Below are 72,089 nucleotides of genomic sequence, written 5' to 3' on the forward strand. Positions count from 1 at the left end.
ATTATGAGTGTGAAATCCGCTACCATCCCGGCAAGGCCAATGTGGTAGTAGATGCCCTTAGCCGAAAGGAGAATACCAGCAACAAAGTGAGGAGTCAGTCGATAACCATCCATTCCAACCTACCCATGCAAATCCAAGAAGCTCAGTTAGAAGCCCTGAAACCCGAGAACATGACAACTGAAGCTTTGAGAGGAATGGAAAAGAAACTTGAGATCAGAAGTGACGGAATCCATTGTTTTATGGATCGAATCTGGATTCCCAAGTCCGGAGGATTTAGAGAATTAGTCATGGAGGAAGCACACAGAACCACATACTCTGTTCACCCGGGCTCTGACAAGATGTACTTAGATCTCAAGAAACAATATTGGTGGCCAAACATGAAAGTTGAGATAGCTACATTCGTGGGCAAGTGCTTGACTTGCGCCAAAGTCAAAGTCGAACATCAGAAACGTTCAGGTCTACTCCAACAACCCGAGATCCCTGAATGGAAATGGGAGATGATCACCATGGATTTCATCACCAAACTACCCAAGTGCTTGAATGGGTATGATACCATTTGGGTGATTGTCGATCGTTTGACAAAATCAGCTCACTTCGTTCCAATTAAAGAATCATACAAGATGGAAAGACTCGCACGGATATATATTCAAGAGGTAGTCCGACTGCACGGCGTACCTACATCCATTATCTCTGATCGAGATAGCAGGTTTACTTCCCGCTTTTGGCAGTCTCTTCAGAAAGCCCTTGGAACCCAACTAGACATGAGCACGGCATACCATCCTCAGACTGACGGTCAAAGCGAGAGAACAATCCAAACTCTGGAGGACATGCTTAGGGCATGTGTCATTGACTTTGGAAAGTCGTGGGACGCACATCTACCATTGATCGAATTCTCATACAACAACAGTTACCACACCAGCATTAGGGCTGCCCCGTTCGAAGCCCTATATGGTCGCAAGTGCAGATCCCCTCTGTGCTGGGCCGAGGTAGGAGATATACAGTTAGCCAAGAGTCGAGTTCCCGACAGCGCACTTACCGGTCCTGAAATCATCCGTGAAACCACTGAGAAAATTATCCAAATCCGTGAACGACTAAAGGCCTCGCGCGATCGTCAAAAGAGTTACGCTGATAATCGCCGGAAACCACTAGAATTCCAGGTTGGGGATCATGTTCTGTTGAAGGTCTCGCCCTGGAAAGGCACTGTACATTTCGGTAAACGTGGGAAACTTAATCCGAGGTACATTGGACCTTTTGAAATCATCGCCCGAGTTGGTCCGGTAGCCTATAAGCTTCATTTACCTCACGAACTTAGTAACATCCATCCTGTCTTTCATGTTTCAAACCTCAAGAAGTGCTTATCCGATGAAACTCTAGTAATTCCATTAGACGGGGTATGTGGCTTATGCGATTGATGTGTAGGTTACTATTGAGAGATTGAGTTCTGTTTCTGAGGTGATGATTGTCTGTGAGTTTGAGGATGTGTTTCCCGAAGAGTTGTCGGGTTTGCCACCTGAGAGACAGGTGGAGTTTAGGATTGATTTGATTCTAGGTGCGACACCTGTTGCTAAGGCACCCTATCGCCTTGTGCGCGCCAGAGATGCAGGAGTTATCCTCTCAACTCCAGGAGTTGTTAGGGAAGGTGTTCATTAGACCAAGTAGCTCGTCGTGGGGAGCTCCGATCCCTTTTGTCAAGAAAAAGGATGGTTCGCGCCGGATGTGTATTGATTACCGGGAGTTGAACAAGTTGACGGTGAAGAACCGTTATCCACTCCCTAGGATCGATGACATGTTCGATCAGTTGCAGGGTGCATCTTGGTTTTCCAAGATTAACTTGAGGTCTGGTTAACATCATATGAGGGTTCGCGATGAGGATATTCAGAAGACGGCCTTTAGGACTCATTATGGGCATTACGAGTTCGTGGTGATGCCTTTTGGACTCACCAACGCACCGGCAACATTCCTGGACCTCATCAACCGGGTGTGCAAGCCCATGTTGGATCAGTCGGTGATTGTGTTCATCAACGACATTCTTGTGTACTCGAGGTCCAAGGAACGGCATGAGGAGCACCTCAGAGAGGATTTTGGGAGTTTTGAGATTGGAGAGGCTATATGCCAATTCTCCAAGTTTGATTTCTAGTTACGAGAGGTCTAGTTCCTAGGGAACCTCGTTAATCACAATGGGATATTGGTCGACCCGGCCAAGATTGAGGCAGTTATGCGATAGGAGGTACCAAGCTCTCCATCTAAGATCAAGAGTTTTCTAGGACTGGCCAGTTATTATCGGAGATTTATTAGAGACTTCTCCAAGATTGCAGTTCCTCTCACCAGGTTGACCGGAAAGGTGTTGCTTTTGTTTGGGGTCTTGAGCAGCAGACCTCATTTCTGATCCTTTGCCAGAGATTGTGCGAAGCCTTAGTGTTAGCTCTCCCCGAGGGAGTAGAGGACTTCGTAGTTTTCTATGATGCATCTACATCAGGATTGGGTACAGTATCGATGCAGAGGGGGCATGTGATAGCATACGCATCAAGGCAGTTGAAGCCTCATGAGACGAGATATCCTAACCACGATCTGGAGCTTGGGGTCGTGGTGTTCTCCCTCAAGATTTGGCATCATCATTCGTACGGATTCCGGTGTACCATATACATAGACCATAAGAGTCTGAAATGTCTTATGGATCAGCCCAACCTGAATATGAGAGAGAGGAGGTGGTTAGATGTGGTGAAAGATTATGATTTCGAGATTTCATATAATCCGGGCAAAGCTAATATGGTAGCTGACGCCCTGAGCCGTAGACCAGAGTGTACTCCGATCCGAGATATATGTATGAGGATGACAGTGATGACTCCAGTCTTGGATACCATCAGGGAGGCCTAGGCAGAGTCCGTGAGACCAGAGAACTGCAAAAGGGAGTAGGTGATTGGGCAGGTATCCAAGTTTGTAACGGATAGCCAAAGGCTTATGACCTTCTGATGGCAGATTTGGATGCCTTATACAGGCGGAGCTTGACGTGTATTGATGGAGGAGGCACACAGGTCAAGATTCTTGATTCATCCCGGGGCCACTACGATGTATCTAGACTTGAAAAGGGACTATCGGTGGCCCTGTATAAAAAGGGATGTTGCGTGGTTAGTTCAGAGATGCTTGACCTACCGTCAGGTCAAAGCAGAGCACCAGCATCGACATGGTCCATTGCAGCCTCAGGAGATTCCCCAGTGGAAGTGGGAACAAATCACCATGGATTTTATCACCATGTTACCGAGGACTGCGCGCGGAGTCAATGCGATTTGGGTGATCGTGGACTGATTGACGAAGAGTGCTCACTTCCTTGCTATTAGTGAGAGCTCTTCGGCGAAGAAATTAGTCGAGATTTATGTGAAAGAGGTGGTGTCTCGGCATGGAGTGCTGGTCTCGATAGTGTCAGACCGAGTCGTGCGTTTCACCTCCAGATTTTGGGGGAAATTTCTCGAGGAGGTGGGCACGCGTCTCCATTTCAATACCATGTACCACCCGCAGATAGATGGACAGAGCGAGCGGACGATTCAGAAGCTCGAGGACATGTGGCATGCCTATGTCGTGGACTTTGGAGGAGGTTGGGACACATACTTTCCTTTGGCTGAGTTTTCTTACAACAACAGCCGCCATTCGAGTATAGGTATGCCTCCATTAGAGCTTTTATATAGGAGGAGGTGTCAGACTCCAATTTTTTGGGGAGAGGTGGGACATAGGGTGATGGGTGGCACTGAGATAGTGCTCAAGATGACTAAACAGATTTAACAGGTTAGACAGAGATTACCGATGGCCCAGAGCCGCGAGAAGAGTTATGCAGATAGACAACGCTCTGATCTGGAGTTCCGGGTTGGAGATTTTGTGCTCCTCAAGGTATCCCCGTGGAAAGGGTGATCTGATTTAGAAAGAGGGGCAAGTTGCGGCCCCGATACATTGGTCCTTTTAGGGTAATTGCCAGGGTTAACAGAGTAGCCTACCGGTTGGAGCTACCCGCAGAACTGAGTCAGATCCATAACACCTTTCATGTGTCCTAATTAAGGAAGTGTGTGGCATATGAGACGGCAATTGTACCTCTGGAAGACATTCAGGTGGATGCAAGACTGAATTACGTTGAGAGGCCAATTGTGATTTTAGATCGGAAGATGAAGGTCCTCATGAATAAGGAAGTGTCCCTCGTTCAAGTCCAGTGGCAGCATCGGTGGGGATCCGATTTGACTTGGGAGCTAGAGTCAGAGATGCGGGAGCAGCATCTGGAGCTATTTGAGGAGCAAGACTTTGAGGGCGAAGTCTAATTCTAGTGGGGGAGAATTGTAACATCCGGTTTTCCAGGTATATTATTTTAATAGTTTAAGTTGAGAATTTTGGAAGGACTCGACGAGCTAGTGCCTCAACTCATCGAGTAGGGTTGCGACTGATGACTAGGATTAATGAGTGGACTCGATGAGTCGATGAGCCGACTCGGCGAGTCAGCGCTGGAGACAGAAACTCTAATTTTCTCGGTCCTGGGAAAGAGGCATTTGTGAGCAAGAAAGGGAAAGAGGCTAATTTGAAGTAAAGAGGCTAATTTGAGGTCATTTCTTTAAGAAGAAGATCAAGGGTGTTGTAAGGATCTCAGAGGAGAGTTTGTGGATCAGTTTCATCTTCATTTCAAGCTTCAGATCTGGTGTAAGCTCTTGCCTTCCTTGTGATTGTGTAGATTTCCTTTGGTTGTAAAAATAGGGCTTGTATCACCATTTTGATGGGGTTTTGGGTGCATCCAAACCCTTTTTCGAGTTAATCTATAGATCTAGACCTTGTGAGGTCCAGAGAACCAGAAAGTAGACAGCCATGATTGAGTAACCATGGAGATTTGAAGCTATGAAGCTTTAATGGAGTCATAATGGTATATAGAGCAATATACACCATCCATTAACCCCAAGTTCAGACCTTTGCATGACCTTTGGATGCTAGAAGGCTAGATCTATGAGTTAGAGTTCGAGATCTGACCTCAGGAGACAATTTGAGTGATGCAATGGAGACGAGTACCCGAGTCTATGAGATGACTTGACGAGTCTATGAGACGACTCGCCGAGTCTATGAGACCACTAAGCATTTATGCTTACTGTGTTACGTGTTATGTGTTTCAGGTACTTCCGAGGATTGCGGGAAGGCACCGGTATGATTGTACACCTGCATCGAGAATGAGTCATGACCTAGGATTTTGAATAAATGTTTTGAAAATTTTTGTGGATAATTATTACTTGATATTTTTGGAAAGATGTGATATGTGTTTACATTAATTTAAAAATGAAAATTTGGTTGGAAAATTTACGTTGTTACAAGTACCACATCATCAACACCTATATCTAATACCACAACCTCAAAACCTGCATCTACACTACCATCCTCCATAACTATATTAACTACCACATCCTCCTTAAGTAAAGGAATTACCACATCCTTAACATATACATCTATTGTCACACCCCCAAACCGGAAAGGCGGAAACGTTGGGGGTGGATGACATCATGTGTAGTATTACAACAATTGTATAATAGTGGTTTGAAAAAGTATCAACATTAAAGATGGTGAGTTCATAGGTATTTTGTTTGAAATGGTATGTTCTTTGTTATTAAAAGCATTAATGTGTTCATCCAGAAATCCAATATTTTCTTAGTAAAGAAGTTGTAGTCTTAGTACTTAAAGACCCAAAAAGTATATGTTTCTTATGTTTATAGTTCGTGATTCAAGGTTCTGATTATTGTAATTGGTATGACCCGTATTGTTACCTCCTATGATATCTTAGTGCATACAAATATATATAATTAAGATTGAACGGACAGTCGATTGAGTGATTATGCCCTAAGCCCACAACCAAACAAGGAACAGGAAGCAAGGTGGAAATCACACGTTCTACTACCTCTCAGATCTTTATTGTATATAATCCTAACGTATACATTAAGTAATCATAGACTTTAGAAATAAGGATCCTCGATATGTTTTTCTGAACTTCTATTCGTACAGTATCAGTCAGTAGTATAATGTAATATTGTTTTATTATTTAACTAAAAGCCTTGAAAGTATATTTTCCTGGAAATCCGAATGTAAAGTTAATATTCAAATAAAATTATTTGAAAATATATTATTTGTAAATATATCGTTGTTTTCTCCTTGTGAGTTCTCATAACAATACTAACCCAGTCGACCTGGTCGTGACGTTCTTCAGGCGTCGAAATGTTAAGGGCATTTGTCACCCCATGCCTGCTAGATTGACTGTAGCTAATAGTCGAGGTGTGGGATTGTCAGTCTCAAATAGATCTATACACAAATATCTCGCTCTCCTTATAAAATATTTTGGTTAAAAGGCAGGACTTTTACCAGTACTTAGATAAGTACATGAAGACGTCTCACAAATTGCTTCAACCTGTTTACGAGTAACACTTGAATACCCTTTTAGTTTATAACATGTAACTTTGTAAAACTAGTTCGTTTGTTTCATAAACTATTCCTATTATAGTTTATAAGTTTGTTTCAGTGTTGTAATGTGGACTTTGTAAAATAGTACATTTGTTCCATGAACTATACCTATTATAGTTTATAAGTTTTTTTATGTATTGATGTGAAAACTGTTGCGTCTTAACATGTTTTGTAAATTATTTGTAAATTTAATAGGAACGATATTTTGCGTATTTAATAAATATAACATTAACTATATATTTACAGTAAGAAAATATAATAAGCAATAAATTTTTTAACACAAGATTTATTGTGTTTTACTTATATTCCCCCTAAACCAATTTAAAAATCGTGAAAACGTAGGGATATATACTCACCTCGAATGCGTGTTCTTGTTTAGATATGAAGTGGTTGTGATGATCCCCGGGTTAGAACACATATAATTTAAACCGTATCCTAATTTATATTAACACATAATATCGGGTATGAATTAGATAATCTAATAATTTAAAGTGTTAAATAACACTAGTTCATGCAAGAAAACTTAAAATAATTTCTTAGAATATTTGAAGGTAAATTTGGTATTCTTGGGTGTTCTTGGTCAAAAATAAATGTTCTTGGGGTTTTGGGTGGTATTCTTGAGAAATTAAGAAGATTTGATGATGATTTTGGTTGGTGACATGAAGATTCTGTATTATAGTTTACAGTAAAAGGGGAATTTCAGATGTGTTTTCAGAGGAAAAATGTGAGACTTCGGTATGAACGTGTAAGAATGACGTAGAGATTTCGGTGTTAGATATTTATAATGTGATGAGTTTATGTGATAGATGCATTGGGGAGTGAATTCTATCACATTAGAAAGCGTGTCACTGCCTAAAGGAGGGGATTTCGGTCTATCCATTCAATAAAGAACTAAGGGTTCTCGGTCCATAGTGTCTTCGGTCAAGGAAGGTTCTCGGTGGAGCTGATTTCGGTCAGAAGGTAGGTTTGCGTTCAGAAGGTGGTTTGCGGTTGGAGTTGTTTTCGGTTCGAGGTGGGGTCATGCGAGGGTTCTCGGTCTTGCATGGAATCACCAAATGTGATTTCAGTTCAACATGAATTTGATTTGGTGTTCTCGGTCAAGGGTATTTAATTGTAAAAATCAAAAACACATATTTAATAAAAGTTATTTCCCTTATACTTAATCAAATAATTAAATATTATTTGACTTTGGTTTGACTTTTATTGACTGGAAATAACGTGTTGTTCATTATCCCCCCGTTGGAGAGAATTTTGTCCCGAAATTGTTTCTAAAGTGGTACTCATGAACTAGGGAAAAGGTGTGGGTACTTTTGTTTCACTTATTATTCTTGTCCCTGAGTGAATTTAGATTCTCGCTTGGCGTTCCAGTGGATCTTCACTATTGATATGAAATTTTGTTTCTTTTATGCTGGCATTTGGCTTAGGGATGGTAAGATGTATTTAAGACGGGGAAGGGTGTGGGTTCGATTTACTTGTTTCCGTTCACTCAAATGGTAGCATGTTCATTCGTAGCTTTGAGCTGCTTTGTCCTGAAGTTCATGGTAGGACTCATACTTGGTTCATTTATTATCGCATTGTGTATACAAGTCATATATAATTAAGATTGATTAGACGGTCGAATGGGTGGCTCTGCCCCAAGTCCACAACCAGACAAGGAACAGTTACGAAGGTTTGTGTCGGCTTTTTCGTTATAGGTTGAAAAGATTTCGTTAGACGGTTGGTTATGGTGAAGGGTCTTTTTGTAGCACAAGAAATTGGTATGGTGAGGAAAAAACCAATCCATTTCTAACGAAAACGTCGGAACTTCTTATTGTAACGGATGTTAAGTTGATTAGGAAGAAGTGTTTGTTAGAGCGATAGTACATTCTATGTTTAGTTCATTCTGTTTTATCATTGTTATTACTACTGCGAATATTTGTACCCCATTTTGCAAATATAGGCAGTAAGAGTGCTCCGATAATAAATGATGAAATCTTGTAATATCATCCCTACAAAGTCTCTCTATAATCACTTAGTGTATATAAATCGTATATAGTTAAGATTGAGAAGACAGTCCACTGAGTATCTCTGCCCTAAATCCACAATCAAACAAGAAACGGGAAATAATGCGGAATCACTCACTCTAAGCCTGTAGAATCTTAACTATATATGACTCTAAAGTATACACTAAGCCATTATAGCTCACTTGTAAGGATCCTAAGTTTTTATTTGAATGACGCATTTTATTTGGATGAGGGAGCAATTTATGATTTTGATTTAATTGCCAAAGATTTTAGTTAAAATTTGATGTTTAATTATTGTTATTTGGAAACGTACCAAAAATCCCAGTAGGGTTCCTCATTGCTCCTTTATTTCTTAAAGTTAACTCCTACCTCTCCTCTGTCATTCCACTCTGTTGGACAATCTCTCTTGAAATGTATCGTTGCACCGGATGCATGGCATACTGGTCTTTCTCTGACATGGGTGGTTGAAGTAATGTGTTGGGTCAGTGTTCTACAGCCCATTCTTGTTATAGTTTTTACAGTGCATCACCCGACAAACTCCTTTGTGATGTATGATACACTTGTTACACTTCGGGAGTGTTCCGGCGTATCGTCTGGCTGGTACTGGAGCGGCAAATGTTGTGGCTGCAGGGGCTGCCACAAGTTGCTATCTCTTGGAAGGAACTTGAGATAAATTGTACTCCTTTTTTTCCAGAACTTTTGTTTCTTGCTCTTAGGTTTGTGGTGTAGCGTGCCCTTGACGGTCAACACTCTTTGATTTCCTTGGTTGTTACTACAGTTTGAATTGTCGACACAATTCCCATTTTCGTTTGTGTTGTTAGCGTTGAATTACGCCATGATAGCTATTATTGTGGCTTGGAATGTAGCGAAGTCTATCTGTAGAATCGGTGTTGTGTCGGTATGTTGGTTATTTCCATGTGAAGGCATTATTCTGTTGCATGATGTGAAACGAGTTCGTAAATAACTATGGCCATTGCTAGTTGTACTCTATCTATTTCTATATACATGTAAAATTCTCGTTTTTCTATACAATTCTCAATGTTTCGACCTACATCCCTATGATGTATTTCTTGTATAATGTAGAAATAGGTATTGTACCAAAGTTAAGTTTAACAAAATAGACTATAGGTGTTGAAATCTTACGTTGATCGGGTTTCATGGGTTTTGGAAGGGAGTATGTCTCTTGATTTTACTGTTAGTAGTTGTGATGAAAGATGCGGTAAACTTAACACATAGTGCGAGTAGTGTAGTCACTAACTCACTAAGTTATATTGGTTTATAAATTATTAGGTTGACGCATAAGGTGCTCTCTATTTTGCTCCTTACATGGTAAGGTTCATTAACGATCTCTCTAGTGCATTTTTCTTCGACTGATTCCTTCTCAGAGTCCTCCCTGTGAACCCTCTTTTTGGTTCTTCCTTAGTTCATTTGCTTGGCTCACTACTAGAAAAACAGCCTTTTACGACGCTCATTGCGCGTCCTAAAAGGCTCAGACGACGCGCAAATGCGTGTCAAGGAAGGCCCTATCATAAAAAGAGACGACACGCTTTTGCGCGTCGTCTATAGACGACGTGCATTTACGACGCTCCTTTACGACGTGCAATTACGATGTGCGTTTACGACATGCAATGCGTATCAAGGAAAGCCCTGTCATAAAGGAAGACGACACACATTCACGCGTCGTAACCTTACGACGTGCGTGTTAATGACACGCAATGTGTATCATTAAAACCTCTGTCAAGAAAGGCCATGTCATAAATGAAGATGACATATTTTTGCGTATCGTAATTTTAAATGTTAAAAAAATATTATTTATGTATTTGTTAATTTTTAAATTAAATTTGCATTTAATGTCTCATAATAAAAATAAAATACCATATACAAAAAATACAATCCATTGCATAAAATGTAATGTCCTACAATTGTATTTCTTACAATATCTAAATTTGCATTTAATCTACTCTGTACATCAAATTCCAACTAAGTAAAGTTGCATCTTGCCTTTCATAATTATTTAAGACTAATGCTCCAAGCAGCTGATTATATGGATAAGCAATTGTACATTGGCCCATCTCACTCAAGAATGACTTAGCCACATTCAACTCCAAGTCTTTACTGCATCTTGCTGATAATGCTGCAAGATTTGAATCAAGTGGCTTCATATTCCTTTCTTCCATCAACATTACCTGATGCACAAAATACACAGAAACAAAAAATCATTGTAGAGGAAGGGGTAATTTGGGAAAATGTGAGGGGTATCCTCTGCAAAACAAAACAAAAAATATCCTCTGCAAGATTTGCTCTTTAGTATCCTCTGCAAAACAAAACAAAAAATATATATCAAAAAATGGAAGTATGAAAGATTTTGATTTATCTAAATGTTAGATGAATAGATGATCAACATAAGGGCTTAAAAGTAAACTAGAAATTTGCAAAAGTTTGAAACTTGCCTGATAAGTTCATGAAGGAAGACCTCTTTGTTGCTGTATAATTGTGTATGAAATTGTTGTGAATAAAAGGTTAAAGGATCTGAATTATATATTATATATAAAATATAAAATGCTAATTTACGAGTTCATCAAAGAGAACCTGAGGTTGCAAATGCCCTTTTTCACACATTGAAACCACATCCTCGCATCTTCCAATTACCTGTTACAATATCTAGTTACTTTTTTTCATTTCAACCAACATCATAATTCATAGAGTATGCAATTTAATTACATAAATAAAATAAACTACATTCTTTTTTCTTTATTTACCTTGATTTACTTTTCTAGTTGTACATAACAAACAACATGTTGAAAGAAAGTCTAATGATTGTAAAACACATACATATATATACATATATACCTTGACAGTTTTGTCATCATACATGACCCATCGTTGATGAGCATGGTTGTATGCAAAACAATGATAATGTTGCCCATAATAGCATACCTTAAAAGAACAACAATAGTTAGATAATTCTTTATAAAAAAAATATATTTTTTTTAATTATAATTTATAAAAAGAGATGAGGGAGGTGTACCACTGAAACAAGGGTGCGCCTGTTATTTGGGTCAAGTCCACGATAAAGAACACTTAAATCAATTTTTGTAGATAAGGCTGCCAATGTTGCCTTTATATCTTCAACACTTTCACAAGTATTCTGCCATCCAAGTACTACACAAACAAAATAAAACTGTTTAACAAAATTCATAAAAACAAATTTCAAGAAAAATAAAAATAAAAAAAATACCTGTTGTGAAAATATGAGGCGGAGTAGAAAGAATATGACGAATGTAGTTAAGCTTCCCACAGCCACCATCCTCGGGATCGCAACCAAATTGGTGATTCATTTCAACAAGATTCAACAGCTCATCCAAACAGCTCTCTAGACACATAACCTAAATAAAATAAAATAATATATAAATAAATTCTATGCATGAAAAGTAAGTAAAGGGTTAGGGTTAGAAGAAAGTGAGAAACATAACAATGTAACATACCTTCATGGTGTAAACAATCAAATATCACTCCCAACATTTCAGAAGCATCATTCATTTGTGCCTGCCAAATCACATTATCAATTAATCTTATAATTTATTTTATAATATAAATATAAATATACACATGTGTGGATACAAGTTGCTGAGAGGAATTCTAAGAGCAGTAGGGGCAACAGCTTGAGATTTTGAGTCTGTAGAAGTTGTGTTTAAAGCTTTAAATATATCATGTAATGCGCATGTCATGCACGGATCGCCAACATGGGCATGTGCTGACGTGGACGTGCTAAAAAACTCCTCGCGAAAACGTCTCAAATGCCATAAAGACTGTAATATTATAAAAAGAATTTTTTTTTAAATTAGAATTAATACGTGAGAAGAGATTTGTAGAACTAAATTTTTTTTATAAAAAAAAATAACTTGTATAATAACATTTAAAAAGCAGTTGTATCCACCAACACGAACAACCTGATACAAAAACATTCCAAAATATACTAAAAAGTTAGACTTCTAAAATAACACATAAAAGTTAGAAAAACTAAATATTCCAAAAATACCCCTAGGACTCTTTTTGTCCCAGAATCTGAATTAAGCCAACAACGGAATCTAAAATTTGCTAACAGAGGATCTCCAAAACCAACACATGCTAATGTTCCTGAACCCCCATCTAAACAGTTGAAAATGGTGAACTTTCCACTTTGGGATGATCCGGTTTCTCCAACCATTTGTCTGCATTTTTCAGCTGAAAAAAAAAGGAATATATAAGAAACAGGGAATAATGAACTACTAAAATAAAGAATACCCTAATCAGTAAACTGCAAAAACAGTCATGTGGTTCGATTTTGACCTGTTGTAATGACTATTTTGCCCTTGGACCTGTTTAATCTCCACTATTATACGATAAAAAGTACTAGAGGTAGAGTAACTGTCTGGACAATCCTACATTTTCATCTCTCTCATTAGTCATCACCAACCTTCTTGACAGATTTTAAATTGTAACTGTGTATTCCTAAATCCAAAATGGTTAACAAACAAGGGACAATTTAAACATTAAATTAGTGCAATTAAATGACTCTGACATGAACAAACATAAAGTTAAAAACTTTAATAAATAGTTTTTAAACAATATTAGAATACACACCTTATCATGAGTTTTTAGACAAAATTAAATAAGATAAAGTTACCCAAATAAAAATAGAAATCTGAAATAACTAGGTAGCAACCCTAATCAGATAAAACTAATTCCTAATTTCAAGTTTTTTCATCAAAATGACAAACAATTGAATACACACCTGAGAGGGAAGTAATACTAATCAACAAAAAGTAATAACTTAGTACTAACCCTAATAAAATATGCAGATAAATTACCCAAAAGTTGTTTCCTTTTCTTCTTGGGTATGTGTTTGACCCAAACACAATTTTTCTCTCTAATATGCTCGACTCATCTTCATGGATTCCCTTATCAGGGTTCGTCTTCAAATTTTCTGTCAAGTTTTTAACGTGTCATGTTCATGGATAGAAAATAAATTCATAATCTTATTTATAGGATGATGTGTGTATGTGTGTGTGAGAGAGATAAACATAGTGGTATACTTAGATGTCGTTACAAATAATAGAAAATTAGCAATGCACTTTATTTTGTTTCCCGCAAATAGAAATGTACTTACATTTTCCTACAAATATTTGGCGTTTATAGGTATTAAAATGTAAGTATGTTGCTTTTGTGAGTTATATATTGCTATTATATATACCTTTTAATTGTCAAGATATGGCATAATTATGGGTTTGATCCATGTACTTTTTAGTTTAGAAATATAACGGATAATATATAAAGCTAATTGCCCACATTGGTAAAAAGAGTAAAAAAAAGTTGCTAATTCCTGCAATTTGTTGACATTTTAATTAAATATAGAATAAATATTTACCATCAACATTTCATCATCATGTTTTGCCACTTTTGGAAGGTATTGTTTTGAAAGATTGTGAATATTAGCTTGAGTGATTCGCCTCATTTCAAAAATTATGGAGTCAATGAGAGAAGAGGGAACAAGTAATACCGTTGTAAATGAAAGAACTAAATGATTATCCTTCATAATAAGAATCTGAGCACTGGTTTGTGTTCTTATAGTTTGATCAGATGAGACAATGAGACGAGCTGTTCCTATACATACAAATTAAATCTCTGCCAACTTTGCACTTGACTAAAATACCCCTGCATCAGAACATGCAAAATCAGAACCCAAAAGTACATTGTTACCTCTTTCATGTCATGTATATTAACAGATGTAATGTTACATGTATTACAATTATATATGCATACATCAAATTATCAATACAAATGTGAGACTATAAACATTCAGCTTGCTATGAAAACCTTGAAAAATACTAAGACAATCTCACGAAAACCAATTCTTACTTTGATATGTATGTGTTTTCTTTGATAAAATGATTGCACTTATAGATCACATACATCATTCCAGTAGCTTTCTATTACAGTCAATCCTTAAAAGTAACTGACATGATAGGCAAAATAAACCAACTGATAAACATAACAGAATATGCTTTATGAAAACATACACATGAACATGGAAGCTTAAAAATTCATTCTTCGATCCGGTACCACCAGTCACCAAAAAAAAATTTCAGAGAAACTTTTAAAAATCTATACTAATAGAAGCTTAACAATGAGGAGATGGTCTGATTCACCTGTCGTTCAATGAAATGATTCAAACACAAGCCCTAATTTTAAAAGATGATAGCTGGGGTCCAACAAGAAAAACTAGAATAAAAGACTCAACTTTTAACTTTTTAAGTAATAGCACCAAAGCAGCTTCTGATTAACCAGCCATAAAAGCAAGCAACAGGATCAGTCTCCCTTACTTCTAAAAGAACATCCTTCAGTGAGTCTTGCACTTGGCTGGCACAACACCATCTGGCAGTTTCCACATGCCAAACAAGTTGCTCTGTAGCATATCATCCCAATACAGCAATACACTATCCATTCCACACCAAACAAGTTGCTCTGGAGCTAGGGTAGAATGTAAAAGAAACAAAAACAAGAAATTGTTATATAAGGAGAAGATAATGAAACCTGATTGAAGCCTTGAAGTTGTAGGGACGTCAAACTGAAGAGAGAAAGAAGAAAAAATTTATTTGTGAGAGAAGACACATGAAGAATGTACCTTTTGGGAGTGAACCAAGAAGGAGTAGGATCAGATGAGTCTCCTTGACGGGCGGCGCGTAGGTCAACGACGGTGGCGGAGAGGAGAAATGGGTTGGAGGAGAAGGTGGAAGTGCATGCTTAGGTTGATGGCGAGCTTCGGCTTTGATTTCGTTCCAGACCCAGTCGCATTCGTTTTCTCAGCCATTGACGGTGGTTTCTGGAGACGATGATGGCATCGTGGACTACAACATGCTGTTCCGATCTAGAACCGGCCGGTATCTTGAGATGGCGCAAGTGTGTGCTTAGTTTTCTAGATGCACTACAAACTCTTAAAGCTTATCGGGTTCGATGTTGGTGGTGGCAGCTTAGGGCTTGCACAGAGAGAGAGAGAGAGAGAGAGAGAGAGAGAAAATGAAGAGGTAAAGAAAGACAAGCTGATTCAAAAGGAAGTGTTGATTCAAAAGGATTATTAGGGTTCTATTGTAGGATTCTAGTGTGGATTGAGTTTTTAAGGATGGCGGTGGAAGTGGCAATGGCTTAGGGTTTACAGAGAGAAGGAAGGAGTAAATGAAAAGGGAGATACTGAGGAGAGAGGGTAGAAGTGGGGTTCTTCAAAATTTTAGAATTTCAGAAGATTTTGTTTTCCCCCTTTAAAAATGCGCGTTTAGGCAAAAAAAATATATAAAGCGACACATTTAGACGACACACACTTTATGAAAGGCGCCCTCCGCATTTTTTTTTCTTTTATTTTCTTACACTAATTTTAGGGCACGCACAAATGCATGTCCACTACCCTTCAAATTTTGCAAAGTTGACATTATTTTTTAGGGCACACACCAATGTGCGTCCTCTATCAGCGAGTTTCATTGTTTGCGGGTCATTAAAGGGTTGTTTTCTAGTACTGGCTATTGTAGTGGGGTCACGATGTCTAGATATATCGTTTGCGCGAGAATAAGGGTGTGTAAAAAATTTATGAGATTTATAAAAGCAACTCTATTTTTTATGGGGGTCATCCTTACCGGGTCCTTTTTTAGTCACGTAGTGCATACCAGTTATATATAACTAAGATCGAATAGAACTTCAAATAAGTGATCCTACTCTAAGACCACAACCAAACAAGGAACAGGAAGTAGAGCGAAAATCACAAATGTTGAGTCTATAAAATCTATATTATATAAAACCTTAACGTATATACTCAATAATTATAGAGCTACCAGTAAGGGTCTTTTAGTATTCACATAAGTTTGTTATAGTGCCTAAAATACTCCTATAGTAATTTGATTATATGTTTGATTCTAGTGCTTCTTGGTATTCTAAGTTGATAAGCTTTTAGACTTGTTGTTATTATTTAGTATCATAAAATACTTCTATAGTATTTTAAACTTTATGTTTGGTTCTAATGTTCCTTTGCATGAAGATTTGGTAAGTTTTAGACTTGTTGCAACACCACTATCACTCCCAAACACATGTTGGTCGTATCTCAAAGAAATATAGTTGATCAGGCTATATTTATCCTAGATATGATTACATAACTGTCTAGGTTTGAATGTAGTGTCCAACATCTAAATACTTTTGTTTTGTTCTTCTTGTGATACTTGTCCCAGTGTGTGTGTGTGTGTGTGCGTGTGTGTGTGTGTGTGTATATATATATATATGCATGTATCTATACTTTTATAAAAATACTGTTATATTTTAAAAGTATAACTCTTGGTCAGACTGTTTTTATCTCATTGTGTTTATTGTTGTATATCTTCTTTGGGTTAATATACATAGTTCACTATAAACAATGCTTTGATACCAATCTGTCACACCTCCAAACCGGAAAGGTGGAAACGTTCGGGGGTAGATGACGTCATATGCAGTATCACAACAATTGAATTATAGTAATAAAAGCAACAACAACCATTTTATTGATAATATATAATTTAGATTGTATTCAAAACATTGCCTGCTTAACATTAAAACTATAGCAAAAGATATGACGTAATGCTACTATGCTCTGTCTTCAAAATGCTTGAGAGGGTACATGTCTACTAATTTTCCTGAGAGCACAAGTGGTTTGAAAAAGTGTCAACCTTAAATTTGGTGAGTTCATAAGTATTTTGTTTGAAAAGGTATGTTCTTTGTTATTGAAAATGTTAATGTGTTCTTCTAGAAAATCCAATATTTTCTTAGTAAATAAGTTGTAGTCTTAGTACTTAAAGACCCAAAAAGTATATGTTTCTTATGTTTATAATCTGTGATTCAAGGTTCTGATTATTGTAATTGGTATGACCCGTACTGCTACTTCCTATGATTGCTTAGTGTATACAAATTATATATAATTAAGATCAAACGGACAGTTGATTGGGTGATTCTGCTCTAAGCCCACAACCAAACAAGGAACTGGAAGTAAGGCAGAAATCACACATTCCACTGCCTATCGGATCTTTATTGTATATAATCCTAACATATACATTAAGTAATCATAGACTTTAGAAATGAGGATCCTTCATATGTTTTTCTAAAATTCTATTCATACATTATTAGTAAGTAGTATAATGTAATATTGTTTTCTTTAAATAAAACCCTTGAAAGTATATTTTCCTTGAAATGCGAATGTAAAGTTAAAATCCAAATAAAATTATTGAAAATATATTATTCGTAAATATGTCGTTGTTTTCTCCTTGTGAGTTCTTCTAACCATACTAAACCATTCGGCCTGATCACGACGTTGTTCAGGCGTCGGAATGTTAATGACATATGTCACCCCCGGTCTGTCGGCCTGACTCTAGCTAACAATCTATGTGTGGGATTGTCAGTCCCAAATAGATCTATAGACAAATATTTCGCTCTCCGTACAAGAGACTCCGCTTACAAGGCATGACTTTTACCAGTATTTAGATAAGTACACGAAGACGTCTCACAAATTGTTTCAACGTGTTTACGAGTAATAACTAAATATCCTTTTAATTTATAACATGTAACTTTGTAAAAATAGTTTGTTTGTTCCATAAACAATTCCTATTATAGTTTATAAGTTTGTTTCCGTGTTGTAATCTAGACTTTGTAAAATAGTACCTTTGTTCCATAAACTATACCTATTATAGTTTATAAGTTTGTTTCCGTATTGATGTGAAAACCGTTGTGTGTTTGTAAATTTAATAGTAACGACATTTTGTGTATTTAATAAATTTCATGTTAACTATATATTTACGGTAAGAAAATATTATAAGCAATATATTTTTAAACATAATATTTCTTGTGCTTTACATGTATTCCCCCCCCCCCCCCCCTAAAACAATTTAAAAATCATGAAAACGTAGGGGTATAAACTCACCTGGAATGCATGTTCTTGTTCAGATATGAAGTGGTTGCGATGATCCCTGGGTTAGAACACGTATAATTTAAATAGTATCCTAATTTATATTAACACATAATATCGGGTATAAATTAGATAATCTTATAATTTAAAGTGTTAAATAACACTAGTTCATGCAAGAAAACTTACAATAATTTTTTAGAATATTTGAAGGTGATCTTGGTGTTCTTGGTGAAAAATATGAAGATATGAATGTTCTTGGGTTTTGGATGGTATTCTTAAGAAATTAAAAAGATTTGATGATGATTTCGGTTGGTGACATGAAGATTTTGTATTATAGTTGAGAGCACATGGGGAATTTCAGATGTGTTTTTCGGAGGAAGAATGTGAGATTTCGGTATGAAAGTCTAAGAATGAGGTTGAGATTCCGGTGTTAGATAATTATAATGTGATGAATTTAAGTGATATATGCATTGGGGAGTGAATTCTATCACGTTAGAAAGTGTGCCACCGCCTAAAGATGGGGATTCCGGTCTATCTATTCAACAGAGACCTAAGGGTTATCGATCCATAGTGTCGTTGGTCAAGGAAGGTTCTCGGTGGAGTTGATTTCAGTCAGAAGGTAGGTTTGCGTTCTGAAGATGGTTTGCGGTTGGAGTTGTTTTCGGTCCTAGGTGGGGTCATGCGAGGGTTCTCGGTCTTGCATGGAATCACCAAATGTGATTTTGGTCCAACATGAATTTGATTTGGTGTTCTCGGTCAAGGGTATGTAATTCTAAAACTCAAAAACACATATTTAATAAAGTTATTTCCATTATATTTAATCAAATAATTCAAAATTATTTGACTTTCGTTTGACTTTCCTTGACTTTTATTGACTAGAAATAACGGGTTGTTACATCTATCCCAACACCTTCCCAAGAATATACCCTATCACCAACACCTATCCCAGAATCTACCCCGTCACCAACGCAACCAACTATGAATGGATCTGTTGTGGAAAATCTAGAAGGTGAAAACTATTCACCTGAAGATTGTGGACCACATGGACGTTTAACTGTTCATGTTTGGAAAAAAAACGTTCGTTACCAATCATATCTTACCACTATTTTCTATGTATGACCTTTGGTGTACACATATATATTAATTCAAAACTAAAACGATAACATGATTATTTGTAGGCTCATGCCACCAGGCCCTTGTACACACATTATTAGTTAGTCCTTTCTACAAGGAGTGGATCAACAAGGGTATACTTGGGGGAATGTAAGCAAAGAAATATGAAAATTATATTGGGAGGAGTTACAGGTAGTTAACTATATGTGATAAATTGTTGTTTTGGTAAACATTTACATTTAAACTTTTGTTTATATTATTAATGTGTAGAAAAATGTTGTTGGAATGAAACAATAGACTCGCTGGTGAGGCAAGCTTGGGCATGAAAATTGGCACAAAGTTATGGACAATATTTGTTGGGTCTAAAATATGGTTTCTACTTTGCTTTTCTATGTATATGTAGTTTTCGGTCTTTGGCAAAAAACAGCCATGGGTTTAATTGTAGTTTGGATCGAAATCACATGTGATTTTGGTCTAGCTTTTGAGTTGTGGACTTGGGTTTTCGGTCCATATATATATATATATATATATATATATATATATATATATATATATATATATATATATATATATTAGGAGTTTGTTCTTCGTGTTTTTCATAAAATTGAGTTTTAGATCGAGTTTTGGAGCTAAAAAGTTGAAAAATGTGTTTTTGGACAAGATTTGCGAGCTCGCAGCGGCCATTTACGCACAAAGATCCGAGGTATTTGTGGTCAAAAGTGTGTATTCGGTCAGTGGGTTTGCGGTGGAGCGGGCCCAAGTTCTCGGTCGAGCGTCCGAAGGTTCTCGGTCTGGAGGTTTTCGGTTCGATTTGCGGCTTCAGATTTCAGTCACGTGTTCGGTTTAACTTTTAAGTTTTTAAGTTTGAATTTTGAAATTTGACTTTTAAGGTTGACTTTTAAGGTTTATAGTCCAAGGGCATTTTTGGTAAACAATGAGTTCCTCAAACATTCTAGTCAATGAAGTTTCATGCTCTCAGTCTTGTGAAGCTACAATTAAGTTTCTCCGTGATCAAATCAATATATTAAAAAGAATAAATGAGGACCTTAAATATGAAGGATATACACTTAGGAAAGGTCGAAAACCCTTAAAAGAACAACTAGAGACCAAAACCAAGGACTTCCAAAAACCTCAAGAAGAATATAGCAACAAATGTGTGAATTATAAATATGTTAAGGAACAGCTTGCTAACTTGACTGCCGAACTTGATGCATTAAAAGGTAAATATAAAGATGATGAATTCAACTTTAAGAAATTTGATGTATCAAGTGAGATAGTTGCATCCATGATAGAAAAACAATTAACATTTAAAGATAATCAAACTAAGGGTCTAGGGTATCCTAGTGTTCCACCTCCTTTCAATGACAACTATAACCAACCCCTTGAGACCAGCGAATAAGAGATAACTGCTCGGTATGGCCCACTCCCTGAACCAGTTTTAGTTAAGATAGAACAGTCAGGCCAAACTGAGAGTGTTGAGGTGTATAATACTAATGTTTCTACTTCCTATGCAGGTAAAGTGGTGGAGGATGAGGACAAGGAGAACAAAATTAATTCTAATTCTGCTGATTCTGTTGATTGTCAAACTAATATCTCATTGAACTCTGAATCTATTGCTTCTAATCCAATTATCTATAATAATCAACTTGTTTTTGGTTAATATAGGCCGCTAGAACCAGCGAAACATACGACATGATGTATGTGTGCATTTAGTAACAATCAGAAATGAGGCAAATACACGCCACTAGGGGCAGGCATAAACAACTCCTACGTGAAGAAACGAACATGTTTTCACTGTGGAACACCTGGACACATTGCCATAAATTGTCTTGGTCATGCATATGTTCCCTACTATGCACAAGGATGGAAGAACACGCCAAGAGGGAGATACTCCAAAAGAAACCCTTCGAGGCCACGATCAAACAATGGTGACTGGAATGCCAAGAAGGCCAAGAATCAAACTTCCAATGTCAAGAAGGGAATTCTGGCCAAATAGTCAAATTCAAGAGATGCTCCAGTGAAACCAAGACCGGTTAGGTCAAAATCATCTCGGCGACCGACTTCAAATTCAAAAGCAAGTGACAAGGCAAACATCCGATCAAACAAGAAATGGGTTAAACCAGACTACAGATGGGTACCAAACGTTCAAACTCCCAAATCTTCTAATGACTGTAATATTTTTTTCAACTTGTGTTTGTCATAAGCAGGATATGTCATGGGAGAGAGTTCCTTGCAAAGATGACAGAGGTCAACCCAGTTTCAAAATAGACTGGGTTCCAAAGACCAAATAATCATGCGCTCTGTGTTGGAGCAGCTATGGAGGCATATCATCAAACTTCGATTTGTTGATAGTGGTTGTTCCTAGAAAATGATAGGGGAGATCTATCAACTGTACAACACTTAGAACCTTCATTGAGAGTATGTGTCCTTTGCAGGAAAGGAAGAAATAAGAGGATCACACATGGGGTTTGTGCTTAACAATGTGAAGAATTTTCGGATATGTTCTGAGATTGAAATATGCGTACTGTTCTTAGATCATCTGAATGCAACTTCAATTGTTGACTTACGATTTGAGTTTTCTTATCGACACTCCTGAGTCTTTCTTAAACTGATTCGTTTTGAAGACAGTCTTTTATTTTCTTATAGTTTTTTGTTTCTAGGTGTTAATTGGGAAGTGATTTGAAGTCTAGATAGTTTGACAATGAAAGGACTTGACAGTATGGACTTAGATAGTTTCGTTTGGACTGACAATACGATTCTCGGGTAGATTGAGCAGTGATATAAACATGCGAACCTGCAGGATACATTGTAGTCATATGTATCTAGAACTGTGGTTCAACATTCCACGATGTACGGACTTATGTCCTTACTTCTAGTACTGATAGAGTGACTGGGGGATTCTGATAAAGTAGGTGTATAGGAAATTATTTTCTTGCTTTCTAGTTGTCAGTCATATGTTGCTTCCTCTGCATGATTGGAAGAGATCCGATCTAGAATGCAACATATGCAAATCTATCTACATGCATCTCTTTGATGGGTTTTAGGCATAAGAACAATCCTATGTGCTTATACAAACCCTAATGCTTGGATCTAGGTTTCTCTTTTTTTACATGCAATGAATCCAAGACTTGCAAACCCTAATCTAGCATACATAATTTCGAAATTAGCTAATTACATCAGATCTAGATGCTTACCTCTTCAAATAGTGGCTTGAATCTTCTTCTCTTGAGCTTAGAGTCACAATTGTAACTCTTCTAATGGATCACAAACACCACAAGAAAGAAGGCAACTTTGAGAGAGGAGGGAGGATGCTAATTTTCTGCCCTAGGGTTTCTCTTGGAAGCAAGTGGCCAAAAATTGGAGCCTTGGGGTCTTATATATAGTGCAGGCTGCTAGGGTTTCAATCGAAACCCTAATTGACAACTTAGCCACCAAGCAACCCAAGGAACCTTCTGGAATAAGGCCCTTGGACGAGAATATGATGATCTTTCATCATAATTTTGTTCCCCCTTAGTCCATTAGGTTTCCAAACCCAAAATTCAACTATCACACATTTGAAAGTTTATGCCCCTTTATTTAATTAATCTCTTTTAGTCACCAAATTAGTTCCCAATTAATTTATGACTAATACTAATTAAATAAATATGAGTTCTCCTTTAATATATTATTCTTATAATATATTAATAAACCATAATCTCCTCTCTATCCTTAAATTACCTTGTCAAGTTGCTTCGGTGAAGGAAACCAAAAGGACCTGCACAACCTGGTCAAGTACATACCAAATATAGTTACGGAATTAGACACTGATCCAACACTCTTTATCTATGAAATTCTTTCTATCTGTTAGCCATATTCTTTCTCCTCTGCATGATTGGAAGAGATCCGACTTGGAACACAGCATATGCAACATTCTACTTCTCAATCCCTCTATTCTAGTTAGCCATATGTTGTCCCCTCTGCGTGATTGGAACATCTCCAACCTGGGGCACAACATATGCATTTCTATATATGACTTCCCTTTTAATGATTGTGTATTCTCCTATAGTAAACAGTACTTTAGAAGTTCTTGATTACCGGGGTATATCAGGAAGTGGGGAACACATTCTAGTACAATTAAAATTGAAACATTTAAAAGGTTTTCTGTAAATCTCGTTGTTGATTTTAAGTGGACAACAATATCTTTGGTCGTCGTCAGCTAAATAGTCAATTTAGGAATATAAGTGGAATGTCTTGTCATTTATAATCTGTCCAACTTGTCAATATCCTTCCTGTTTAAGTGGATCACAATATCGGTGATTGACCAGATCTAAACATGCAGGTGTGTGCTGATAAACGATATTGAATTGTCTGACAACTTTGATCCCTAATTAGTATTAAATTTAGTTATTATTATTTTTTTGTTACATTTTTTCATACTTTTCCTCTATGCACAAATTTAGGGGGAGAATTAAAATTAAAAAAAATCAAACAAAAATCAGAAAATCCAAAAATATTTTTATTTCTGTTTTATTTCTTTTTCAGAAAATATGAAAAATCCAAAAATAAATATTATGTGCTAAGTTTATTTTTTAGTTTGTTTTTATCTCAAGGTTTCGTTTGTCTTAAAAAGTGATTTCAAAGGAAGATGAGACTGTATCAGCAAAAGAGACTCAAGGAGGCTTCACTTTCACACAGACACTGTGAGAAGTCTCCATCTGAGCCAAGGTTGGGTCCTTGAACAACTGTGGTGAGAAGGGTCTTTTTGATTTTGTGATCCACAGGGACTTTTTATTCGAAGGTTACTTTTCAATGTGCAACGGTGATCATTAAACAACGCTCATTCGAAGGATCAAGAAATGAAACTTGAAGTGATCCCGAAGATTCATTCTCTAAAGTTCTCTCTGAAGATTCTTAAGCTGATAGTGTTGATTTTCAAGAATCTTTTCAAGAAGTCTCCACACCCAACGTGCGTTCAAAGTCAAATTTTGAAGAAAAACCCAACTGTTCAAGATGAAGTCATTCACAAAGAAGATTCATATACTCATCTTGATGTCGTGAAGAAATTGGAGATAAACGCGGAAACCAAGCTAAAAGCAAAGATTGAAAAGCAAAGCAAGCTACAAACTGAGGGGGAGTTTGTCAAGTCAAACGAAAAGAAAGCTATAAACCAAGGGGGATATTGTTGGGTCTAAAATATGGTTTATACTTTGGTTTTCTAAGTATATGTAGTTTTCGGTCTTGGGCAGAAAACAACATTGGGTTTAATTGTAGTTTGGACCGAAATCACATGTGATTTCGGTCTAGCCTTTGAGTTGTGGGCTTGGGTTTTCACTCCATATATATAGAAGTAAGGGTGAGGAGTGTAAGGTTTGGCCATATTGTGAGGAGGGGGGTTCGAGAGAGAGAAACTAGATAGAGAACTTGTGTGTGTGTGTGTGTGAATCTTGTGTTGGATCATCATTCATATCATCAATACATTGAAGATTCATCAAGTTCTTCTTCTTCTTCTTCTCCATTTCATATTGCATCATCCACTTGATTGGGATTCAGCACCATCAAGTGGATCAGATCGATACATCAGGAGAAATTTTGGGACTTACAATATCTTTACAACATGCGGAGCCTACAAAGAAACCCACATGCGTTTAAACTAGCTTATATTGGACATGAAATCTGGAACTCGTGGCAAGTAAAATGGAATACAGATGAATACAAGCTAAAATCCGAGCAGAACAAGAAAAATAGGCATAATGGTGTGGCTAATGTAGTAGCACAACCTACCCATAACGCTGGATCCGCAAATCATTTGAAGATAGCTTCTGATTTGGTAATTTTTTTAGTGGTACATCAATATTTATGTTTATGTGTATATTTGACATTTTATGGTATTAATTAAGATGAGAAAATTAGGACGTGATCCACCACATAGTGAATTGTTCCTATATACACACACGAAGAATCACGATGGAATCACTTTCACCAATGAAAAAGATAGACAAATTCATGTAATAATCATTTCAGTGCAATTAAACTTTTATGTTGGAGCTAGTCCATAATGTCATTCAAAACTTTGATATCTTTTAACTTATATTATTTTTATTTTGTAGGCGGCCTATACAGAATAACGGGAAGATTTGGAAGCTGAAGGTGCTGAATTTGAGGAGGACAAACTATTTTATGATGTTGTTGGTGGTGATGACAAAAAGAGAAGACTTTATGGATTAGGCTCTTTTGCAAAGGCGGTTCTCAATATTAATGGGAAAATGGATGTAACTTACATTCCGTAAAAATTGTGAAATGAAAGAAATAAAGGAGCTTGTTGCTAAACAACAAGAGCAAAAAGAATAGCTTAAAGAAATAATGAAGGCCCAAGAAGAATAAAACAACGCAAGAGTCAGACAACTTGATAAACAACTTGAAATGACAATGGATCTTATTAATTTCAATACAAAACAACAAATATAGTAGGTCATAAAGTATTGATATGTTTATTGCAAAGTATTTATCTTAGATTTGCGACTATCCATTTTCTATGTAATAAATAAGTGTTGTATTATTTTATGATATAATGTTATTTGATTTTTTTGTTATTTTCATTTTTCAATACTACTATAAATTAATATGAATTTAATTTATAAATGAATTATTCATTCGTCCATATGGAATCTTTGATATGGAATCTGCTATAAATATACACCACGGAAATTGCTAGGGATCCACGACCACGGAATTTGATAGGGATTCATCACCACGGAAGTTGCTAGGGATTCATCACCACCACATTTGCTAGGGATCAACAACCACGGAATTTACTAGGGAATCACCATCACGAAATTTACTAGGGAATCACTACCATGAAATTTACTAGGGATTCACCACCACGGAATTTGCTAGGGAATCATCATCACATATTTTGCTAGGGATTAACTACAATGGAATTTGTGACGGAAGAACTATTATGGAATTTGTGATGGAAACCTACTATGGAATACAAGACGGAATACCATCTACCACGGATTTCATTATGTTGTCACAATTGCAACATAATGATTGTTTCCCTAGCAAACGCTCGCTACGGGGTTTTTTGGGACAGAAATCGGTCGTCGCGAGTTTCGTTGCTATTCTTCTATTGCAACGAAATTTCAGATTTTCGGAACGGATTCCTTCCATAGAAAAATTGCGTTTTTTTTGTAGTGAAAGACTCAACCCTAGAACAGTTGGACTCGAACGAGAGCTGCACAATAGGGTCAAATCTATTACTCTAAGATTATTTAACATGTGTCACATGTGACTTAGCATATTCACTTAGCAGTCAATTCACATCACCAAGAGTACCAAAAAGCACAAAGTAAGCATCATTCAGGCAATGGAAAATCTAACCGACATACTCTAATCAAGCCATTCTATTCACTCATCTGGAATCCATACTAGTATGAAATTCTAAAGCTCTTACAATCATGCGTAAAAAGGCATCTCTCCTATCATATAATACTGAGCAGATCCTTAACCCTAATCTAGCATGAAATTCTCATAATCATAGCATATATCATAATAAACATATATTGGTATTTTGGGAATCACTTACTTGAGCTTGGCCGATTGCATGCATCACACCCCATTTCTTTGATTAGAAATTTCCTTTCAGTTAAATGGTTATTTTATAAAAATCTTCACCAAACCCTCTGTTTGAGCTTAGGCACACCCGAGAGTATGTTTGAATTCCTCAAAACAAAGATTTGATACCAACTTGTTACATCCTTTTGAGTTCATGAAACTATCTCACCTTGTAGTGGCTTTATACATGCTTAAAATCATTTGTTCGGTTTTAACCGGACGGTTAGTTTTTCAACCGGTTTAAAACCATTATACTTTGTTTTGAATTCATACAAGGTATATCCTACTGAGTTTTATACGAATAAAATATGTTTTTATTATTCCATGAAACAATGCATGCATGCATGTGTCACTAAAAGGCTAAAAATAACCATTAGTGCTAAAGAATTTCAATTATGTCCCTAAGTTCAAAATACCACAATTAATTCTATATATATCGTTTGAAGGTGTGGTATATATGGTCGACAAGGTATGAATGTCTTATGTCTACCACCTTTTTTCATTGTTCTTCCTATCCCGATTCTGATTTTAAATGAGTCATTTATCCCGTTTTGTTTGATGCTGTCATTGAAATATTTCAGCATGTTGCTGCTATCAGTCCCTATCTTCTAAAAATCATATAACGCCATCAGAGTGTCCAAAGATCATGAAGTCTAGTTTTCTAGAAAGATTAGAGCATCTCGTTTCCCTGAACTTTGGACCACTTTGCTTAATTTCAATTCCTTAAAAGGTATAATTACCAATCTTTGCTGACTGGTCCATGCAGCCCACTGATTGTATCTGTCAACTTTCAAAATTCATAATAAATTCTTAAACACTCAAAATGACATGAGGTCAAGGTTTGTAACTTCATATGGGTGTATAGTTTCATCAATACCAAGGGCTTAAGTATTAGAGAAAACATATTTAGAAAAGGAGATAGAAAGAGAGATTCTTTTACAGAAAACAAAAGCTTTTATTAATCACCAATAAATGCAATTTACATAAGATTATAACATGTATATATAGAGTATACTACACATTCTTAAACAATCATAATGGTTGGCATATTCTCGAACCATCACAATGGTTATGTAACCGTGGCAAACCCTTAGAGCAATAACTACCCCATCTTTCTTTAAACGACATTTACTAAACACTAAGTCTAGCTTAATATTTCAACATTAACTTAATTCCAAGCACAAAATTACATTTTATTCAAAGAGTGCTAACTAGTCCAGAAATTCACAGATTGCATGTGTTAACTTGTCACGTGCACAATTAATTCTACAAGGCTCCAATTGACATAAAGTAAAGAGATATTGTTAGAATGGAATGTCTATTTTTTGCCATATTTTTCCCAAGACTTGGATTTTACTATTCCTAGAGCGAAAGTTACTATCTTTACAGATTGGTCCAGAAGTTAACAGTTTTGAAGTGATAACTTGTAAAATGCGTATAAAATCAACAAAAAACCATTAGAGTGAGTTCTTTATATCCATGGAAAGGTAAGAGGGTAAACTACAATAAAGTGAGTGTAATAATATCACAGAAAGAATGAGTATAAGAGAGGCAACTCAGAAATCTGTAATGAAATTAAAATAAAATTGAAGTATAATTAAGTATAATTAAGTATTATTAAGTAATGATTCAGAATAGAATCTAAGTAGGAATTATCAGTATGGTATGTAGGTGTTCAAAGAAGTGGAAGTTAATCTAGTTCACATCACTAGTGTGCTCAGTCTACTTTGTGGTTTGAGGTGAGATACACTAACTTACTTATTATGTTATTAGCTATGCATGATTATGTGTTAATTTTTATGTATGAGATCAAGTATATATATGTTATGAAAGTCAGAGCCTTTCGGAGATGACCACGCATTAGTATAAATGTTTCCTTTCGTACAAGAATGGAACCAATAACATGTGTTAATGAATTATGTGATATATGTGAAAAGTATATATGTGACATGCGAAACCTAGTATGTATTTATGTGTTATGTGATATGTATATGATTAATATAATTGGTGATTCATGTGTAGGCTCACTAAGCATTATCACTTACCCGTTATTAACATTTTTACAACTGCAGCAACGTCTGCATTTTTATTTGGAAAAGATTTTTATAAGCTTTGATTATATAAAGACTTCCACTATTTATTCTCATTGATAATATTTATGTAACACCGTTGAAACAATTATTTATTTGTAAATATGTTATTATGATTGGCTTTGAAATAACTACAACATTTAAATGGGACCTTTACATTTAATATATTTTAATTAGAAAAAATAAGATGTTACATCAAAGCGGTTGCAAAAATTCCAAATGTAAAAAATTGGTATTTATAAAACGTTTCAAAATTACATTGGGGCGCACTGTGACTATTGTATGTCTTTATTCCATAAAGGCTAGGGATCAAACTTGCTCCCCTCTATCGAGTTCACAAACACGAGAACGATCTTTGTTCTACGAAAGCCTCCTAGAGCCGAAATTTAAAACTCTAATATAAATTACAATTACACTATGAATAAGAAACAAAACCTTTTAGATCTCCTTATAAAGTGCTAATAGTTGAGATGCAGTTAAGATTTCTAAGAGCAAGAATCATATATTCATATTATCTAATGGAGTATCCAGGTGTAACGATCGTCTTCCGAGGTATAAATTTATTTAGATTCTCAAGTTTTATTTTGGGCTATAATAGAATTGTATATTGGATTGGGCCTCTTTCTTTTGGGCCGAGTCATAGTCTGCCCATAAGCTGAACGCGGGACGTAACCCATTGTACGCTGGGATTGATGATTAAATGAAACACGGGGAGGAGAAGCGTACGCGCAACGTACCACATAGTACGCCCAACGTACGCGGCTAGAGGAAAAACCCTAATTTTAGGGGTTTAAGGCTATATAAACCCCCATTATAGCCTCCTTCCCTATTTTTCCATCAGCTTCCTCACTCTCAAGAAAACCCTAATTCGTTCTTATCCTCTCTTTGTGTGTGAAGAAGCTTTTGTGAGTGTTTCAAGGAAAGGAAGTAGTGAAGAAGGAAGGGAAGAAGTTGGAGAAGAAGCTTGAGCTCAGGGATCTGGACTTAGCACCCTCTTGGTCAGAAAAGGAAGGTATAAAGTTGATAACTTTCTTCCTCTTTCCTTCTAGATCTAGGTTATGGAAGTTTGGATCTTTTTAAGTCCAAAGGTTGAGTCTTGATCTTGTAAGTCGGTTTTGGAGCTTGGATTGCCATCCTTAAGGCTCATAAACATCTTCCTAGCAATAAAGTTGCAATCTTTGTGGCTTATATGGAACCATGCATGAGATCTAGTTAGCTCCATGGAAGTAGAATGTTATTTATGGAAGTTTGAGCCTTTATGAGACTTGTAAGCCATCAAGTAAGCAACTTTATGGCTTAAGACGTGGAACAAGCTTAGGATCTGGATTTGTAGCTTCTGGATCGGATTATTAAGCACTTAATGAAATTTTGGCTTAACAGGGCTGTATGCTGGGCGTACAAGGAGGTATGTGCCGCGTACAAGCCAGCAGCCAGTACGCTCAACGTACCTTGGTGTACGCCCAGCGTACGCTGCCAGTTTGGGCTTTGAGTGTTTTGGGCCTCGGTGTGGGCTGAGTTTTAGACTTAGGGTCTTTGGGCCTTAGTGGCCATCAGAATTCAGTTGCTTTGGGACCAAGGATTAGTATTGGACTTGAGTAAGGCCCAATAAAAGGTTTTGGTCCCAATATAGAAAATTAGGCCATTAGTGGGCCTATAGTGGGGCCATTGATGGACTTAGAAGGAATTGAGGGTTTGGACCCGTATTGTGACCCATGCCATAGCAGGGGTAAAAGGTTCATTTTACCCATAGGAGAATCCTTATTCTGATTTAGTGTTTTATTTTCCCATGATAGTTGGGAAGCAGCCGGAGCAGCAGTCAGGGATTTCTCATTCAGGAGTTCAGCAGTCAGCATCACGAGGTGAGTTTCCTTCCAGTAGGAACGGGTCTACGACCACAATGTCGGCCTGTTTAGTTAGCAGTCAGTTCCAGACTTCGCTCCGATGCAGTAGTTCAGGGTGCTTGATGTCTTTGTGATTCAAGCATGTCTATGTGTTATGTGTTCCGGACTTCAGTCCGATGCAATATGCAGTATATGTGTTTATGATAGTTGATATGTGTTTATGCTATACTATGTTCAGTCAGATCCGGACTTTGGTCCAATGTAGGGGACAAGGTCCCAGTCAGTTCCAGACTTTGGTCTGATGCAGTTAGTTCCAGACTTAGGTTCGATGCAGGGGAAAAGGTCCCATTTTGTTCCGGACTTCGGTCCGATGCAGTTTCCGGACATCGGTCCGATGCAGAGGGCAAGGCCCTGGTCAATTTCCGGACTCCGGTCCGATGCAGTTTCCAGACATCGGTCTGATGCAGTGGACAAGGCCCAGTATGTGCTTTATATGTTATTGTATGGTACATGGTAGTTTGGGGGAGCTCACTAAGCTTCGTTCTTATAGTTTCAGTTTTTGTTTTGAGATATTGACGTGTGGGTTTTTATTTTATGATATTGATATAATGATTTTAGTAATTATTAAACAAAATTTTTGGGTCGTATTTTTGGGATGTTACAAGTTGGTATCAGAGCCTTGGTTTGAGGGATTCAGATACACTTTCGGGTGTGTCTGAACTCAAATTAAGGAAATGGTAAAAGATTTTTAAAAGAAAAACATTTTTGAAAAAGAACTTAGAACGAAAAAGAGTTTTGATAAGAGAAAAGGGTGTGGTGCATGCGATCAGACGAGCTCATGTAAATACTCCCAAATTACCCATACAAGTCTATATTATGATTATCTGTTTTAGTTTCAGTAGAGCAGCATGCTAGTATAGGACTAAGGATCTAGGAGGATGCCTTATGTGCATGCTATATGTGTTCCATCTTTATAAAAATTGCATGCTAGTATTGAGTAGACAGCAGTAGGATAGCCTGATTAGGTTATGCCTAGTAGTATGAGCTTAGCATTGTACGCTAGTACAGTTTCTCGTTATGAGGATAGAATTGCTTGAGTAGTTTCCTGTGTCCGAATGCTACTTGCTTTGTGCTTTGTGGGACTCCGAGTAATGGGAGTTAGCCATTAGGTGAATACATCACATCACATGTGATCAGGGTTGAATAACCTCAGAGTGCTGGATTTGGCCCTATTGCGCAACTCTCGTTTGAGTCTAACCGTTGTAGGGATGAGTCTTTTACTCGAAGGATTATCCGAGCCTCGTCATATGTGATGGTATTCAGGTGATGACTAATTGGCATTACAAGGAGGCCTTCAGTGGCTGAGGACTGGTTTTGGTTGAGTCAGAGATTTCCCTAGGGCAAGCCTAGGATGAGAGTAGCAGAGATCAGTAGCAGTGTTAATGGCTTGGTGGAATCAAGGCGGTCCTTGACGAAGGTACGGGCAGATGTGGAAGGTAGTAGGGGCCCATACTACTGGAAGCAGAGGATCTGTACTTGAATCGAGGAAGGTTGAGATGAGACCGGAAAGCTTGTAGTAGTAGTGATCCCTCGAGATATATTAGTATTTCTGACGTTTATCATGATGTGTTTTCAGAATGGTGGTTTTACGCCCTAGACTAACAGGCGGCAGTTCAGGTGTCGGGGAGGGATCAGGATCAGGCTCAGGGGCCGAGCAGTTGGATGAGCAGACTAGAGAGTTATTCACTTCAGATGTTACTCGTGTCATTCTTGAGCAGACTCCAGTGATCTTCGATTCGATCAAGGAGGGTATACTAGAGTTGATGGAGGAGAGACTAGGCACATTTTGTGCTGAGGTGGCAGCCATGATGGGGTCGCGCACGCTTACGTTCAGGGAGTTTCGGGCATGTAGAGCTCCAAATTATCACGGGGCGCGGGACCCCATAGCGAGTACTAGATGGTTGGCCGATCTGGCCAATGCTTTCCGCACAAGAAGGTGTCCTGAGGGGGATAAGGTCAAATTGGCGTCCTGTCTTCTGAAGGACAGGGCACGGGATTAGTGGGAGGAGGTCGGACATGCCATTGGAGATGAAACAACTTTGGATGCTATGACCTGGGCTGATTTTACTGTCAGGTTCAAAGCTAAGTTCGCACCGGTTATTGAGGTGCAGCATAGGGAGTTTCAGGACCTCACCCAGACTACAAAGACAGTGGTGGAGATTACCGCCAAGTTCAGGGAGAGGGCACTTCTTGTTCCTCAGTACGCTGCTGATGAGGAAATGAAGAAGGCCCGTTATCATGAGCGGCTGCGAAGTGATATCTGCCAGTTTGTGAGCCGGTCCAGCTGTAAAACGCTGGATGACATGATTGTTATGGCTCAAGAGAGAGAGAGAGAGAGAAAGAGAGAGAGAGAGAGAGAGAGAGAGAGAGAGAGAGAGAGAGATTGACCTTGAGATGGAGAGGAAGAGGAAGCCGGAGGTGGCTTCGGGTACAGGGAGTTCGGATAAAAAGCCCAAGGTTTCAGATCACAGATCCAGGAGTCAATAGAGCCACGGTCGGTGTGGCAAGTGTGGGAGATAGCACGACGGGGCGTGCAAGGCAGGGAGTGCCAGCTGCTATAAGTACGACCGTACTGGGCATATGAGCAGAGATTGTACAGCTACTACTACTGCCATTGCGACATCAGATATGATTTGCTTTCAGTGCAATCAAAGGGGACATAAAAAGTCCTAGTGTCTAAGTTTAGCTGTTGTAGGAAAGGTGTCAGCACCTGCCCCTGCTACTTTGAGGATTATAGATGGCCGTCAGGGCCGATTTGAGCCGCCGGTGGCGAAGAGTAGGGCTTTTCAGTTGACAACAGAGGAGGCGCAAGCGACTCCTGACGTGGTAATGGGTATGTATTTTTTTCCCTTATCTCTGCAATTATTATTGATTGTTTCTTATGGTTATATGTTTGGTATAGGGTCGTTCTCAGTGAACGGCATATCAGCCACAGTATTGTTTGATTCGGGGGCTACCCGATCATTCGTCTCTCTTGCACTTAGCAAGAGGTTTAGTAGAGCTCCAGGGGAGCTAAACTGTCCCCTTGAGGTTGAGATAGCAGCTGACAGGACTGTTAGGGTTGCGAGAGTACACAGAGGACGTTCCCTTCAGTTATTCGATGAGTAGTTTTCGGTAGACTTGGTCCCTATTCCCCTGCGAGGGAATAAGGTCATAGTAGGCATGGATTGGCTGAGCCCCAATGGGGCGGTGATAGATTGTGAGCTACAGTTAGTGAGGGTTTGCACTCCCAGTGGGGGAGAGTTAGTGATTCAGGGCAAGAAGCCACAACGCAGACCAGTTCTGTGTTTAACAGCGAGAGCGAGGCGCTAGTTCTAGCAGGGTTGCGCCGGTTATATTGCCAATGTTTTAGATACCTGGGAGAAGGGCAAGACGACGGTTGATGATGTTCTGGTGGTGCGAGACTACCCGGATGTATTTCCAGAGGATTTTCCTGGAATACCTCCCGAGAGACAGGTCGAGTTCAGGAGCAGCACGAGGAGCACCTGAGAGAGGTGCTAGAGATTTTGAGGAGGGAGAGATTTTTCGCCAAGTTCTCCAAGTGCGAGTTTTGGTTGCGCGAGGTGCAGTTCCTTGGACACCTCGTCAACCAGAAGGGTATTTTGGTATATTTCGCCAAGATAGAGGCCCTGATGCAGTGGGAGGTCCCGAAGTCTCCATCTGAGATTCGGAGCTTCCTAGGTTTGGCAGGGTACTACAGGAGATTCATCCAGGATTTCTCCAAGATAGCTATACCGCTCACCCGACTAACTAAGAAGTCGGTAGTGTTTCGCTGGGGGCCTGAGCAGTAGGTAGCATTCGAGACCCTCAGGCAGAGATTGTGCGAGGCACCGATCCTTACCCTGCCAGAGGGAGTAGGCGATTTCGTAGTCTACTGTGATGCTTCAATCACAGGTATGGGAGCAGTGTTGATGCAGCGAGGTCATGTGATAGCTTACGCCTCGAGACAGTTGAAGCCTCACGAGGCTAACTATCCTACGCATGATTTAAAACTGGGGGCAATGATGTTTTCCCTCAAGATTTGGAGACATTACCTTTATGGGGTCCGTTGTACCATCTACACGGATCAAAAGAGCTTGAGATACCTCATGGATCAGCTGAATCTTAACATTAGGCAGCGTTGGTGGTTAGATGTGGTGAAGGATTACGATTATGAGATCCTTTATCATTTAGGGAAGGCCAACATGGTGGGCGACGCCATGAACCGCAAGGCGGCAGTAGCCCCAATCAGGGATATATGTGTGAGGATGACAGTGATTACTCCATTGCTGGAGCAGATCAGAGAGGCGCAGGTTGAGGGCCTCAAGGAGGAGAGCCAGAAGTGTGAGAGGATCGTGGGCTGAGTAGCTTCCTTTGACTATGACAATCGACGTTTGTTGACCCTTCATGGGAGATTTTGGGTACTATACTGGGGCGGTGTGTAGCAGGTATTGATGGACGAGGCCCATAAGTCTCGATTTTCCATCCATCTAGGGGCGACGAAGATGTATAGAGATCTTCGACCCTATTATTGGTGGCCCTGCATGAGGATGGATGTCACCTGGTATGTGGAGAGGTGTCTGACCTGCAGGAAGGTCAAGGCAGAGCACCAGGGACCCCATGACAAGATGTAGCCATTAGACATTCCAGTGTGGAAATAGGAAGATATCACCATGGATTTCATCACTAAGCTTCCCAGGACCGCACGTGGAGTGGATTCGATTTGGGTTATTGTGGATTGGTTGAAGAAGAGTGCTCATTTAATACCGATCCAGGAGAGCATATCGGTGGAGAAGCTAGCCGACATTTATGTGCGATAGATTGTGGCACGACATGGAGTGCCTGTTTCGGTGGTGTCAGACCGAGACGTCCGTTTTACTTCCAGATTCTGGAAGCGGTTTCACGACGAGATGGGTACTCGTCTCCATTTCAGCACCGCTTTCCACCCTCAGACATACGGGCAGAGCGAGAGGATGATTCAAACTCTCGAGGACATGCTTCGAGCATGTGTCCTAGACTTCGGTGGCAGTTGGGATACGTACCTTCCATTAGCGGAATTTTCGTATAACAATAGTTACCATGCGAGTATTGACCGCCCTCCTTTCAAGATGCTCTACGGGAGGAAGTGCAGGACCCCGATTTGTTGGGGCGAGGTCGGTCAGCGTGTCATTGGGAGCACCGAAGTGGTGCTCAAGATGACAGAGTTGATCCGGCAGGTTCGTAGTAGACTACAAACTGCGCAGAGTCGGTATAAGAGTTACGCTGACAGGAGGCTTTTACACTTGGAGTTTCTGGTGGGCGACATGGTCCTCCTGAAGGTATCACCCTGGAAGGGTGTCATCAGATTCCGAAAGAGGGGCAAGTTAGGCCCCAGGTTCATCGGTCCTTTTAGGGTTTTGGCTCGCGTGGGTCGTGTCGCTTATCGGTTGGATCTTTCGGCAGAGCTCAGCCAGATCCACAACACCTTCCATGTTTCCCAGTTACGGAAGTTTTTAAGGGACGAGTCAACGGTTGTACCCTTAGAGGACATTCAGGTTGAAAGCAGCCTGAATTACATTGACAGACCGGTCACAATTTTGGACCGGAAGACAAAGACCATGAGTAACAAGGTAGTTCAGCTAGTGAAGGTGCAGTGGCAGCACCGGAAGGGTTCAGAGTGGACGTGGAAGTCCAAGGAGGAGATGTTTGAGCATTACCTGGAATTGTTTTCAGATTCAGTAGCAGCGGACTTCGAGGACAAAGTCTGATTCAAGTGGGGGAGATTTGTAACGATCCTCTTCCGATTAGGCCTGGCAATGGAGCGGGTTTTGACCCTGATCCGATCCAAACCCTTAACAATTATATGGGTTTGGAGCATAGTTTTTGATCCGTTTACCCGTTAACGACCCGTACCCGCTAACCCTTTTATTAAAAGGGTCAGGTATGGATGATCATCGATTCGCTCCGTTTATAACCCGCCCCATATAAATTTTAGAAATATAAATTTGTATTTTATATTACCTAAAGTTTACATTAAATTCCAATCAGAAGTCCAAAGAGAAAAGCCCAAAGACTAAATTTTTTTTATATAGGACTCGAGGACTCAACTTCTAGACTTCCAGTCTTCTCCCAAGAGTCATGATTTCAATTCATTTATATTTCATCATGTAATCACCAATTTCATTTATAAATCAATAAGATCATTTATCAACTAAAAGAAATTTTGTAATTGCTATTCTCTATCAATGCAATCAACGATCAAAAACCGATTGGAAGTAACTAAAATAATGATTTTAATTCCAATTGAAAGTCCTCGAGTACATAATGTGTTTTCTAAATCAAAACTTAGTTTTGTTTAATAAATTTGATTTTATGATTTAAGTAAAATGTGTTTGATTATTCAAAAAACCTACGGGTTACGGGGCGGGTTTGGATATCTGCTGATTCGGTGGATAAGGGTATGGGTTTGATTATTCAAAACCCTGCGGGTTACGGAGCGGGTTTGGATCAGATTTTGAAATTTGTTAAAAGGGTTTGGATGAAGGTCGATTCGCTCCAAACCCGCCCCATTGCCAGCTCTACTTCCGAGGTATAAATTTATTTAGATTCTCAAGTTTTATTTTGGGTTATAATAGAATTGTATATTGGATTAGGCCTCATTGTTTTGGGCCGAGTCATAGTCTACCCATAAGCCGTACGCGGGGCATAACCCGTTGTACGTTGGGCGTAATGATTAAATGAAACACGGGGAGGAGAAGCGTACGCGTAGCGTACCATATGGTACGCCCAGCGTACGCGGCCAGAGGAAAAACCCTAATTTTAGGGGTTTAAGGCTATATAAACCCCATTATAGCCTCCTTCCCTGTTTTCCCATCAGCCTCCTCACTCTCAAGAAAACCCTAATTCGTTCTTATCCTCTGTTTTTGTGTGAAGAAGCTTTTGTGAGTGTTTCAAGGAAAGGAAGTAGTGAAGAAGGAAGGGAAGAAGTTGGAGAAGAAGCTTGAGCTCAGGGATCTAGACTTAGCACCCTCTTGGTCAGCAAAGGACCGTATAAAGTTCTGAACTTTCTTCCTCTTTCCTTCTAGATCTAGGTTATGGAAGATTGGACCTTTTGAAGTCCAAAGGTTGAGTCTTGATTTTGTAAGTCGGTTTTGGAGCTTGGATTGCCATCCTTAAGGCTTAGAAACATCTTCCTAGCAATAAAGTTGTAATCATTGTGGCTTATATGGAACCATGCATGAGATCTAGTTAGCTCCATGGAAGTAGAATGTTATTTATGGAAGTTTGAGCCTTTATGAGACTTCTAAGCCATCAAGTAAGCAACTTTATGGCTTAAGACGTGGAACAAGCTTAGGATCTGGATTTGTAGCTTCTGGATCGGATTATTAAGCACTTAATCAGATTTTGGCTTAACAGGGCTATACGTTGGGTGTATAAGCCAGCAGCCAGTACGCTCAGCGTACCTTGGTGTACGCCCAACGTACGCTGCCAGTTTGGGCTTCAAGTGTTTTGGGCCTCGATGTGGGCTGAGTTTTAGACTTACGGTCTTTGGGCCTTAGTGGCCATAAGAATTCAGTTGCTTTGGGACCAAGGATTAGTATTGGGCTTGAGTAAGGCCCAATAAAAGGTTTTGGGCCCAATATAGAAAATTGGGCCATTAGTGGGCATATAATGGGGCCATTGATGGCTTAGAAGGAATTGAGGGTTTGGGCCATATTGTGACCCATGCCATAGTAGGGGTAAAAGGGTCATTTTACCCATAGGAGAATCCCTATTCTGATTTAGTGTTTTATTTTCCCATGATAGCCGAGAAGCAGCCGGAGCAGCTGTCAGGGATTTCTCATTCAGTAGTTCAGCAGTCAGCATCACGAGGTGAGTTTCCTTCCAGTAGGAACGGGTCTACGGCCACGATGCCGGCCCGTTTTGTTAGCAGTTAGTTCTGGACTTCGGTCCGGTGCAGTGTGCTTGATGTCTTTGTGATTCAAGCATGTCTATGTGTTATGTGTTCCAGACTTCAGTCCGATGCAGTATGCAGTATGCAGTATACCTGTTTATACTAGTTGATATGTGATTATGCTATGCATTGTTCAGTCAGTTCCAGACTTCAGTCCGATGCAGGGGACAAGGTCCCAGTCAGTTCCGGACTTTGGTCCGATGTAGTTAGTTCCGGACTTCGGTCTGATGCAGGGGACAAGGTCCGAATTAGTTCCGGACTTCGGTCCGATGCAGAGGGCAAGGCCATGGTCAGTTTCCGGACTCCGATTCGATGCAGTTTTCGGATTTCGGTCTGATGCAGTAGACAAGGCCCAGTATGTGCTTTATATGTTATTGTATGGTACGTGGTAGTTTGGGGGAGCTCATTAAGCTTCGTTCTTATAGTTTCAGTTTTGGTTTCAGGTACTTCCGTAAGTAAAGGGAAGAGCTCAGGATGATGGCATCGCACACACCACAGCTTCAGTTTTTGTCCTGGGAGTTGATTTAGTTTTTCGTAGATATGATTTGATACAGTCTTGATACAGTTTTCTCGTGATACTTTGTTATGGTTTTGAGATATTGACATGTGGTTTTTTATTTTATGATATTGATATAGTGATTTTAGTAATTATTAAACAAAACTTTTTGGTTGTATTTTTGGGATGTTACACCAAGTTTCCCAAATACTAACATCGCACCCTATTCAGCTCCAACGACAAAAGGGCCTTATGAGACACCTTTTTCCTTGACCTAAGAAACAAAAAGGGTGCCTTTTGTAGCAAAACCCATCTTCCTTCTAGTTAGGCTAATTCTTTATTTACTTCCCTTTAAGTGATGTCCAATTATTATAGCTAATTATAAATGTTTAATCATATTCTCCGCTATGTTTCCTGTGGTATTATGATCCTAAAATAAGCAAAGTTGGCATTGTACTAGTGACAATAATATGGTATTATTTTGCAAGTACATACACTAACACTATTAAACATGGAGAGAATGGTCATATTTCCATCCCTCTACACACACACATCAGCATCACATTATCTCTATTTAATTTTATCCCAAAACCATGGAAATTGTCATCTTTCTATCTTGTGACCATTCTATCCAACCTAAGGGGTCGTTGTGTACTTAATTTACATGGTGGTTGCTTAAAAACGACTTTTGCATAAATTATACCACTACGCTAAGTAACTTCCGTTTTATGCTTCCTTTTTTGCTACTCCTTTTGGCTTTCAACAATATTAAGTATTTTTTGTGTTTTTATGAAGAATGTACAAAAGCCATAATTCGAAGAATGATAAATCACACTTATAAGGATATAGCTTCTAAATGATTAATCACAATCATAGGAATATAGTTTCTAAAATGCTTGCCACTTTAGAGATAGAATAACCAACAATTATGTCTTTCAAATACACAACACAAATCTTGAGACAAATAGTTAAATTTCACCATTGCATTCAAAATAAAAAATATTGAAAAGAAATAATCGAATTTGGAATAAGTTTCATTTATTGGAAGGCTTTTTCATGTGTTTAATACAAATAACAATGCCAAAGCATTATTTACATGATATAGATATACTTTTCAATAGACAACAATATTCAGTCGAGCATAAGATACATAGCTATGCATGAGATATTTCTATGGTTTGAGAAACTTGTCAAGCCAATCACTCGCATCTTTAAGCATTGATGACGTCACATCATGTCCAATTCCTGGTTCGACTATCACCTAAATTTAATTCATAATAAATCACATTATTACCTCATATACAACACATTATTACATCATATAAAATTATATTTTACTTTTTTATACCAATGTAGACAATCTACTAAATTTATTACCCATAATAGCAACATACTATTATTCTCTGGTAGTAAAGTGTGTAGTTGTTCCGTGCAATTTGCTCATTTAGAAAAAGCAAGAAACATTGGTGAAAAGTCAAGATTCAAGAGTCAATACCTTGAAATGATTCAAACATTGGGCATCTTCGAAAGCTTTTTGTGTTTTTGATATGGTAACATTAATACCTTCAATTGGGCAACGGGGATCATCTTGACCTGATAATTTTTTCCATGTTATTATTTCATCAGAAAAAAAATGGATCAAGAAGAGGAGGATGGATTGATCATTTCACCATTTATAATCAATAATGGTCGTGGTGCAATGACTGGCACCGTATAAGGTGAGTCAAACTCAGATGCTAAACCCGGAGCTATTCTGTTCCAAACCTGGTCAAAATAGTAGCACAACAACAGTTAGACGCCAGCTGAATGCCACGTCAGCAACATATTTAGCAATCTTTATGGAACATACCTTTTCCACAACCTCTTTGTCAATGGCTTCCTTCCCTAAGTCAATCCTTGCTTCTGAAGAAAAAGAATACAAATTCACCATCACAAAATCATGAAAAAAATTATAATTTAGAAAGAGTGCATGTGCTAACTATAACCGTAAGATTTTAAAAAACAAATATATATATATATATATATATATATATATATGTATATATATGTATATATATATATATATATATATATATATACACACACACACAAACACACACACATACACATTTTAAGAGAACTTTTAAACAATTTTTCTAAATATATTTGAGGAAATAAATATGGGAATTTTGTACAAATTTACGGTTCAAAGTCGTTAAACACCAATATATATAACCTAACATACATGTTTTATTAAACATAGAAGTAATAACATATAAAACATAGAGATTTTATATTTCTTTTGTAAAGTAGCGTCTGGATTACCTTCAAACACGGGCTTAATACTGTCAACTCGAGCATGCCATTGATCATTATCTATAGCCCACCGAAAGCCCTACACATTCATATCCAGTTAGTAGGCTTGATTAAATGTTAAATTAACCCCATTAAGTCAAAAACAGATAATACCTGAACAGCAATTACGGGGACAACCACTGAATAACGTGTATCAACAAAAGCAACAAACCATGCATGCATTCCTACATGACATATCAATAAATGAGTTATGGAATTAAAGGCAATATAACTCATAATAAAAGAATATATATGCTCTCTTGTTATTTCTAGATGATGTGTTTAATAAAATATTAAAATTCAACCTCCAAGTGAATTCCCAGTGATTCCTATCTTGGAATGGTCAATATCATCTCTTGTGGTTAGATAATCTGCCAACTTTAAAAGGTCCCACACCTAAAACATAATAAATGTTAAACATTTGGGCATTAAAATTATATAATGAATGTCATTAGAAAAATTCAAGAGTGAAGAAGTATAACCGTGTCATATATAAATGGCATTGTATCACCTATTTTCCATGCTGAAACAAGAGCCTGGATCCAGAATATATGAAATTCAAGTTATATTTATGCTTTGAGATAATGAAACATAATTAGTATATTCTCCATTGCTATATTTGGATAGATTGTTTTCAAAGTAGGATGCTATAATAAACAAATATACGAAAGTATGTCGCTATTTCTAATTTTCTTGCACTTAGCCCTATTCTTTTTGGCATAAACCATATAAAAATAAAGAAAGGTTTCAATGCTCACATCTTGATAGGCGGTGGGGGTTTTGGCACGTTCTCCATGGTAACGAGAATCAATGGCAATTGCAATATATCCACGTGAAGCATAATCCTAAATTGAAAGGAAGAACTCATTAGATCAAAGTCTTTTGTCAAATGAAGAAATGACCAGTCTAGCCTTGTAATTTTATATTATACCTCAAGTGAAGGGCGTAGCCACTCTTTGTTTGCATTTGTTGGATGTACAAAAACAACAGCTGGTCTTTTTGATTGTGTGGATTCTTTCATGCTCAAAATGAGCACAGGCAGAAGCCCTTGCTCTCCTTCCTAATTTTAATAAAATAATAAGTTGCATCATATTAAACTTTATGCATCATATATTCATATTACAAATTTGCTCTTGTTTTCCATCTTCCCAATTATGTAGTTATTTTCTTAGATATCTTTTAAACATCATATATTAATATTAAACTTTATCAAGTCAACATTCAACGGGAAAAAAATATGGTCTATGTTACCTCAGTGGGTAAGTAAAAGTTTTCTTCATTGAGCTGTTCCTTGACGTTAATGCGTGCTTCCGGGTAGGATCTCATTACCTGATAGTGTTCAAGTAAGAAAACTTCTAACGAAAATTAACAAAAAGGTGAAGTATATGTCAAGTAATGTCCACCTCAAAGTCAACAGGTATTCCCTGATATAAGGGTTCCTCCACGGGTTTTGCAGATAGTGTCTGAAGTGCACGTAGTGTAGGAACTGAAAAAAAAAGTAGTAGAAATATAATATGAACCCACATTTTGACAAACAAAGAGATGTCATATTTCAATGAAATTATTGATAAACACAATAGTGGTAGGATAAGAGTGATAATAGTAGTTATTAATGAAAAAAAGTTAAACTTAATTCCTCTCCTAACAAGACAATGAGAGATAAAGAACAAAATTTGGCGTTGTTTCTTTTTTTACCTAATGGGTTCATGACTTAATATGATAAGCTAATTATTTTTCTTTTTAGTTCATGCAAGAGAACAACTTAATTGATAAAGTTAGGAAAATGAGGCTTTCCCGACTAAGTCCTAACATTTTACAAATTTACACCAACTTAGTATTTCTTTCTCAATTACTTTATTTAGACAACAATTAATTGACAACAAAGAAACATGGTGTTACAATATAAAGACGAGTTTTGCACTTTTTCTATGGACAATCAAACGAGTTATTTTATAATGAAAGCAACTGGCCTTATACTACTCTTACTAGATTGAGGAAACCATCGATATTAATAAACAAATTTAGATACATAAAACACACAATTTAGCTCGGATCTCCATAACCACTATCTTAGCTCAAAAGAAATCTACTACAACTAACTGTCTAATAGTCGTGTCTATACCATAACTACTCTTTATTTTTCTATATCGCGTACTTGTTGTCTAATTGCGATGAGTGTAATGGGACTCGCAAGGACCTCATGGGAAGTGGTGGTACTTATAGGTGATAGTGCCAATGGAGAGAACAATTTATTGAAATGGTCCTTTTGGTTTACAAAAATTTCACATCCTATGTTTTCTTTTGCGTATGGATGGTCATTAAGTTTATGATTTTATTGTGTTTTTTTTATCGGTCGTGGAGCTAAAAAAAAGACTATATTATCATTTATCTTTATATATTCTTCATTTTTTATATTATTAATATATTATTAAATAATATAAATTTATTAAATAAATAATATAAATCCGTATAGTAATAAAAGAGTAGCTCTTTTGTAATGTGTCATCATATTAGACATTTTAATTATCGTGTTGCCACTTGTCAATATATTAGTTTTTAATTTTAAATTTATTAGACCTCCTCATTAATGTGATTCTATTTTAAATTTTAAATTATTGTTTTCATTAATTCACAAATAAAAAATATCTAATATATATTAAAAATTAATTTTATATATTTATTTGAATTAATGAATATAATTTCACATAACTAATAAAATTATTTCTTAAATTAATAATTTATTTAAAATAACTTATTAATAATTTTGAGATTACTAGTTTCCATGAGTAATAAAGTAGTTATTAAGTAAACTGGAAACCACAAAACACCACCGGACGCCGCTAGAAGCATCCTGCAACCAGTAACGTCACATTTGTCACTGTTGGAAGGAGATCTGAAGCAGTGAGCGATGGAGATCTGGTTGATGAGTCACTTCTCTTCTCGATGCCCCCATCTGATCCACCGAGAGATCCGGTATTCGACTGCATCTGTTCCCTCCACGCTCCTCCCTCTTCGCCATCGACTGCATCTGCTCCTTCCTCGCTCATCCTCTCCGCCATCATTTCTTTAAAGGTTTCAGGGGTGGCGGTGGTTCACTTTACTTGTTTTCCTCCATTCTTGTCACTATGGCGGGGGTATTTGTTTTAACCTAATCCAATTCTCATTCTATTCGGCTGGGTTTTCTTCTGGAGGGGCTCCTTTTTGTTTCTGTGTGGCGATTTTTAGGTTTCTTGTGACATACGTGGCGTTCTTTTGGGGTTTAGGTATTGCAAGTCGCTTCTTTGAATTTCCCTCTTCTCCTCTCTTGTCGTCTTCTTTCTCTGTGTTTTGTTGTTCTTTCATGTAATACATTCCTCCATTGATATTCCGTCATCTATGATTTCCCTTTCTATGACCTTTGATTTCCTATATTTCGTTATTCTCTGCTTCTCTCTTATATCTGACGTCTGTTTGTAGAGATTGTCCTCCCTGCTGTCCTCTTTCTTCTTCCTCAGCTTTGCGTCTGGGCTTTTACAGGTAATACTTTTGCCATTGATCACTGCTACTTTCTGTGATCTATCTATACAAGTTCTGCAATGGAGGTCACTACATTTGACTAGACATTCCCAGATGCCGAGTTTCCGGTTTGAGAGAAAATTGCTGCTGTTGTCAGACTCAGCTATGGAATCGGTTAGTTTCCATTTCTTTTCCCTAAATTAAAACTTCAAAATGAAAATTTCATTGTGTGTTGAAACTTGAAACTTGAATGAGAACATTAATGGTGGTACTTCATCGAATAGTCGATTCTATGGTGATTCATGATGGGGTTTTGATTTTTGCTATCTCTAATGAACATGGATCAATGGAGATTTAGAATTTGTTGTTCTTCATGGTTACATCTTCCTTTCTAATAAAGGTGAAAAATTCATGCATACCTTTTCTTTCTCGTAAACATATTGTTCAACTTTGGCCTATTAAACACATGTTCTACAAAATCCATCCATATATTAACTCAAAATTGGTGTAAAACCAAAACAAGAGATGATTGCGTATGTCTACCCTAATATGGAAGTACACATATCATTAAGAATCAGAATTAGATAATTGACTGTTAAAAAAAAATCTTTAGTGTCATATATGCAATGGTGTCGGGTTATTGAAGGTTTAGTCTGATAGACTTATTGACTTATTTCATGTGTATTTTTTTACACTCCATTACGATATAGTGTGCTGCAATTTCCATGTTTTTTTTCGAGATACATGATGATTATTAAAATGACAAAATGAGTTACATGAAGATAGCATGCATGACTTTTTTACCTTTCAAGTTGCACATGTGATTTATAGTTGCCTTATATCGACTATCAATTTTTTTGTAGATATTTCGATCAAGGTATGGATGTCAGAAGAAGTTTTTTTTAGTTTCAACCACTTTTTGTAACTTAAATAGAGAAACTTATAAATTATAATATTATATACCTATTAATTAGAATTATGAAGAAAAAGAATATTTTGAAACCAAGTGGCAGCCCAGCCAAATAAAGTTTGAATTGCAGAAACAAAACTCATATACAAATTTACACCAACTTAGTTTTTTGCTTACTGGATTGAGGAAATTGTCAATATTCATAAACAAATCTAGATACATAAAACAAACAGAATATAGCTATAGCTCGGATTTCCATAGCCACTATGCTTGCTAAAAAGAAATCTCCTATTACTAGCAGACTAGCTGCAATGTGTATCCCATAACTACTCTTTATTTTTCTATATTGTGTAATTATTTTTGGCAAAGAACTCACAGGATTGTATGAGAGTATGATATGAGCCCAAATATTCGCAACAAATGAACATCAAAATTGACCAAATCTATGATAGAATCTTACCTATAGGAGAACGGCGACTACGAAGAACTTCATGGAATTGTGAACGGAGGTTGGCTGCTGATTCGATGGACTCCATCTTCTGAAATTCCGACAAGCAACGGTGATGTGAACACGTTGATGTGATATGTTGTGTTTATATTTATAGTAGAGTAATTGCAATACGGGAGCAGGTGAGAGTGATGGAACATCTCCGGTATGTGGTGGTTGTATTTGTAGGTGATAGTGCGAATGGAGAGAGAACAAATTACTGAAATGGCCCTTGTGGTTTGCAAAAATTTCACGTTTGGTTCCTAAGTATTCTTTTGCACTTGGACGGTCTGTAAGTTTTTATTTTATTGTGTTTTTCATACCTCATGGAGCTAAAAAAGACTATATTATCCTTTATCTTTATATTTTCAAAATTTTATATTATTAGTTTACTATTGAATAATATAAATTATTAAATAAACTTGAAATTGGACCCACCTAAAACCCTACACCCCTCACGTCCTCTCACATTTTAGTTGGTCGACGTTGCGAATCAGCGACCGTTGCCGGAAAACACCAGGAAACCACAAGACCACTGATCCGAGCTCTAAATCGACTGATTTGCTCCATCAACCACTGATCTTCATCACCGGACACCACTAGAAGCATCCTGCGACCAATATTTTTTACTATTGGATGGAGATTTGAAGCAGTGCTAGATGGAGATCTGGTTCATGAGTTACTTCTCTTCTTCTCGATGCCTCCATCTGATCCACTGAGAGATCCGGTCATCTACTGCATCTGCACCCTCCTCGCTCATCCTCTTCGCCATCAGTTTATAAAGGGTTCAAGGGTGGCGGTGGTTTACTTTACTTGTCTTTCTCCATTCTTGTCACTATGGCGGGCGTAACTTCATGACACCAAATCTAGAAGCTTTTAGTTTTTAGTAGCGGTTTTTAGGGGACGAAGGGAGAGATGTTTTCAAGGGAGGCGGTGTTTTCAGAAAGATAAGAGACAACGATGGTGGTGGTTTCATTTAGGATATACATCGAGTAAATTATGAAAACCGTTTGTTTCATTTAGGATATGTATTATCAAAATTGTAAAAATTGGTTGTTTCATTTAGGATATGCATTATGTAAATTACGAAAATCGTTTGTTTCATTTACGATATTCATCGAGTAAATTACGAAAATCGTTTGTTTCATTTAGGATATGCATCGAATAAATTACGAAACTTGTTTGTTTCATTTAGGATATTTATCGAGAAAATTTCGAAAATCGTTTGTTTCATTTAGTATATGCATTGAGTAAATTACGAAACCGTTTGTTTCATTTAAGATATGTATTATGTAAATTGTGAAAATTGGTTGTTTCATTTAGGATATACATTATGTAAATTACGAAAATCGTTTGTTTCATTTACGATATTCATCGAGTAAATTACGAAAACCGTTTGTTTCATTTAGGATATGCATCAAGTAAATTATGAAACTTGTTTGTTTCATTTAGGATATTTATCCAGCAAATTTTGAAAATCGTTTGTTTCATTTAGTATATGCATCGAGTAAATTACGAAACCGTTTGTTTCATTTAGGATATGCATTATGTAAATTGTGATGTTTCATTTAGGATATGCATTATGTAAATTACGAAAATCGTTTGTTTCATTTACGATATTCATCGAGTAAGTTACGAAAATTGTTTGTTTCATTTAGGATATGCATCGAGTAAATTATGAAACTTGTTTGTTTCATTTAAGATATGCATTGAGTAAATTACGAAACCGTTTGTTTCATTTAGTATATGCATTATGTAAATTACGAAAATTGTTTATTTCATTTAGGATATACATTATCCAAAATTACGAAAATCGTTTGTTTCATTTAGGATATGCATTATGTAAATTACAAAAATTGTGTGTTTCTTTTAGGTAGGGGTGAACATGGTGCGGTTTTAGGGCCAAACTGAATTGCAAACCGCAAAGTGCGGTTTTTGAATTCTAGAAATAGTTGAGTGTGGTTTTTCAATGGTTTAGTTTTGCGGTTTTTGAGTGCGATTTCGGCTTGTACCGGTTCTGTTTCGGTTTTAAACCGAGTGAAACACGTCCTGCGGTTTTTTATGTTCACCGGTATGAGTTTTTTTAAACGTGATGTTCATGTGAAGATTAATGATTGTATGACATGGTGTCATTTTGTTTTCTCACATTTAGAAGTTGTAATTTTGAGTTTTTTATGTTGTTTACTTGATCACTTCATTTGCAACCCATATTCCTACGCTTATTTTTTTATTCAATTTACGCTTAGAAGTTACAAGCTTGCAAGTTGTAGCGCACATACTATTTACATAAACAAACTCACATATTAAACCAAATAAATAATTACTAATTACTGTTAAGTTCAATATATAATATATGTATAAATTATAATTTATTAGTTTTTTAAATAATATGTATAATTGTATAATATAAATTAGTGATCTATTTTATTATTAATAAGCTTGAGGTGCGGTTCGGTTTTGGTGGTCTGATTTCTAGATAAAAACTGCATCGTACCAATAAATTCGGTTTTAAAAATAAAATGAAATCCCACCATTGGTTTTTGCGTCGTTTTCGGATTTTCGGTTGCGGTTTATTGCGTTTTGACTTTTATCGGTTCGGTTTTTGCTCACCCCTACTTTTAGGATATGCATCGAGTAGATTATGAAAACCGTTTGTTTCCTTTAGGATATGAATTATGTGAATTGTGAAAACTGTTTGTTTCATTTAGGATATTCATTATGTAAATTATGAAAATCATGTGTTTCATTTAGGATATACATTATGTAGATTATGAAAATCGTTTGTTTCATTTAGGATATTCATCGAGTAAATTATGAAAATCATTTGTTTCATTTAGGATATGCATCGAGTAAAATCCGGAAATTGTTTGTTTCTTTTAGGACATTGATTGTGCAAAATATGAAAATCTTTTGTTTCATTTAGGATATGCATCAAGTAAATTAGGAAAAACATTTGTTTCATTTAGGATATTGTATTGACACGTGTGTGTGTGCTTTTTTTTTCATTTTTTTTGTATTGAAATCCAAAATGTACTGCATTTTATGATATTACACCTTGAGATCCTGATTTCTCAAGGGATGAAGGTGGGGCAATACGTGCCAAATTGGGTTAATGCTATCTTAAAGTAAGTGCTTAACGTTTTTCAGCCCTAATTCCATGTATTAATGCTGATGTTGATGCACGTCACTGCTATAAGAAAAACAAACAACATATAATTTATCTTTTCAAGCCCCATATACTTGTATGATTTTGCATTAATCATAAACCATATGCATTTGGCACCCATTCTTTATGTTTATGTTTTTTCTAAGTATATATAATCACATGAAATCTTTTCTTCTTTTTCCTCCTAATTTGAATGCAACTGCTACTAGAATTTAAAGAAGTTTTTTTTTTTCATACTGTTGCAAACTTAGCAGAGTGCATAAAAAACCTAAAACCTAGAGCAATCATTAGATATAGTGTTCTGCAATTTTCATAATTTTTTTTTGTAGATACATGATGATTAGTAAAGGACAAAATGATTTGCATCAAGATAACATCTGTGGCTTTTATACACTTCAAGTTGCACATGTGATTAATAGTTGTAAATTTGGAATGTCTGACTATCAATCTTTTTATAGATATTTTGATGAAGGTATGGTTGTTAGATGAAGTTTTTTCTACATGAACCCTTCTAGTTTAAACAACTTTTTGTAACTTAAATAGTGAAACTTATAATATTATATACCTATTAATTAGAATTATGATGAAACAAAATATTTTAAAACCAAGTGGCAGTCCAGCAGAATAAAGTTTGAATTGAAGAAGAAAAACTTATATACAAACTCCATTTATTCAAACACTAGACATCACTAGAAAACACCAAACACTACCAGAAAACAACGAACACTACCGAAAAAGAACAGATGTCATCGGAAAACACTAGACGCTGTCGGAAACCACTAGGCGCCAGGAAACTACAAGACACACCGATCTGAGAACACCAGTATTCCATTTTATGATTATTTAATCATTTATATTCATTAATAATAAATACATAATATAAAACTAAAAGAAGATAAAGACAAAGGACAATATGGTCTTTTCAACTATATGAGGGGATGAAAAATGCAATAAAACCAAAACCTAGTGACCGTCCGAGTGCAAATGAAAACATAAGGACCAAACATGAAACTTTTGTAAACCATAGAGACCATTTCAGTAATTTGTTCTTTAGGATATGCATTGAGTAATCACGAAAAACATTTCTTTCATTTACGACATGCATTATGCAAATTACAAAAAATGTTTGTCTCATTTATGATGTGCATCAAGTTATCTAATAAATCGTTTGTGAGGGAAACAGTAAACTCTAAAGTCGAAACCAAATATTTGGTTCTTTTTTGTTCCAAAAGAGTGAAAAATGCACCAAATATCATTTTGGCAATGCGATATGGTTTTAACGTCAATTACTTTATGTTTACATGACATCGCTTAACATATGCTATAATATGGGAAAACTCTTCTGATTTCTTGTGGTGTTAAGCCATTTTTCTGTAACATCCCAAATTTCGAGGCCAAAAATTTCATTTTAAAATTTAACATGTAATAAAACGTATTACTAAAACGTCGTCAAGTTACATTAATTATAAAACATAAGGTCATGTCTCAAAACATTATCATCGAAAACAAAGAAAATCAGAGTACGATCCCAGAAAAATCCAGCTCGAAAATCATGTGTGTGATGCGCTGCTACGCTGCCGACTCTTTCCCTTTTGACGAAGAGGTACCTGAAACCAAACCAAAACTGTAAGAACAAAGCTTAGTGAGTTCCCCCATCATACCACATATCACAGAATATCGTCGGTATCTTTCAACCGGTAAACCGCATCGGTATCTTTCAACAGGTAGCCATCATTGGTATCTTTCAACTGGTAACCAACATCGGTATCTTTCAACCGGTACCAGTCATCGGTATCTTTCAACCGATAATTGGGGACTATTTCACCCCCTATCACTAGCATACAATCAACCGATATAACATACAGTCAAGCATATCTGGGTACTGACCTACCTTTGGGTCCTAAGGACCACTGTTAGGGAAACTCACCCCTACTACACACACAACATATATTCCAGATAAATCACATAACTAGTCCAAGATAATTCTCACAAAGACCAATATCTTATAAATACCCCTTTTTGGTGGTCCGACATTGTGGCCTTAGACCCACCCCTACTGGAAGGTAACTCACATCGATGTCGTGCAATGTCAGAAATATCATTGGCGCACAAGTCGACTCCCTACGACTCCTCGATCCCTACACGACAACCTCCAAGTTAACACACATCACAGACAACCCTAAACAGGGTCGGTCCAAGTTCAGTCAAAGTCAACGCTGGTCAAAGTTAACATTTAATTGACCTGACTCGCCGAGTTGGTCTACCAACTCGTCGAGTCCATGCTTCTCTAATCTGAACCAAACCCGACTCCACTCGTCGAGTCTAGGAAGAACTCGACGGGTTCTCCTTCATCCATAACATCGGGAACATCTTCATCCTACTCGCCGAGTTCCTTCTTGAACTCGTCGAGTTCATCTTCATCATAAGAACTTGTCTAGTCTATGACTCGCCGAGTTGTATGAACAACTCGTCGAGTCTATCTTCAAAGATTGGGAGATTGCCTTGGAGTCACCGAGGCCGTTCATACACTCGCCGAGTCCAGTCTTGACCAACTTCATACAGTCTATCAAAATGAGGTCTAACACATCCAAACCATAGATCTGGCCCCCTAATGACCATTTTACATGTAAAGTTCCAAACTTGATGCACATGCATGGGGTTTTTAGCTCAAAAATCCATATAAAGTGTCTTACAATGTGCATGGGGCTCTCATGGCCCTAAAGTTAGCACCTTTATGCCATGAGACCCCTCTTAAAGCCCAGATCTGAAGCTAAAGTCCACATACATTCCTTAAATCCGAAAGTGGCTTTGAAAAGCCCTAAATGCATCCAAGATCCATACCCTAAAGGTGAACAACCAAATGAAAGACCAAAGCATGAGCATTTTACCTTGATTAAGCTGGAAATGGAATGAGGTTTCTGGATTTACAAGCCCCAATTCGAATACTCAAGCTCCTCTTCTATCTTCCAAGCTTCACAAATCAACAAAAGCACCAAAATGGCCTTAACACACGCATATACGGCTAGGGTTTCACTATGCATCTCTTGGGGAGTGTTAGGGACAAGGAAGACCGAGTTAAGGTGTTTATATAGGGTGCAAACCCTCATATTAGGGTTTTTGTCCATACAGCGTGGACTCGCCGACTCCGACCTCTGACTCGCCGAGTCAACCACTTGACCTTCGGGTCCAATTCGCTTCCACTCGATGAGTTGGGCCACCAACTCGCCGAGTCCTAGGCCAAAATGCAAAATGCTTAATTTAAATTACGTACCAGGAACCAGGTGCTACAAATCTCCCCCACTTATTTTAGACTTCATCCTCGAAGTATGCTACTCGATCCTGAAACAACTCAGGGTAATGCTCCATCATCTCGTCCACCGGCTCCCAAGTACACTACATGCCCTTCCGGTGCTGCCACTAAAGCTTTACCAGCTCCACTATCTTGTTCCTCAGATCCTTTGACTTCCTGTCTAGGATCGCCACTGGCCGCTCGATGTAGTTCAGGCTGTCATCAACCTGAATGTCCTCTAAAGGCATTACTGCCGAATCGTCCACCAAACATTTCCGCAACTAGGAAACATGAAAGGTGTTATGAATCTGACTGAGTTCAGCTGGCAGATCCAGCCAATATGCTACCTTGCCCACCCGGGCTACAACCCTAAAAGGTCCAATATACCTACGGCCCAACTTGCTTCGCTTCCTGAATCGTATGATACCCTTCCAAGGTGACACCTTCAGGAGAACAATATCCTCGACCTGGAACTCCAGGTCTGAACGGTGCTTGTCGGCATTACTTTTCTGCCGACTCTGAGCAGTATGAAGCCTGCTTCGGACATGCTGGATCCTCTCCGTTGTCTTGAGCACCACTTCGGTGCTCCCCATGACCCTCTGGCCAACCTCACCCCAACATATCAGAGTCCTGCACCTTCTCCCGTATAACATCTCAAAAGGAGGATGGTCAATACTCGCGTGGTAGCTGTTGTTGTATGAGAACTCAGCCCAAGGAAGATAGGTATCCTAGCTACCACCGAAATCTAACACGCATGCCCACAAAATATCCTCCAGGGTCTGGATGGTCCGCTCACTCTGACCATCTGTCAGCAGGTGAAAAGTAGTGCTAAAATGCAGACGAGTACCCAGCTCGTCATGGAACTTCTTCCAGAACCTGGAAGTAAACCGTACATCTCTGTCTAAAATCACGGAGACCGGCACTCTGTGCCGCGCCACCACCTCTAGGATGTAGATATCGGCCAACTTCTCAGCCGAGATACTCTCCTGGATCGGTGTGAAGTGGGCACTCTTGGTCAACCGATCCACGATGACCCATATAGAATCCACTCCCCGTGCGGTCCTAGGAAGCTTGGTGATAAAATCCATCGTGATGTCTTCCCATTTCCACAACGGGACCTCCAACGGCTGCATCTTGTCGTGTGGCCTCTGGTGCTCGACCTTGACCTTCCTGCAGGTCAAGCACCGCTCCACGTACCAAGCTATATCCCACTTCATGCAGGGCCACCAATAGTCTAGACGAAGATCCCTATACATCTTTGTCGCCCCCGGATGAATGGAGAATCGAGATTTGTGCGCCTCCTCTATCAGAACCTGGCGCACACCCCCATGATATGGCACCCACACCCTATGGTGTAGTGTCAGCAATCCTCTACTGTCATAGTCGAAGGAGGAAACCTGTCCCATGATCTGCTCTCTTTTCCGATGTTCCTCCTTCATGGCCTCCTGCTGGCCCTCCCGAATCTGCTCCAACAACGTAGTTACCATAGTCATCCTTAGACAGATATCTCGGATCGGCGCTGCCTTGCGGCTAAGCGCGTCAGCCACCACATTGGCCTTCCCCAGATGGTAAAGGATCTCACAATCATAATCCTTTACCACGTCAAGCCACCGACGCTACCTCATGTTCAGATTCGGCTGATCCATGAGATACCTCAGGCTCTTGTGGTCCGTGTAGATGGTACAACAAACCCCATAGAGGTAATGACGCCAAATCTTGAGGGCGAACACAACGGCTCCCACCTCCAAATCATGCGTTGGGTAGTTCGCCTCGTGAGGCTTCAGCTGCCTTGAAGTGTAAGCAATAACGTTCCCTCTCTACATCAACAATGCGCCCAAACCTGAGATGGACGCGTCACAGTACACAACAAAATCCTCCATGCCCTCTGGCAAGGCTAAGATTGGCTCCTCACACAACCTCTGTCTCAACGTCTCGAATGCGGCCTGCTGCTCAGGCCCCCAACGAAAAACCACGACTTTCCTCGTCAGCCTGGTCAAGGGTACGGTTATCTTGGAGAAGTCCTTATTGAATCTCCGATAGTAGCCTTCCAATCCTAGGAAGCTCCGAATCTCAGATGGAGACTTCGAGACCTCCCATCTCATCACAGCCTCTACCTTGGCCAGATCTACTGATATCCCGTCCTGGTTGACAAGGTGCCCCAGAAACTGCACCTCGCGCAACCGGAACTCACACTTGGAGAACTTAGCATATAATCTCTCCCTCCTCAAAGTACTCAGAACCTCACGCAAGTGATCCTCATGCTGCTCTCGCGTCTTAGAATAAAACAAGATATCGTCAATGAAAATAATTACGGACCGATCCAACATCGGCCGACACACGCGATTCATGAGATCCATGAACGCGGCAGGAGCACTGGTGAGCCCGAAAGGCATCACCACAAACTTATAATGACCATAACGTGTCCGAAAAGCAGTCTTCTGCACATCCTCCTCTCTGACCCTCATCTGATGATACCCCGAACGCAAATCAATCTTTGAGAACCAAGATGCTCCCTGTAGCTAGTCAAAGAGGTCTTCGATCCTCGGGAGTAGGTAACGGTTCTTCACCATTACCTTATTCAGCTCCCGATAGTCTATACACATCCAATGTGACCCGTCCTTCTTCTTCACAAACATAATCGGGGCTCCCCAGGGTGAACTGCTTGATCTAATGAATCCCTTGTCTAACAACTCCTGCAACTGTGTAAACAATTCCGGCATCTCAGGAGGAGCCAACCGATACAGTGCCTTTGCTATCGGAGCCGCACCAAGGACTAGGTCGATCCTGAACTCTACCTGTCGCTCCGGAGGTATCCCAGGATGCTCCTCTAGGAACACATCTGCATAGTCCCGCACCACCGGAACCTCGCTCATGGTCGCCTTACCCACCTCCCGGGTATCCATGACATACGCGACATATCCCGCGCATCCCTGCTGAAGGTAGCGCCTAGCTCTCGCTGCTGAGCATACTGTGGATCCACACTGTGGCCTCTCGCCGTGGATCACCAACTCTCCCCCACTTGGGGTCTTGATCCGCACCAACTGCTGTGCGCAATCTATAACCGACCCATTAGGGATCAACTAATCCATGCCTATAATCACTTTGTTCCCACGCAACGAGATGCGAACCAAGTCTACCAAATAGCGCTGCTCAAATAACCTTAGAACGCAATCTCTAAACACTACAGACGCTCGCACCAATCGATCATCGGCAATCTCTACCTCTAAAGGGCAATCCAACATACCTGAAGACTCAATGAACTTCTTGCTAAGCGCAAGAGAAACAAACGATCGGGTGGCACCCAAGTCAAATAACACCTGTACTGGGATACCGTTCACATGGAACGATCCTAAACGTATATACACAGGGCACATATTAATATCATAACATCATATAATAAATCAGAGGGAAAGAATCATACCTGTCACCACATCGGGTGCAGCGCATGCCTCCTCGGTTGTCAGCTGAAATGACCGAATCCGAACCACTAGAGCCTCCAACTTGACCTTTCGGCCATCCATAGCCCGTGCTGTCACTGACACTGGTGCCACTGCCGGCGCTGCTGCTGCTGCTGTCAACCTGGGACAATTGGCCTTTTTATGGCCCCTCTGATTGCAATGGAAGAAAATCATGTCTGATGTCTGAATCGCAGAAGTAGGGGCAGTACAATCTCTGCCAAAATACCCAACCTTGCCGCACTTATAGCATCCTGAACCCAGCCCAGTGCGGCAAGCTCCCTCATGTGACCGACCGCACTTCCCACAGCGGTCCCGCCCTGGCTGGCCTTTCGGCCTACCATCGAGTCCCTTGGGCTTCTTCCCCGAAGCCCCCATCGTCTGCCCCTCAACGACTTTCCACTTTCGTATGTGCTCCAAATCAATCTCCCTCTCCCTAGCCCTGACAATCATGGAATCCAGGGTAGGGCAAGCAGAAAAACTAACATGCTCCCGAATATCAGCCCGTAACATGTCATTGGTATCGGGTCCTCCTCATATCCTCATCCCCTACATACTGAGGCACCAACAAGGCCCTCTCCCAGAACTTGGCGGTGATCTCCGCCACAGTCTCCGTAGTCTGTATCATATCCAAGAACTCTCTGGTCAGCTGCTGAAGCTCTACAGCTGGTGCAAACTCAGCCATGAATCGGGTCATAAAATCTGACCATGTCATAGCCTCAATGGCTGGGGCTCCCAACGTATCGCCAATCAACTCCCACCAATCTCTAGCTCTATCCCTCAAACAACCTGCAACGAAACGGACCTTTGACCCTTTCGGGCAGAAGCTTGTAAGCTGCACAGATTCGATGTCCGTGATCCATCTCCTAGCAGCAATGGGATCCTTCACCCCATGAAAATCCGGCGCACCACTCCCACGGAAGTCCTTAAAGGACAGTGTGCGTGTACCCACCTGGCTAGACGCCAGATCACTCCTGAAAGTCTGGAGGCGATCCTCCATCAGCTCGATAATCCCTTCCTTGATCAACCCGAAAATGACCGGGGTCGCCTCAAGGATACCTATCGTAATCTCAGACACGATGAACTCGCGTAACCCATCATCGACATGCTCGGATTCCGCTCCCGAACCAGGTCCTGATCCCCCTGCTCCATGACGTGTGACCACCATTTTGAAAATAAAAACACAATTGTCAGGATCACATATACCCTTGAAAGGTCTCACCCACTCTCCAAGTTTCTAGGTTCCATCTCGGCCCTCCTTGAATTGAGTACGAATCTTTGCTTTTAGTAGTACGGGCCCATACTACCTTCCACATCTATCCTTACTTTCCTCAAGGATTGCCTTGACTTCACCAAGTCCCTTTCACCAATACTCTTCCCACTGATCACATCCCAGGCTTCCTTAGGGCACTCTCCGACCTACTCCCCGCCATCAGCTGCATTAGGAGTCCTTACTGCGTCCCCCTAACTAGCTTGTAGATACTGCTACATATCTGTTCACTAGTTAGTCAAAGTTGGCCAGAACCCCCATAGCACAAAGCAAGCAGCATTCGTGCGTTGAGTAACCAATCCATGCATAACCTACATAGGCCATCTAACTGCTGACTAAACAGTCCTAACATACAACTCATACAACTGGCACATAAGGCATCCTTCCTAGATCCTTAGCCCTAACTAGCATGCAATTCTCAGAATCATATATTAGGCACACAAGGCATCCTCCTAGATCCTTAGTCATATTCTAGCATGCAGTACTCTGAATCAAAACCATATAACATAATATAACAAGTATGGTTATCTTGGGGAAAACTTACTTAAGTCCGGCTGGTCGCACGCATCACACACTTCGTCTTTCTTAAACTTCCCATTTTAGATTTTAGAAAACCATTTTCCTTGTAAAAATCTTTTAGTCCCTCGGTTTGAGTCTAGACACCCCGAGGGTGTGTCCGAATCCCTTAAACCAGGGCTCTGATACCAACTTGTAACATCCCAAATTTCGAGGCCAAAAATTTCATTTTAAAATTTAACAAGTAATAAAGCCTATTACTAAAACATCATCAAGTTACATTAATTATAAAGCATAAGGTCATGTCTCAAAACATTATCATCGGAAACAAAGAAAATCAGAGTACGATCCCAAAAAAATCCAGCGCAGAAATCATGTGTGTGATGCGTTGCTACGCCGCCGGCTCTTTCCGTTTTGATGAAGAGGTACCTGAAACCAAACCAAAACTGTAAGCACAAAGCTTAGTGTGTTCCCCCATCATACCACATAGCACACAATATCGTTGGTATCTTTCAAATGGTAAACCGCATCGGTATCTTTCAACCGGTAGCCATCATCGGTATCTTTCAACTGGTAACCAACATCGTTATCTTTCAACCGGTACCAGTCATCGGTATCTTTCAACCGGTAATTGGGGACTATTTCACCCCCTATCACTAGCATACAATCAACCGATATAACATACAGTCAAGCATATCTGGGTACTGACCTACCCTTTGGTCCTAAGGACCACTGTTAGGGAAACTCACCCCTACTACACACACAACACATATTCCAGATAAATCACATAACCAGTCCAAGATAATTCTCACAAAGACCATTATCTTATAAATACCCCTTTTTGGTGGGTCGGCGTTGTGGCCTTAGACCCACCCATACTGGAAGGTAACTCACCTCGATGTCGTGCAGTGTCGGAAATATCTTCGGTGCATAAGTCGACTCCCTACGACTCCTCGATCCCTACATGACAACCTTCAAGTTAACACACATCACATACAACCCTAAACAGGGTCGGTCCAAGTTCATTCAAAGTCAACGCTGGTCAAAGTCAACATTCAGTTGACCTGACTCGCCGAGTTGGTCTACCAACTCGTTGAGTCCATGCTTCTCTAAACCGACCCGAACCCCAACTCCACTCGTCGAGTCTAGCAAGAACTCTACAGGTTATCCTTCATCCATAACATCGGGACCATCTTCATCCGACTCGCCGAGTTCCTTCTTGAACTCGTCGAGTTCATCTTCATCATAAGAACTTGTCCAGTCTATAACTCGCTGAGTTGTATGAACAACTCGTCGAGTCTATCTTCAAAGATTGGGAGATTGCCTTGGACTCATCGAGTCCGTTCATACACTTGTCGAGTCCAGTCTTGACCAACTTCATACAATCGATCTAAATGAGGTCTAACACATCCAAACCATAGATCTAGCCCCCTAATGACCATTTTACACATAAAGTTCCAAACTTGATGCACATGCATGGGGTTTTTAGCTCAAAAATCCATATAAAGTGTCTTACAATGTTCATGGGGCTCTCATGGCCCTAAAGTTGGCACCTCTATGCCATGAGATCCCTCTTAAAGCCCAGATCTGAAGCTAAAGTCCACATACATTCCTTAAATCTGAAAGTGGCTTCGAAAAGCCCTAAATGTATCCAAGATCCATACCCTAAAGGTGAAAAACCAAATGAAAGACCAAAGCATGAGCATTTTACCTTTATAAAGCTGGAAATGGAATGAGGTTTCTGGATCTACAAGCCCCGATTCGAATACTCAAGCTCCTCTTCTATCTTCCAAGCTTCACAAATCAACAAAAGCACCAAAATGGCCTTAACACACACATATACGGCTAGGGTTTCACTATGCAGCTCGTGGGGAGTGTTAGGGATAAGGAAGACCGAGTTAAGGTGTTTATATAGGGTACAAACCCTCATATTAGGGTTTTTGTCCATACAGCGCGGACTCGCCGAGTCCGACCTCTGACTTGCCGAGTCAACCACTTTACCCCCGGGTCCAATTCGCTTCTACTCGACGAGTTGGGCCACCAACTCGCCGAGTCCTAGGCCAAAATGCAAAATGCTTAATTTAAATTACGTACCAGGAACCAAATGCTACATTTTCCCTCTCAACATTTTACAATGCTGGTTAAGAAAAAAAACTATCAACCACCAGCGATCTGAGAACACCAAGATTCCATTTTATGATTATTTAATCATTTATATTCATTAACAATAGATACATAATAAAAAACTAAAAGAAGATAAAGACAAAGGACAATATGGTCTTTTCAACTCTATGAGGGGATGAAAAATGCAATAAAACCAAAACCTAGCGACCATCCGAGTGCAAATGAAAACATATGGACCAGACATGAAACTTTTGTAAACCATAGGACCATTTCAGTAATTTGTTCTTTAGGATATGCATTGAGTAATCACGAAAAACATTTCTTTCATTTACGAAATGCATTATGCAAATTACAAAAAACGTTTGTCTCATTTATGATATGCATCAAGTTATCTAATAAATCGTTTATGAGGAAAACAGTAAACTCTAAGTCGAAACCAACTATTTGGTCCTTTTTTGTTCCAAAAGAGTGAAAAATGCACCAAATATCATTTTGGGTATGTGATATGGGTTTAACGTCAATTACTTTATGTTTACATGACATCGCTTAACATATGTTATAATATGGGAAAACTCTTCTGCTTTCTTGTGGTTTTAAGCCATTTTTCCCTCACACCATTTCCAATGCCGGTTAAGAAAAAAACAATCAACCACCATCGATTTGAGAACACCAGGATTCCATTTTATGATTATTTAATCATTTATATTCATTAATAACAGATACATACTAAAAAACTAAAAGAAGATAAAGACAAAGGACAATATGGTCCTTCCAACTCTATGAGGGGATGAAAAATGCAATAAAACCAAAACCCAATAACCGTACGAATGCAAATGAAAACATAAGGACCAAACATGAAACTTTTGTAAACTATAGGGACCATTTCAATAAATTGTTCTTTAGGATATGCATTGAGTAATCACGAAAAACATTTCTTTCATTTACGACATGCATTATGCAAATTACAAAAAACGTTGTCTCATTTATGATATGCATCAAGTTATCTAATAAATCGTTTGCGAGGGAAACAATAAACTCTAAATTCGAAACCAAATATTTGGTCCTTTTTTGTTCCAAAAGAGTGACAAATGCACCAAATATCATTTTGGCTATGCTATATGGTTTTAACGTCAATTACTTTATGTTTACATGACATCACTTAACATATGTTATAATATGAGAAAACTTTTCTGCTTTCTTGTAGTGTTAAGCCATTTTTCCCTCTCAACATTTTCCAATGCCGGTTAAGAAAAAAAACACTCAACTTTTTTTATTCTTTTTTCTTTCTTAAGTGGTGTGATGGTGTGGTGAGTATCTCCTATAAACAATGGAGTCGTGTGGAGAATGTCATGATAGATGATCATTCTTATAAGTTATATGAAATATATTCCTATAAGTTATATAAATATATCTGGAATTCTTTTATTAGACAAATAGACCATTTAGTTCTATTCTTTTTTTAGGGTATTCCTAACTTTTTTTAATTTGAAAACTTTAGTTGTTCTAAAAGATAAAATTAAAAATTAAAAATTCAACACAATCTTCAAAACAATTCTTATGTGCAAAGGGTGGTGCTTTCATTGATAAGTTTTAATCATAGAAGATATATGTTTTAGAATATATACATATATATATATATATATATATATATATATATATATATATATGTATAAATATATATATATATATATATATATATATATATATATATATATATATATATATATATATATATATATATATATATATATAAGGGAAAAGTTCAATAGAGAACCATAATTATTCGTTTTCCAAGGAATAAAATATATTTTTTGGAGTTCTAGAGCTTATCCTTTATCGAAAAAAAAACTAAAAATATCTAAATTCATAACTGAACATTGTGAATGTTAAATATATTTTTCGGATTCACCATGTGAATTTAGATTCATATTATGAAACTTCATAGATTCACATTGTGAATTTGAAGGAATTTTTTTATCGAATTTGATATCATTGGAAAAACAATAAAAAGTTATTAATTTTTATATTTTTAGTTTTTTTTGATAAAAAATAAGTTCTAAAATTTGAAAAAAAGATTGATTCACTGGTTAATTATGGTTCTTTAATAAACCTCACCCTATATATATATATATATATATATATATATATATATATATATATATATATATATATATATAGGGTTAGGTTTTTTTGTTTTCACTATCTATTGTGTGCATGTATGATTGATTCTAGACCAATCATTTTAGTTATTTTAAGAAAGTAATTAATGCATATTACATGTTGAAGATATAACGGATATTAATTACATCTTTAGCATTTAATATGCATTAATTACTTTCTTAAAATAACTAAAATGATTGGTCCAGAATTAATCATACATGCACACAATAGATAGTGAAAACAAAAAAACCTAACCCTATATATATATATATATATATATATATATATATATATATATATATATATATATATATATATCGAGACATGAGTTTTCTCTAAGAAACTCTCCAACCAGTTTCTAAAGTTGATTATTTTAATCATTTTATAGTTGTTTTCTACTTTAGACTTTACATTTAATAATAAATTATGCCCTACTTATATTTAAATATTTACATTTTTGTTAGATATATATCCTTATTAAACATAAAAAATAATTATATTTGTCCAAATTAATTTCTAAATATCATATTTACCCTTCATAAAATTTTAAAATATCATATATGCCATTCTTTAACATCAAAATGTCATATATGTCCTTAAATATCAAAATATTGTATATGCCCTTTTTAAAATCAAAATATCATTGATAATATCTAAAATATCTTCCATGTACAACATGACAATATTCAACAACAACAAAAACTAAGCAATCAATGTATACATTTCATAAAGAGGGCTGAAGATGAAGTGTTATGTGCGTTAACAGATCGACATTACAATACTTTAGAAGTAGATGTTTCATTATTATAGATATGGGGATAATATGGTTGTTTTTTTTAATTATTATAATAACTTTAAGATAGAAAAAATGATTATAAACTATTCAAAACATTACAAAAAAAAATTTCGGCATATTTGATATTTTGAAGGTTTATATAGCGTAAATATGATATTAAGAAATTAAGTTGGATAAATATGATATTTTGACGTTTAAGAAGAGCATATATGAAAGTCCCCCTAGATTTTATTATATAATGATGAGTTTATTTATTTAATTGAATATATTTCATTGTAATTTACATGATTAAGAAAATTAGTTTTATACTTTCATATGACACAAACATCAAATATTAAAAAAATATTATTCTCACATTATATTATAATTCAGAGTTTTCCCTAGACCCAAAGCCATAAACAAGAAGTGGTCCACCATCACGCTATTTGTTTCCCACGATCTTCTGAGGTACTTAAAACCATAAACTAAAAGTATAAGACAAAACTTAGTGAGTTCTCCTCAAGTACAACCACACAATGTATATCGTGTACAAACAAGCATGTTGGGTACACTCAGTTATCACACTGATTACCCCATGGGTCCACAATCATTCGGCTGGATTACCCCAGGCCCGATCAGTAAACAGATAGGAATGCCAATGTACCATGTGTCCACTCAATCATTGGAATGGAATACCTTCGGCCCAATCAGTCATCAGACTGGAAAGCCAATGTATCATGGGTCCACTCAGCCATCAGATTAGAATACACTTGGTAACACTCGGTCATCGGACTGGAATACCCCCGGTCTATTGAATCACACACATAGCAGCCAAGTCTCAATCCTAAACCATAACATATCGACATATACTCAACAGATAAACATATAACTAGCCAACAGACAATCAGGCTGATATACATATCACTAAGCATAGCAACATTCTATATACCAGGATATAGATCTAACAGATCACAACAACATAGCAAAAACTAGGTTATCTAATCCAATGGGTCGGCCTTAGTGCCTTTGACCCATAAGTATAGTGAGGAAAACTCACCTCCCAGTCTAACAAATAGTTGAACACTACACTGCTCTGAATACCGGCTCTACAGGTCACCTATTCAAAAGATAGAGACCATGGCTTAACTATAACTCAAAATACCCAAAGTACACTTAAGTCAAACTTGGTCAACCCTGGTCGAAGTCAAAGCCAATGGTCAAGGTCCAAAAGTCAATATTTCTTCCCATCGTACTTTGAAGTTGACCAAATGCAGGGCGTTGACAGCGTAGTAACATACGACTAGATATGTTCAACGTACTCAACCCAATCCCAAAGCTTCATTAAGAGCTTATTCCATTAAGCCCTTACGTCCAAAACTCATATCCAAGCCCAAAATTATGTCCTAAGTCATAAAGTTTCCAACATTATGACTTTGCATGGCTATAAAGTGCTTAATATCCAAAACCCTAAGTTCTTAATCCAATAAGACATCAAAATTCTTGCATGGAATGTTTAGAAAGGCCAAGATCACATTTTATGGTTCATAATAGCTCCATGACCTGAATAAATAACATCTAGCCTCTACGTCTCAAAGGGACCCAAAAGTTCATCTTTTTCAACTTAATCCATTACGTCCAAGTCTCTAACCTTCAGATCTGAATCAAAATGATGTTTAGATGGATAAAGTTTCCACCTTTATCCATAATAAGGTCACAAACTTTCAAGATCTAAACTTTATGCACTTAACGTGACCAAAAGCTCATAACAACCAAAACTAGCTAGATCTAACACTTTTATCATCAAGATTATAACTTTATACCTTTAGAAGAAAGATCAAGGTGAACAACGTCTGGATGTACAAGCTCCAATGCAACCAACACTTCTTCAATGAGTTCCTTCTTTTCCAAGGTGCACCAAGAACACTCCAAAGCACTTAAAAGCACCTTCTTTTTGCTCATAAGGCCCAATCTAGGGTTAGGGTTTCAAGAGAGGGTGTTGGAGAGCTGGAGGCTTAGAATGGAATGGGTTTGAGAAGTTAATGAGCTTAAATAGGGCTCAAACCATGAAAATAGGGTTTGGGCACTGATCGTGTATGCCCAACGTACTACAGATGCCCTAATACGCCCAACGTACACGTTGAGTATGCCCATCGTACACAGCTCAACCCAAACCGACCTAACTTTAAACTGTCATAATTTCTTCGTTCCAACTTCGTTTTCAACGTTCTTTATATCCACAGAAAGGTGTTGAAGAGCTCTACAATATTATCTAAATATGTTGGACTAAAAACTTACCAAACATAAATCCATATTTCATGCAAGGACCCGACCTATGACTTTTCCGTTTCAACCCTTCGGCCCAGAACACAATTCAAGGATAAAATCTCTTTACTATCATTCCCTCCTTCCATAGGGACTAAACTTTGCCTCCTTAAGGCCTAAAACCTTACATAATCGACTTTCAGTCCAGGGAAGAGAAAAGTAAGGAAACATGATATTACAATTCTCCACGACTTAAATTAGATTTCGTCCTCGAAATCGGCTCTCGCTCCCGCTTCACGACAAAACCACTAGCCGAAACCCCAGGAAATTTGATCAAATTTAAACCTCTGTGGCCAATTGTCGTCATACTAATCCCACACATAAGTGCACAATCGCGACGAGAACCAACTGGAAAATAGAACCCCTGACTATTTACTGCTACTAAAACCTCCATTCCAGAATAAGGAGACACTTGATGCGGGTCATCTATATAACCAGTCTAGAGAAGCATATACAACGCCAGCATATTCCACAACCTCCTAGATATGTGCCCGAACTTCTAGTAAGAACCACAGAGCTGGAGACTCTCAAAAATACAATCACCGAATCAACTCTATCAATATGCTTCCCGAGACCAGGAACCCATCAAGTCTAAATTTCAGAACCCATATTCCAAGACTGATATTCATCCACCCGTTGTACCCTCCCCTTGACTTTGACTATGAGTACCAGCAAACACGGAAAACGAAGTACTAAAAACACATCGATCACAAATTTCAACCAATTCCAAATTCATAATATGTACCAAAACCTTAAATAAATCCAAGACTCCCTGACACACCATTATCAACCACTGCTCCTACGAGCAAAGATGATAAATCCAAGATATTTCACAATGCATCCAACCCTTATTAGCTCAGGTGTAACCCTATCTAGAAAATCACTCGAGGTATTCACAATGAACTTCATGACTTGAGACTCCATAATCGATACCTAAACTTGGTAACCAAACCCCTAATAACAACTCATGAACAAACGAGAGTTATAATTCAAACACTAGGCATAGACTTTCTGATGCACGACTGATACTCCCTACATCCCTTAACTGGTCACTTTATCTAAACCAGTTGGTTCATTAGTCTCCCGACTTCCAACAATGCACAAACACAGAAAGTACCACATGAAATAGAAATAAACAATCATGATCACTGGTGTCACAGACTGTCTATGGAATGCTCCTGGTACGATGCAAGTCTTGTCGACATTCTATAGTTCGCATGGAAACTCATGACTAACACCACGGGGGCCTAAAGATATTCAATCTCAATCCACTTCCATGCATGAACCTAATCAATGTCCCTCTCAACGCTAAACGAGTGCAACAATGTCCTACTCTTTATGACACACAATTCCTTTAACATTATAATCTATGACCAATTCAAAATACGATGAAAAACATGGTCGCACACATCCTAAGAATGGGATAGACAGTCATACTCTTGTTCCAATTCAAAGGCTATAACCCAAACAAGAACCATGCATATAATTCAAACTAAGTGCTCCATTACTATCTTGACTAGGCCACATACCCCTCACAACAATATCTAATGAACTTACTATAATAGTCATCCTTAGCGAATCGCCGAATCCATAACCTTACCCAAAAGGGGCAACATACCAGATTTCTAACGAAATAAAGAACCTCAATCATTAATAAAAGACATCCTCATGAACGATCGAAACAAAATTACATACCTTGATTGAGACTGACCAGACCCCATCAACACGTAACTATCTCGATAAGACTTTGAAGGTTATCTAGAAATGTTGTTAAGACTCTAGTTGGATCCATCGAAATACCAACACTGCCAGCATGACATACCAAAACTTAGATTCCACATAGATTTGATGTCCCTTCTGTAAAACTGAGCCACACTGTTCCAAATTGTAGAATCCTAATAACCAAGGACATCATCCACTTGAGCTGAACTTGATGATAGGTCGATGAATCTGTTGAACTTCAACTGACACAGCCCAAAACTTCTGAAAAATCTCTGATTTGATTATGTATGAAATGACCAATGATCGACAACACACTGACACCAAATCCAGTGAACCAAAACCCACACAAAGTTGAACATACCCATCTCTGAAATAGATTTAGCAATCGGCAACTGCCCAATCTAGATTGTAAATAAAAATCCATACAATGAGCTGACAAGTCCCTTAACAATCAATAATCAACCTAAGCGATCCTAGCCCCTTCTCATCTACTCATTGGCATCCCGAAAAGGAATCAATGGCTACAAAGAGCTCCTTGACTAACTACTTCCTACTATGAGACAACTCGTGTATTTCCTGGACACACACATCTGATAGTTACTTGCTCTACACCCCTGACTTGACCAAGTCTTAAACCAGAATCCCATATACCTGCACCGCAAATCCCTTTGAAGCATTCTTCTGAAACCATAAACTCAAACAGGTCGATGATCCTCTGAGAAGAATACCTAGTTCTCCCCTACTTAAGGTTCGAGCTAACACTCTCTAGTGTTGTAACCAAACCATATCTAAAACTGGCTCAACCAGGTAAACACCATCCATGACTCTTGGAATGTATAACACACGCAAGATGATCTTCCAGATAAGGACCAAGCAAACCCTAAGAGATTCTGAATTTCAAGTGAAGACCTCATAATTTTTTTCCAATCATAACTACCTTTAACGTTAAGGATTTCATGCAAATGAATAAGAAAAACACAAACTTACTATCCAAAACATACACTCTTTCCCACAATCCCAATAGTCAATCCAGTACCTGACCTGCCTATATCCAAGGAAAATAGACCCTTGATCGAATCACTAAGCATCCGTACTACATCAATTCTCCTGCGTATTCCCACGTTTTCATACTACTGCCAAACACCGCAACCAACTAGCCTCCATGTTAGGTTTACATCCTAACTCTGAAAGTAACAAGCCTGCTCACTCCTTCTCATAAAACTGTCAAGACAGAATCCTCTCCATAGATAGCAACATACCAATCCATCTGTCAGCCACTCAGCTTCTAGTTGTAATCCTCAAGCCGACCATAATAATCATTTCCTTCTTGAGTCATGCGACTCAAATGCATGGCCTCAGGCAAGGCCTTTGAGACCTTAAAACCAAAAAAATCACCTAGGTTTGCACCATTAAAACCGAAATTGACATCGCCACTGAGGCCTAAAACAATTACCAGACTCATCCCCATTCATGAACAACCATAACCAAAAGATCGACAGATAGGGAACCACTACCACGAATCATGATATCAAACCATGTTATCTTCCCTGATTAACCCTTAGAATCCTCGAAATTTTCCTCGATTCGACTATAGATCTTGTGTGTCTAGTAGTACAAGCCTAATACTACCTTCCGCACCTATCCATACTTTCCTTAAGAATCATTCGTGGTCCTCTAAGTCATCTACTCAGAATAATACTCCCAATGCCTGCTCAACAATGTAGCAACCACATTAAAATACTTCCTAGGCTCTCCTAGGATTCCCCACCTCCTCTGCCATCAACCGTTGAAGATATGTTAGGTCATAATTTGTTGGTTTTCGCTAGACAACTATCTTTATAGGTCTCATAGGGTTTTGGTCTTGTAATAGGTGTTTGCGGCTGGTGTTCATGGTTGTAAAGTGTTCACGACCGTGAGCATGTTCACGATTGTGAACCCGTTTGTGGTTGGTTGTGTCCTATAAATAGTGTGTCAGTGTGTCATATGTGTATGAGTCTATTCTGAGTGTACTTGATGTTCATGGATAAATAAAACGTGTGCATTGTTGGAATCTCTTTTCTTCAAATCCTTCTAATTATTACTGTTTTCTACTTGATTGTGTTTGATCACTGTTTGGTTCGTGTTTGTGGGACTTTACAATTGGTATCATAGCCAATCCGGTGTCAAAAGCATTCAAGTGTTGTTCTCGGCTAGAGTGATCCTCAATTATGTGACTGTTTAAGCTTGTTTATGGGGTTTCTGCATTAGATCGTGAAGATTCAAGGCCACAGGAATCAAAATCAGCATCTAAATCAACTATTTATGGGCGTTTATGGGTTTTCACTGTTTGATTAGTTTACGTCCGTGAACTCTGTGTACGGCCGTAAACCATTCATCTTCATCAACCGTGTTCATCCTCATTGACCGTTTTCATCTTCATTGACCGTGTTCATCTTCATTGACTGTGATCCACTCATTGGTAGTGAACCAGTTATTGACTGTTAACCTTTGTTTGGACTGTGAATTGCTTGTGAACCGTGAACTGCTAGTTGACCGTGAACCGTGAAACGTGAACCGTTAATTGACTGTGAACCGTGGACTTCTAGTTGAACGTGAACTGTGAACCTTGAACCATTAAATGTTTGTGAATCTTGAACTGACCGTGAACCTTTATCTGTGTACGGCTGTGAACCCTTTACGACCGTGAACACCTTTATAATTGTTTACGGTTGCTTTTCCTTACTAACCTTCATTTTCAATTAAGAAATCATAGAAAAATTTAAAAAATGGATTAACAAACCTTAACTGCTCATCAAGAATTGGATTCCGTTATGAGTACAACTACGTGCATTCCACGCCTGTTATCTGCTGAGGGTTTCCCCAAATGGAAATAGTGCATGGAAAAGTACAAGAAGATGAAGGACTTGAAGATTTGGAGAAGCATCTTGAACGAACCAGTTCGAATCACCACAACACTTGAGAATGGAACAATCCTTGACAAGGAGTTTGAAGATTACACCGATGAAGAATTTGAGAAAATTGAACAGCAAAAGAAAGCACTTGCCGTACTCACATTGGCTCTATCTCTAGAAATTGCTCAGGGTTTTAGAGAATACACTTCTACAAAGGCTTTGTGGGAAGCACTGATTAAGGTATACGAAGGGAATGAAGATATGAAGCAAAGTCGACAGGACTGGATAAGACAAAAGTTCAATATGTTCAATCATGTACTGGGAAAAACATTGGATACTCAACTATAGAGGTTCATCACTCTTACTATTGAGATGAGCTCTGCTGGTATTTTGGTCACACGGTTTGAGATCAACAAGAAGCTGCTAAACTCACTGCTAAAGTCATGGGACACGAATGTCTCAGTGATCAAGAAGACGAAGGACCTAAACCATCTAGTCTTGCGTAAACCATGGCTATTATCAAAGCTTGCGATCTTGATGACAAGCAGAGGGAGATCAATCATGTAAACTCATATTCCACTGCTAATATTGGGATCTCATGCAACAGTGCCTTCTCATCATTAACCTCTCTACAATCTCAAACCTTTGTTGCTCCACAACCACAATCTCATGCTGTTCAACCAATGCATAACATTCAACTATCCATTCCTTATCAACAAGCAGCCTCTTCCTCAAAAGCACCTATTCCTATTGCTGCTCCTAAAGAAACCGATGAGAACATGGCTTTAACAACCAGACTTGTGAACTGATACAACGCCTTCAGGGTTGGTGAACTACCTCCTTAACTTTCTTTTGTTGACCTTGATCAAATACATCCAGAGGACGTTAAGGAGATGAATATCACATGGAAGATTGCTATGGTCGTGTTCAGGGCTAAGTTGCTCTCCAAGAAAACCGACAAAAACAACTAGGGAATAAACGCGGAAAAGAAGGTCGGCTTCAACAAGGGAAAATTAAGATGCTTTAACTTTCATGAACCTGGTCACTTTTCTAGAGACTGCCCAAAGCCAGACAGGAGGAAAAATAGTGAACATACAGTGTTGCCAGTCGGAAGCAACATGGGAGCTACCACCAAAAATGAAACGACGAATCTAAACATGGTGGCTCAGTCATTTGACTAGGAAGAGCATATTCAGGCTCTGAACATCTCAGGACTTCAAAATGCTCATCTTCACCAGATCATTGATGTCTCAGAAGAAAAAGCTGAAGTGGACCCTGAGGAAGAAATGATGGAGCTGCAATTTGCCTTTATGGTACAGACTACCCCAGAGTCTGTAAAGAAGGAGGTTAGTGAAATCTCTTGTACTCAAACTTGCATTAACACTGTTAAATTTTTACGTGAGCAAATTGAACTGATAAAAAGGGAGAACGCATACCTTAAATATGAGCGATACAACCTTAGGAAAGGCCAGAAACCATTAAAAGAGCAACTAGATGCCAAGACTAAGGACTTTAGGAAATTACAGGAGGAGTGCAGTAACAAGTGTGTCAATTATAAGTATCTTCTAAAAGAACTTGCTGCTGTAACTGAAGAACTTGACACATTGAAGATCCATTTTCAAAATGCTGATTTTAACTTCAAGAATTTCGATGT

At 38.2% G+C, this 72,089-nt stretch overlaps 3 protein-coding genes and 1 long non-coding RNA gene across 6 annotated transcripts; 2 read left to right on the forward strand and 2 right to left on the reverse strand.

Moving 5' to 3' along the window:
* Positions 1-10,921: 10,921 nt before the first annotated feature.
* On the reverse strand, positions 10,922-13,959 carry LOC145067930 (uncharacterized). The gene is made up of 10 exons (XM_079014954.1): positions 13,873-13,959; positions 13,746-13,827; positions 12,505-12,689; positions 12,380-12,415; positions 12,125-12,274; positions 11,934-12,011; positions 11,704-11,851; positions 11,494-11,627; positions 11,316-11,402; positions 10,922-11,114 (listed from the first exon to the last, which is right to left on the reverse strand). Exons 1-10 carry the CDS (start codon positions 13,957-13,959, stop codon positions 11,028-11,030), a joined length of 1,074 nt encoding a protein of 357 aa, XP_078871080.1. The 3' UTR covers positions 10,922-11,027.
* Positions 13,960-25,120: 11,161 nt separating this feature from the next.
* LOC145067931 (uncharacterized) lies at positions 25,121-25,631 on the forward strand. The gene is made up of 3 exons (XM_079014955.1): positions 25,121-25,333; positions 25,404-25,511; positions 25,614-25,631. The coding sequence occupies exons 1-3, from the start codon at positions 25,121-25,123 to the stop codon at positions 25,629-25,631; spliced, it is 339 nt and encodes a 112-aa protein (XP_078871081.1).
* A 14,901-nt stretch (positions 25,632-40,532) lies between these two features.
* On the reverse strand, positions 40,533-47,492 carry LOC145071063 (uncharacterized). The gene is made up of 13 exons (XM_079017993.1): positions 46,719-47,492; positions 43,257-43,339; positions 43,105-43,182; positions 42,785-42,913; positions 42,612-42,698; positions 42,336-42,389; positions 42,159-42,249; positions 41,968-42,038; positions 41,824-41,893; positions 41,369-41,421; positions 41,190-41,283; positions 41,015-41,112; positions 40,533-40,780 (listed from the first exon to the last, which is right to left on the reverse strand). Exons 1-13 carry the CDS (start codon positions 46,792-46,794, stop codon positions 40,691-40,693), a joined length of 1,074 nt encoding a protein of 357 aa, XP_078874119.1. The 5' UTR covers positions 46,795-47,492; the 3' UTR covers positions 40,533-40,690.
* On the forward strand, positions 44,655-47,102 carry LOC145071064 (uncharacterized). Of its 3 annotated transcripts, XR_013690211.1 has the most exons (3): positions 44,655-45,522; positions 46,212-46,225; positions 46,637-47,102. It is a non-coding gene; the product is annotated as an uncharacterized LOC145071064 (long non-coding RNA). The 3 variants fall into 3 exon arrangements; XR_013690210.1 differs by lacking the exon at positions 46,212-46,225; XR_013690213.1 differs by lacking the exon at positions 46,212-46,225 and having other exon boundaries at positions 46,711-47,102.
* Positions 47,493-72,089: the final 24,597 nt, after the last annotated feature.

This window comes from Lactuca serriola, chromosome 8 (assembly GCF_051521515.1).
Source record: "Lactuca serriola cultivar US96UC23 chromosome 8, Lser_US96UC23_V15, whole genome shotgun sequence".
In the NCBI taxonomy this organism is placed as follows: Eukaryota; Viridiplantae; Streptophyta; class Magnoliopsida; order Asterales; family Asteraceae; genus Lactuca; species Lactuca serriola.

Bases quoted from the DNA above. Each gene is read 5' to 3' on its own strand.
- LOC145071063 (XM_079017993.1), bottom strand. From the start codon at position 46,794: ATGGAGTCCATCGAATCAGCAGCCAACCTCCGTTCACAATTCCATGAA. The intron at 42,914-43,104 runs GTAACATAGACC...TATTAAAATTAG, and splicing joins ACTTTTACTTACCCACTGAG to GAAGGAGAGCAAGGGCTTCT. The intron at 42,250-42,335 runs GTTATACTTCTT...ATTATGTTTTAG, and splicing joins TGCCATTTATATATGACACG to GTGTGGGACCTTTTAAAGTT.
- LOC145067930 (XM_079014954.1), bottom strand. From the start codon at position 13,959: ATGAGGCGAATCACTCAAGCTAATATTCACAATCTTTCAAAACAATAC. The intron at 11,403-11,493 runs GTACACCTCCCT...TGTTCTTTTAAG, and splicing joins GGCGCACCCTTGTTTCAGTG to GTATGCTATTATGGGCAACA. The intron at 11,115-11,315 runs GTATATATGTAT...ATATTGTAACAG, and splicing joins ATGATGACAAAACTGTCAAG to GTAATTGGAAGATGCGAGGA.
- LOC145067931 (XM_079014955.1), top strand. From the start codon at position 25,121: ATGCGGAGCCTACAAAGAAACCCACATGCGTTTAAACTAGCTTATATT. The intron at 25,334-25,403 runs GTAATTTTTTTA...GTATTAATTAAG, and splicing joins TGAAGATAGCTTCTGATTTG to ATGAGAAAATTAGGACGTGA.